This window comes from Castor canadensis, chromosome 7 (genome assembly GCF_047511655.1).
Source record: "Castor canadensis chromosome 7, mCasCan1.hap1v2, whole genome shotgun sequence".
In the NCBI taxonomy this organism is placed as follows: Eukaryota; Metazoa; Chordata; class Mammalia; order Rodentia; family Castoridae; genus Castor; species Castor canadensis.
Window position 1 is genome coordinate 36264026 of NC_133392.1, and position 54573 is coordinate 36318598.

General features: G+C 36.6%; 1 protein-coding gene across 3 annotated transcripts; it reads right to left on the reverse strand.

Annotated features, from left to right (window-relative positions):
* Positions 1 to 455: 455 nt before the first annotated feature.
* Positions 456 to 35766, reverse strand: LOC109686866 (cytochrome P450 2C55-like). Of its 3 annotated transcripts, XM_020164400.2 has the most exons (9): positions 35495 to 35760; positions 34195 to 34357; positions 33872 to 34021; positions 30985 to 31145; positions 28628 to 28804; positions 20058 to 20199; positions 17347 to 17534; positions 4538 to 4679; positions 456 to 2558 (listed from the first exon to the last, which is right to left on the reverse strand). In XM_020164400.2, the coding sequence occupies exons 1-9, from the start codon at positions 35660 to 35662 to the stop codon at positions 2377 to 2379; spliced, it is 1473 nt and encodes a 490-aa protein (XP_020019989.2). In that variant the 5' UTR covers positions 35663 to 35760; the 3' UTR covers positions 456 to 2376. The 3 variants fall into 3 exon arrangements, with proteins under 3 accessions (XP_020019989.2, XP_073934825.1, XP_073934826.1); XM_074078724.1 differs by lacking the exon at positions 4538 to 4679 and having other exon boundaries at positions 35495 to 35763; XM_074078725.1 differs by lacking the exons at positions 17347 to 17534; positions 20058 to 20199 and having other exon boundaries at positions 35495 to 35766.
* Positions 35767 to 54573: the final 18807 nt, after the last annotated feature.

The window sequence follows — 54573 nt, forward strand, 5'->3', positions numbered from 1 at the left end:
TTGTGTATGGATCAGAATGAATCAGGGAAGTACCTGGAGAGCATAGTCCATCACCATAATCCTCTGTACAGTACACAACTACAAAAAATTGCTAAATATGCATATGTTCACTTTAAGTAATTTTTGCCAAAGAATTGTCCATATGGTTGAACCAACTTACAACTTTGAGAGTGCCTATTGCTTCACTTTCTTGTCAATACTTAATGTAATGTGAATTTTTTATTCCAATCATTCTGATGTATTTCGTAATGCTTCCTCATTGAAGTTTTCATTTACATTTCCATAAAGCTCAGTGATGTGAATAGTTTCAGATGCCTCTTGGGAATGTCAACTTCTTGCATATATATAATATATATGTACATATATGTTTATAATGTAAAAATATATAAAATCTCAATATGTTGGCTTGTATATAGGTACTCATTAACAATTATAAATGTGTACAAAGTAGTTAGTATATGCACAGAATTGTTTTATTCTAAAACATTTGAAAGGAAAATGCTGACTTGCTTCCAAGGAACTCAGTATTTTAGTATGTATTTCCTAAAAGCAAGGTGATTCTTCCATATAATTATAGCCATCCCATCAAAATTAGGAAATTAATATTTATGAATTGAGACTTTCTAAACCTCATCCTCTCTGGTATTTTACCAAAAAGTCTCAAAGATATCCTTTATATCCCATTGAGAATTCAGCTCAGCATCCAGAAACACATTACAACTATGTGTCATGTCTCTACACTTAACTTCAATCTAGAATAGTTCTTTAGCCTTTCCTTGACTCCTGCAGCTTTGATACTCTGTAAGAGCATAAGCCAAGTATTTATTTTAAAAATGTCCCACAATTTGAGCTTATCTTGTGTTTCCTGATTAAATTCAGCTTATACGTCTTTGGCAGAAAGGCCACAGAATGACACTGCTTCTTCCCCTTTCTAGGTGGCAAAAAATTTTGACTGGGTTCATTATGGATGGTGTTCATTTCATTACTAAGATAGTTTCTGGAAGTTCTTCACTTTAAAGTTATTTTATCAGCTATGTAATTTAGAAGTATTCTATAGACAGATTCGTTGAAATTCTGTAATTCTCACTCATCAAATGTCAAGTTACCAATTTCTTTATATCAAAAGAAATCATTAATTCAAAAGCACCAATGGGTTGAAGTAAACCACTATTATTATATACTTTGGTACTCTGTATCTTACTGACTGTATTTTGTGTTCTTTTCCATGGCCCAGTCATTTCTTGATCAATTCCCTATTTTTGGCACAGTGAAGTATTCCAGACTCATATTGTACTTTTCTTGCTTCAGCTGTACAATCATCAAATGACTCCTAGATTGTAATATCTAGAAATAGCCTTAGCGTCAAGGTTAATGTATCAGGGACATTCTGAGAGTATGACAGGTCCAAGTCATACAGCTAGTGGATGTACACGTTGAGAATACAATGCATTTCTTATAGACAGAGGAAATAAAAAGACTGAATTTTACTCACAGAAAGAAATAAACATTGGGTTCATTCATGTAATAGCATGTGTCTGAAGTTTCTCTCTTTTTAAGGATAAATAGTATTCCATTATGTACACAAGTAGCATTTTATCCATTCCTTCCTTAATGAGTACATTGGAAGCTTACACCTTTTGACATTTGTGAATAATCCTGCTTTGAATGGGTGTATAAACATCTCTTGGATTCCCTGAAATCATTCCTTTTAGGAAATGTGCCCATAAGTATAATCATTAGATCACATGAGAGCTCCTTTTTTATTTATTAAGAAAACACTATTCTATTTTTAATAGTGACTGCATCATTTTTCATCCACAACATGAGTGCAAAAGAATTCCAATTTCTACATATTCTCACCAAAACTCACTATTTCTACTTCCTTCTTTTTCATTTTCATTTTGAAACTGATATCCTACTGGGTGAAAGATGGTATCTCATTGTGATATGAACTTTATTTTTTTCATTTCTTATCTGCATTATGCACAAAGAAAGAAGCCTAAGGAAGGACCCAGCCACTGATGATGCCTTATTTGGAAAATGCATAGCAGATATGTCTCTCAGATGTCATATACTAATTAATTTTGCTGTTTTACTTTGATAACATACTAACAACTAGCATTTGACAGGTATTAGCAAATGCAGTGGTCAATACAAGGGTTATAGAGCATAGAGTGCAGCAGATAAATTTGTGCAGTGACCCAGGAAATTCTGCTTAATGAAGGTTGGAATTTCATGAGATTGTGATGGAATGGAAAGACTGGAGAAGACAGCTGAGAGAAAGTATCCCTAATAATAGGAAAGAGGTGGACAGTGCTCCTGTGGAATGAAAGCAACAGGTGACAGCACAACAGGAGCCAAGCAGCCTCCCCTTCTTCAGAGAGGAATGAAGCAGAGCTGGTACGAAGGTGGCACACGGCCAAATGCACTGGCAACTGGGATAGTGTCGATGTCCTTTGAGTCAATCAAGGATTTCAGGTTAAAATTCTGTAAAATTGTTGTCAGGAACAAAAAAAGCTCCATGCGGGCCAGACCCTCTCCCACACACATCCGTTTTCCTGGAAAAAAGAAAAAGAAAAGAAAAGAGGATTCCCTCCTTAAACAATAGTTTCTGAGATGCTATAAAGAGTATAAGGTGGTTATTTGGTGAATTATTAAATAAGTGGATGGATCAAATACAGGATAGCTGAAAGAATGGTGGGTGGGGAGATGCACATGTTTTATCAGGTACCCTTCACCAAATACTTAATGAGATCAGCTCTATATCACTTCAATAACCATTCACATATTATATTCTTTTCACATTTCAAGTTTTCATCATCTATTTCTAGAAACATACTTACACAGTAGGCTGAAAGGATAAAAGCTGAGAAGAGCAAGCTCAAATATTTTTATCCTAGCATATTTTCAAAATCACCTTATCTAAATGTGTCACTCTCTCATTTTAAAACATTAAATGGCTTGCATGTCTGCCCTGTGAGGTAAAGTCCAAATGGCCTGACCTGGCCTTTCTCATTCTGTTCCCTATCTAAGGTTCAATCTCACTCCTTCCATTCCTCACATCCTCTGCCCTCAGCTCTGGGCATGGCCCCACTTCATCAATTTCCAGCACTGTGAAGGTTCAAGACTCATCTCCTACAGCCCCATTTGGCTAAAAAGCACTGCTCTGATACCTTCTCCAAGACCTATGTCCTGTGCCGTTTTCTCTTTATGATCCTTGTGATCCCCCTCAGGCAGTAGAATCTCACCCTCCCTAAGTGCCTCATCACATTCATGTGTTCAGAGAAGCTTGGATTGCCTTGAATCCTATTCTATTATTTTTCCCTTCCTGGCACATTATGAGTTCCTTTAAAGAAGGACTCAGTGTGGCATGTCTTGATATGTACAATGCCAAACCTAACATAGTCATAGAAAACCACAGCCAAAAAACAATGAAGTGATTCTATGTCTATATTCTCAGTATACTCAATTTAATAGCAAGACCAAATATTCAAAATGCATAGTTACCAGTACAAGATCACGGTGCTCTGGAATCATTGCAGACTTTGCACTCCACATTTTCAAGTTTTTCTCAATCTGCATTGAGTTGGTATATTCTGACTCCCTACATTTATACAAAATCTTCTCTCCTGTACTCCATTACCTCTCTAAAGTACCCTGCTATCTACCTTTCCTTGCTCCCTGACTCTTGTGAACCATCTTAACTGGATTTTTTCTTTTTTAGAATATGCTGAGTTATAAAAGAGCAGAATTCAGGCTAGAGCTATAGCTCAAGTGGTAAAGCACTTGTCTAGCAAGCACAAGGCCCTGGATTCAATCCCCAGTACCACAAAAGGGAAAAAAAGAAATAAGAAAGAGCAGAATGTGAGAAACAGCTCCTTTTTAACTCCACAAAAACCTGTGTCTCCCTATCTCACAGAACTAGTCTTACTGGGTTATAATGATCTGTATACTCATCTGTTTTCCCAATTCAGGAATATCTGAAAAACCCATTGTGTTCTCTATGATACTTGTATCCCCAAATCTTAGTCTGGGAGTGAGACACACTGAAGAGAAGATACTCAAATATAGACTTGAATACCTTTCTTATGGCAGGTAAAGAAAGTCTACATGAGTTTCACTTCTAAGAGGAGCTCAGAAACAGCTTGGTGATATATCCAGAGGCAGAATTCAATCAATATTTACTCCAGCTTTAGCAATTTGAGTCATTAAGGCAGACATTCTGCAAAGCTCCACCAATAATAATGATGTAGCCTGATCATTAAACTTGGGCATTGGAAGTGGTAGTCTGGTGATGTGCAAATAACAAATAGACCTGCTCAAGAGGAGGCACCATGGAAGTTCAAAATGATCTCAAAAATTTGTCTTTTAGATCCAGGCATGGTGACACAATATGTAGTACCAGATACTCAGGAGGCTGAGGTAGGAGGCTTGAGTTCAGGAATTCAAGCTAACCAGAGCAACACAGTGCCTCAAAGAAAGTTTTTTATCTTGTTATCTTGCCCCTGGGGTACAAATGAAAATGAACTTCTATTACCTATTGAGAAAGGCATGAAGTAGTCACTTTTCTTAAAGTTGCCACTCTCATCTAGAAAGTGACCAGGATCAAACATCTCTGGATTAGGAAATTCTTTGTCGTCATGTAGCACAGAAGTCAGTGATGTTATTAAATTCATGCCCTGGAGACAAAATTATGTAAATAAATTATTCATTAATAGACATCCCTAGAAATGATTTGAATCTGAAATGTACCTGAAGGTGCTTGTGTTAAAGACCTGATGGACTTTTGGGAAGTGACTGGATCATAAGATCTTTGACCTCATCAGTGAATTAATCAACTAATGGATTCATAATTTGGTAGCATTAATGCAAGATTGTGAAGGGTAGGAGATGGAAGAAAGTAAGTCAATGGGACAGTATGTTATAGAATGATATATCTTTATCCTCTTCCTCTGTCCCCTGCTTCCTGGCCAGCATGAGGTGAGCAGCTTTCCACCATGATTGTTTCTGCTTTGCCACAGGTCAAAAGCAATGAAGTCAGTCAACCACAGACTGAAGCCTCTGAAATCTGAGCCAAAATAAATCTTTCCATCTTTAAGTTGTTTTTCTTAGATATTTTGTCAAAGTAATGGAAGGCTGATTGATATATCTTCTTAGTGTGTACAAACCAACAATGAGACAAACTGGTACTATCTTCCTCCAGCCACATCTGGTACAGTGAGACACAGATACATAACATCATCTATGTAATGTTCTTGCCAAAAACACATAATTGGAACCTAATCTCCAAGAAAATGCATACAAAAAAACAGATTAAGGAAGATTTACCATGATAAGACACTTCAGCTGTTCAAAAGTATTAGTATAAGACTTTAGAAATGAATACCATGAGTGTAAAATAGAAACTGTTTGAAGTGGGTAAAGTGGAGGGAGCAGAAGGTGAAGATGAGGGAGAAGTATATATGATTGAATTACTTCACATGCATGTATGTAAAAAGAATAATGACATCCACTAAAAATTGTTTTTAAAATGAGGGTAGAGGAGGCATAAGAGGGAGTAACAGTGCAGGTGAATTTGATCAAAGTACATTATATGTATGTATGCAAGTATCAAAATGAAACCACTGTGTACAAACTACTATTCACAAATAAAAGAATTTGAAAAGAAGAAATGAAATCCAAAAGAAGTATCTGTGTATCAAAATGAAACAAAAGGAAATGAAATCTTCTTGATTTACAGGAACTAAAGGGACAAGATACCCAAATTAAATTTTATTCCTTCACTATGAGAAGCTCCTGCAAAAAAAATTTAAGATACATTAGGGTGACTGAGAAAATGTAATAGGGAAGTGAAAACAGGATTGTGAGATTGACGTTAGACCATACAAAGTTAATGAGACCCTATCTCAAAAACAAAAAAGGGACTTGGGTGGCACATGGCTCAAATGATAGAATGCTTGCCTAGCAAGCATACCATGAGTATCTGTGTTCAATCTCCAGTACCATGAAAAACTGTAATAATAGGCTATCTACTGGATAACAATATTAAATTAATGATGATTCTTTGATTGTAATTGAAATTATTGTTGTGTACCACGAGGTCCTTTTTCTTGGCAGATACATACTAAAGTACTAAGGTATTAAGTGTGATAGCTTACATAGATGATAGATAAAGAGAAATCCTAAGCTCTGTGACTCCACAAACTTCCTTGACACATCAGAGCTACACTTGGGTAGTTCTGAATGCTTCTAGCCAAACTAACAACTGCCATCACATTAGGTACAGATAAAATTCAAAGACTGACCTTGGAATTAAAGGCAAATCAGCCTTTAATTGCACCTAACAGCTGTGAAAATCCTGCATGGCAAAACCAGCAAGGTGTGTCCAGCCCTGGGGGAAATAAATACCCCACAGTTTCTCTCTTTTTTTTTTCTGTCTCCCAATAAGCAGAAGACAGAGCGTCAATCAGAATCAAACATGTGACATCCTGGACCCCAAGCCCATGGGAAACCTCCCTACACCATACCATACTGATAAAAGTGAGGCCACTTCTCACCACCAGCTGACTCCAAAGCTGCTTGAGTGAAACTGAAGAACAGGTGAGCATCGTGCACAATGTGTGACTCCCCTACCCACCTCCCAGGAAAATAATCCCTTGGACAAACTGAACCCCTCCCCAGCAAATCTGAAAAACATAAACAGCAAATGGTAATCTCACAGCAACAGCAGAGATGGGGGTGGAATGGTGAACCTGCACAGAAGAACTGGGGTGGGGCAAGGACCCATACTCTCAATGCCAAACTTTTAGTGATCAAACACAAATGCAGGTTAAGCAACAAAGGCTGAAAGTGGGTGTGGGGTGACAGGCCAACCTCCCAAAGCAGGGCAGGTGGTGGATTCCAGAGCTGCCCTCTGTCTCAGAGATCAATATTCTAACTGAATTGCCCCACCTTGCTGGGGGTGGAGCTAACCAAACAGAGCTAAGCTGAAGGGCAATGCACCTGCTGCATGGTGAAAACAACAGCTCTGACTATCTTGAACCGTCTGGCAGTATTACCTCACCTCACAATCCCAACTAATCTTGTGGACAGAAGAAACAATTACTGTTCACAAGCCAGTCACCTTGTGGCTTGTACACCAATACATTGATTGGACACATGAGGAATAACACCAGAACTTTTATCAAAACACTGAACTTTTGTGGTTCCTGAACCTCATGGTTTTTATTATGTTTTTATTTTTGTTTTTATATTTGTTTTCTTTTTTCTGGTATTATTAACTTCACCATCACTATTCTCTTATCCATATTCTTACCCTCTTCACATTCCCTCCTTCTCCTGAGCTACAATACATTGTTCTCCCATCCTACTACTCCTTCTGCCCCTTCCATCCACTCTATTCCCCATCTTCACCTCCTTCTCCCATCCTCCACCAACCTGTAAAGACACTACACCTCCATCCTATACACTCACCACCTGCTGACTACCATACTGTACCAACTGTAAACAGCACAAGCCCTCTGCAATCCCTGACACAAGCACCCTCCACAACAACAACAGAAATATACCAAACACACACAAGGGCCACAACCCAGCAGCCCCTAGACCTCTTCCCACACCCACCCACCCCTTTTCCTACCCCCCATTTTAGTGCCACCTTCACCAATTTCCCAAATATCTATATCAAGTCTAATAACCATTACTCCCCCAATTCCCACTGTTAACATTAACATCAAGAGGTTTCCTATATAATATACAAACAACTGGTTTGGCATTGAAACTGTGAATTTGTTATTGCTAAATTACACCTCCAGGTCAGGGACAGAAGCAGCACATCAACTTAACTAACAACCAAGTCAGTGACAACACAAAAATTAAAGCAAGGGAAAAAACACAGGCAATTAAAACCACCAAACAGCCTATCAACAACATAGTTGCACATCAACTAGTGGAGTGATGGGAAAAAGAAGAAGGGATGGAACCACTCTCCTCAAAAAAATAATTCAATATGGGATTCAGTGGGAATTGAAGAAAATGGATACCCAGTTCCTGACCCCAACAAAACAATGATAAATGTTACAAGCAGCCCAGTGATGCCCAAAAAAAAAAAACCTCACCAAAGAAATCTTTGAGAAATTCATGGAGAAGACACTAGAAATGGTTAACCAGAATGTACAAGAATCACTCAAGAAATTTCAAGACACCAAAAATAAAGAACATGAGAAGACACAGAAACAAATGAATGAACTCAGAGAGGACTTCAAAAAACACCAAACTGAAACAAAGAACACTATAAAAAGAGAGAGAGATGAATTAAAGATTAAAACACAAAATAGAAAAGAGGAGTTGAACAAAGATATGGAAAACCTCAGAAAAAAAGAATCAAACAGAAATCCTGGAAATAAAAAGTCCCTTTAGTCAAACAAAAAACAGTGAAAGGCCACTTCTGCAGACTAGAAATTGAAGACAGAATCCCAGAGCTAAAAGATAAAATGGAAATTAATGAAAAAACAGAAGAAATCATAGTCAAAAAACTCAAGAGCTGTGAAAGGAATATGAAAGATCTCAATGACTCCATCAAAAGACCAAACCTGAGAATCATGGATATTTAAAGAGGAGAAGAGGTACAAGCCAAACTGATATGTAATATATTCAATACAATAATAACAAAAAATTTCCCAAATCTTGAGAAAGTTTTGCCTATTCAGGTACAGGAAACTTCTGGAACACCAAACAGACATGACCAAAACAGAACTGCTTCACATCATACTATCATTAAGACAACAAATGCAAGATACAGAGAAAGAATATTGAATGCTGTAAGAGAGAAAAAACAAAAAAACCTATAAAGATAACCCCCAAAAAAATCAGCAGATTTCTCAACGGAAACCTTAAAAGCAAGAACTGAAGTGAGGTATTTCAGGCACCGAATGAAAATAACTTCAAGCCTAGGATACTATATCCAGCAAAACTATCATTCAAAATTGATGGAGCAATAAAAATCTTCCACAACAAACAGAAACTAAATGATAAATGACCACCAAGCCACCATTACAGAAGATTCTACAAGAAGTTCTGCACACAAAAGATGAAAGCAAACAAAACCATGAGAGGATAGGAAGTATCAAACCACACAAGAAGAAAAGAAAAGCAATCAGAGAGTACCATTGATTTGGCTGCACACAATCAAATCCTTAAACAACAAAACAACTCAATAGCAGGAATCACCAAACACTGAATGTCAGGGGACTCAATACCCCCACATAAAGAAACCATTTGGCAAATTTGATTAAAAAGGATGATCAGACAATCTGTTGTTTACAAGAGACCCATCTTATTGGCAGGAACAAACACTGGCTTAGGGTGAGAGGTGGAAAGAAGATTTTCCAAGCAACTGACAAGAGTAGCAATACTAACATCAGACAAAATAGACTTCAAATTTACATTGGTCAAACGAAATAAAGAAGGACACTTCATCCTCATAAAAGGGGCAATACATCTAAAGGAAATAACAATTACCCTACTATATAAACCCATCAAATATACACTAAAGGACTTAAAAGCATTATTCACAATAGCCAAGTTATGGAAACAGCCAAGATGCCCCAGCACTGACGAATGGATTAAGAAAATGTGGTATCTATACACAAAGGAATTTTATGCAGCCATTAAGAAGAACGAAATTATATCATTCGCTGGTAAATGGATGGAATTGGAGAACATCATTCTGAGTGAGGTTAGCCTGGCCCAAAAGACCAAAAATTGTATGTTCTCCCTCATATGTGGACATTAGATCAAGGGCAAACACAACAAGGGGATTGGACTAAAAGCACATGATAAAAGCGAGAGCACACAAAACCTAACAAAAGAAGTGAAAGACATCTACAAGGAAAACTATACACTTCTGAAGAAAGAGATTGAGGAAGACTATAGAAAGTGGAGAGATCTTCCATGCTCATGGATTGGTAGAATCAACATAGTAAAAATGTCGATACTCCCAAAAGTAATCTACATGTTTAATGCAATTCCCATCAAAATTCCAATGACATTCATTAAAGAGATTGAAAAATCTACTGTTAAATTTATATGGATACACAAGAGACCACGAATAGCCAAGGCAATACTCAGTCAAAAGAACAATGCTGGAGGTATCACGATACCCAATTTCAAACTATATTACAAAGCAATAACAATAAAAACAGCATGGTACTGGCACAAAAACAGACATGAAGACCAGTGGAACAGAATAGAGGATCCAGATATGAAGCCACACAACTATAAGCAACTTATCTTTGACAAAGGAGCTAAAAATATACAATGGAGAAATAGCAGCCTCTTCAACAAAAACTGGGAAAACTGGTTAGCAGTCTGCAAAAAACTGAAACTAGATCCATGTATATCACCCTATAACAAGATTAACTCAAAATGGATCAAGGATCTTAATATCAGACCCCAAACTCTTAAGTTGATACAAGAAAGAGTAGGAAATACTCTGGAGTTAGTAGGTATAGGTAAGAACTTTCTCAATGAAACCCTAGCAGCACAGCAACTAAGAGATAGCATAGATAAATGGGACCTCATAAAACTAAAAAGCTTCTGTTCATCAAAAGAAATGGTCTCTAAACTGAAGAGAACACCCACAGAGTGGGAGAAAATATTTGCCAACTATACATCAGACAAAGGACTGATAACCAGAATATACAGGGAACTTAAAAAACTAAATTCCCCCAAAACTAATGAACCAATAAAGAAATGGGCACATGAACTAAACAGAACTTTCTCAAAAGAAGAAATTCAAATGGCCAGAAAACACACGAAAAAATGCTCACCATCTCTAGCAATAAAGGGAATGCAAATTAAAACCATGCTAAGATTCCACCTCACCCCTGTTAGAATAGCCATCATCAGCAACACCACCAACAACAGGTGTTGGCGAGGATGCGGGGAAAAAGGAACCCTCTTACACTGCTGGTGGGAATGTAGACTAGTACAACCACTCTGGAAAAAAATTTGGAGGCTACTTAAAAAGCTGGACATCGATCTACCATTTGATCCAGCAATACCACTCTTGGGGATATACCCAAAAGACTGTTACTCCAGAGGCACCTGCACATCCATGTTTATTGCAGCACTATTCACAATAGCCAAGTTATGGAAACAGCCAAGATGCCCCAGCACTGACGAATGGATTAAGAAAATGTGGTATCTATACACAATGGAATTTTATGCAGCCATGAAGAAGAACGAAATGTTATCATTCACTGGTAAATGGATGGAATTGGAGAACATCATTCTGAGTGAGGTTAGCCTGGCCCAAAAGACCAAAAATCGTATGTTCTCCCTCATATGTGGACATTAGATCAAGGGCAAACACAACAAGGGGATTGGACTATGAGCACATGATAAAAGCGGGAGCACACAAGGGAGGGGTGAGGATAGGTAAGACACCTAAAAAACTAGCTAGCATTTGTTGCCCTTAACGCAGAGAAACTAAAGCAGATACCTTAAAGCAACTGAGGCCAATAGGAAAAGGGGAACAGGTAGTAGAGAAAAGGTTAGATCAAAAAGAATTAACCTAGAAGGTAACACCCACGCACAGGAAATCAATGTGAGTCAATGCCCTGTATAGCTATCCTTATCTCAACCAGCAAAAACCCTTGTTCCTTCCTATTATTGCTTATATTCTCTCTACAACAAAATTAGAAATAAGAGCAAAATAGTTTCTGCTGGGTATTGGAGGGGGAGAGGGAGAAGGGGAGTGGGTGGTAAGGGAGAGGGTGGGGGCAGGGGGGAGAAATGAACCAAGCCTTGTATGCACATATGAATAATAAAAGAAAAAAATGAAAAAAAAAAGCACACATAGACTATAACAGAGTGGTAGTGGGAGACTTTAATACCCCTCTATCACCAATATATAGGTCATGCAAACAAAAAATCAACAAAGAAATCTTTGAACTAAATGACACTATAAATCAAACAATCCTAACTGATGTCCTACAGGTATTTCATCCAATGACAGCACAATACATTCTTCTCAGCAGCCCATAGAACTGTCTCCAAAATAGACCACATCTTAGGACACAAAACTAGTCTCAACAAATTAAGAATATTAAAAAGCTCCCCTTCATTCTCTCTGACCACAATGCAATAAATCTAGAACTCAACAACAACAGAAGCAGCATAAAATACACAAACAATTGGTGGCTGAACAACATGCTGCTTAATGATCAGGAATCATAGAAGAAATAAGGGAGGAAATAAAAAAGTTCCAAAAATTTCATGAAAATGAAAACACAACCTATCAGAAGCTGTGGGACACAACAAAGGCAGTCTTAAGGGGAAAGTTTATAGCCATGAGTGCATATACTAAAAACACAGAAATATCTCAAATAAATGACCTTATGCTTCATCTCAAACTCCTAGAAAAACAAGAACAAGCTAAACCCAAAACAAGCAGAAGGAGAGAAATAATAAAAATAAGGAACTGAAATTGACTAAATAGAGAACAAAAAATATATATATACAAGGAATCAACAAAACAAAAAGCTGATTCTTAGAAAAAGTAAACAAGGTTGACAAATCACTGGCAAATCTGACTAAATAAAGAGGGAAAAGACCAAATTAACAAAATAACAGACAAAAAGATTTGATAACAACTAACACCAAGGAAATCACCAGGGACTACTTCAAAAACTTATATTCAAAATAACTGGAAAATCTAGAAGAATTGGACAATTTCTAGATTGTCCAATTCCATTTTGGATATGACATTCCAAAATTGAACCTCAAAGAAATTAATCACCTAAACAGATCTATAACATGCAATGAAATTGAAGCAGTATAAAGCATCTCCCAAGAAAGAAAAGTCCGAGACCTGATAGATTCTTTGCTGAATTCTACAAGACCATTAAAGAAGAATTAATACCAACACTCCTTAAAGTTTCCTATGAAATAGAAGGGGAAAGAACATTTCCAAACTCGTTCTATGAAGCCAGTATTACACTCATCCCAAAACTGGAGAAGGACACAATGAAAATCAAAAATTAAAAGCCAATCTCTTTAGTGAACATAAGTGCAAAAATCCTCAAAAAATAAAGGCAAACCAAATTCAACAGCATATCAGAAAGATCATACATCATGACCAAGTCAGCTTCATTCCAGGGATGCATAGATGGTTCAATACATACAAATCATGAAGTGTAATACAGCATATTAACAGAAGCAGACAAAAATCACTTGACCATCTCAATAGATGCAGAAAAAGCCTTTGACAAAATTGAGCATCCTTTCCTGATAAAATCTTGGACAAAACAAGGAATAGAAGGAATGTACCTCAACATAATAAAGGCTATATATGATAAACCAACAGCTAATATCATACTAAATGGGGAAAAGCTGAAATCATATCCTCTAAAGTCAGGAACAAGACAAGGGTGTCCACTCTGTTCACTCCTATTCAACATAGTCTTGGAATTCCTAGCCAGAACAATAAGACAAGAAAGAGAAATAAAAGGTATACAAACAGGTAAGGAAGAGGTCAAACTATCCCTACTCACAGATGATGATTTTATACAAAAAAGAGTCAAAAACTCCACCAAAAAATAAACTCCCAGGTACTATAAAAAGCTTCACAAAGTAGCAGGAGACAAAATCAATTTTTTAAAAAATCAATAGCTTTTATATACACCAACAATGAAGAGATTGAAAAAGAATATAAGAAAATAAATCCATTTACAATAGCCTCAAAAAAATCAAATACTTGGGAATAAACTTAACAAAAGATGTGAATGACCTTTCAAGGAAAACCACAATCCATTGAAGAAGACTACAGAAGATGGAAAGAGCTCCCATGGTCATGGACTAGTAGAATCAACATAATAAAAATGACTATACTACCCAAAGCAATCTACATGTTCAATGCGATTCTTACTAAAATCCTAATGACATTCATCACAGAGATTGAAAAATAAACCCTAAAGTTTTTTTGGAAGTACAAAAGATCACGAATAGCCAAGGCAATATTGAGCAAAAAGAGCAACACTGGAGGTATCACAATACCAGACTTCAACTATACTATGGAGCCATAGAAATAAATCAGCACGATACTGGCACAATAATAGATTTGAAGACCAATGTAACAGAATAGAGGACATGAATATGAATCCACACAGCTACACCCACCTAAATTTTGAACAACAACAAAAAAGTTTGTCAAATGTTTTTGCCAAAAACATACAATGGAGAAAAGACAGCCTCTTCAACAAATGTTATCGAGAAACTGGATATCTTCATGTGGAAAACTAAAACCAGATCCATGTCTTTCACCCTATACAAGTATTAACTCGAAGTGGATTGAAAGCCATAATATAAGACCTGAAACTTTGAAGCTAGTACAGGAAAGATTGATACATTGGAATCAATAGCCAATGTGCCCCACTACTGAAGAATGGACTAATAAAATGTGGTATTTATATATACAATGGAATTTTATCCAGTCACAAAGAATAATGAAAATTTGTCATTTGCAAGTAACTGGATAGAACTGGAGAACATCATCTTAAGTGAAGTTAGTAAGGCTCAGAAACCCAAAAGTCACATGTTTCTCCCATATGTGGAATACAGACCTAATACAAATACAGCAATATTGTGAAAAACTGGTTACATGAAGGGGAAGTCACATACAAGAGGGGTAGGGTAAAAGAAGGAAACGAAGATGAATATGGTTGATATACTCTCTATACAAGAATGAGCATAGAGCCAGGAGCTGGTGGCTCACGCCTGTAATCCTAGCTACTCAGGAGGCACAGATCAGGTAGATCACAGTTTGAGGCCAGCCCAGAAAAGTTCTGTGAGACCCTATCTCAAAAAACCCTTCACAAAAATAGGACTGGTGAAGTGGCTCAAGGTGAAGGCCATGAGTTCAAGCCCCAGCACCACAAAAAAAATAAAGACTTAAATCTTAAATGTGTGACCTAAAGAAATGAAACTACTGGAAGAAAATAAGGGAAACACTTCAGGACATTGGAATGGGCAAGAGTGTTTCAGACAAGACCCCAAAAGCATACATAGACCTAAAATGGATCACGTCAAACTAAAAAGCTTGTGCACAGCAGAGAAAACAATCAGTGGAGAGAAAAAACACCTACAGAATGAAAGAAAATGTTTGAAAACTGTGCAAATGGCAGTGGGTTAAGACCCAAAATATGTGTGGAATTCCAAAATTTTGATAGCAAAAGAAAAATAATACAATTAAAAATGGACAGTACATCTAAATAACCATTTCTCAAAAGAGATACAAAAATGGCCATGAAAAATATTTGAAAAAATGTTCAATATCACTAATAATCATGGAAATGCATCTCAAAACCATAGTGAGATTTCCCCTCATTCTAATAATAATGGCTGTTATTAAAAAGCAAAAAAAAAAAAGTGCTGGCACAGATGTGGAGAAAAAGGACTCTTGCACATGCTGTGACTTGTACATTAAACATCTACTTTGGAAAAGTGTAAGATATTACTGAAAAATAAAAACAGAACTATCATATCATCTAGCAATCCCACTGTTAGGTATGTACCTGAAGTACATGAAATAAGTATGTTAAAGAAACATCTACACTCTCACTGTGCACTATGCACAATAGCCAAGAAATATAAACAAACTAAATGTTCATTGACTGAAGAATGAATAAAGATAATGTGGTATATACACAGAATGGAACACTATTCAGACACAATCAAGATCATTTGTGACATGGGCAGAACTGGAGACCATCATGTTGAGTGTATAAGTCATGCACAGAAAAACAAGTGCTGCACAATCCCACTCAGATGTGCAATATAAGAAAGTTCATCTCATGGAACTTAAGAGTGCAATGGTGATTACCAGAGGTTGGAAAGTAAATGGGGGAATGAAGAAAGACTAATCAAAATGATTACTAAGTTGCAGTTAGATAAAAGTATGAAGTTGTGGTATGTTATTGCACAAAAAGTTGGATGTCAACATCTGTTATGTACTGTATAAGTCAAAAAGCTACAAGAAAATATTTTGCCTGTTTTCATCAAAGGGAAATGGTAGTGTTTGAGAAGATAGATATGTTTAATCTAATCACACAATGTATACATGCCTGAACCTAAACATAACATGTTATGTTTATGTATAATTAATATGTATAATTATTTATACATATTAATTATAATATAATATAATATGTATAATCTTAATTATATATAATTATATACATTAATATGTATAATTTCTATGCTTTTATGTATAAGTTGAAATTGTAACTTAATTTAAAGAAATAAAAATAAGGAAAATTGTAAGTCAACTGTTGGAAAATTAAAAATAAAGTTTTGGGGGGATTTGGGAGAGACTTTTTGGTTTGTTTTGTTTTGTGGTACTGGGCTTGAACTCAGGGCCTATGGCTTGAGCCACTCCGCCAGTCCTATTTTTATGATGGTGGATTTTTTTCCAGATAGGGTCTCACAAACTACCTGGGCAGGCTTCAAACCACAATCCTCCTAATCTCTGCCTCCTGAGTAGCTAGGATTATAGGTGTAATACACTGACACCCATTAAAGTATTAAACCATATAACATAATATGTCCACAGAAATTGCACACAAATCTACAAATAAGTTTTTTCCAATGATGAGGGCTAAGGTCATCAAAATAATGTCAATTATACTATTGTGTAGCAGAAACAAAGAATGTTTTTTAAAATTTCACCATTAGGGCTGGAGGAGTGGCCCAAGAGGTAGAGCGCCTGCCTACCAAGCTTGATGCCCTGAGTTCAAATCCCAGTATTGCCAAAAAATGATGATAGATGATAGGTAGATGATAGATAGATAGATAGATAAAGATCATAATTTATATAATAAACTTAAAAAGTAATAAATGTGCAAGCTACTGCACTGAAAACAACATTGAGAAAATTTTTAAAAAACCAAATGAGTTGGGAACATAATCACATCCATTAATTCAAAGATTTAACATGCTAAAACTTCAAAAATTTCAAAATAACCTATATATTCAATGCCACCATGATAAAAATCTCAGAAAAATTTTCTGGGAAATTAACAAACTAAACTTTTTAACATATAAACACTTCAGAATACCCATCCTCCCCCAAAAAAAAGAAAAAATAGAAGAAATTTGGAAGTCACCAGCTATCAAGGCATGATAAAAAGCGTTATAGCCCCTAACAGAACAGCACAAAGTCTATGAACCTTGCCACACATATATGACTTTTGCACTTCCCTCATCTTTTGTTGGTAGAGGATTAAAACCATACCATGAATCCAGAAACAAAATAAGTGAATTGTAGTGTAAGAAAACCAAGTGTACCTTGGGGATGACAAAGTTCCTGAATCTAATGTTACGGATAGCTGCATGGGGCACATTGTTGGGGATGAGGTTAATGTATCTCTGGATCTCATGCACCATGGCATCTGTATAGGGCATCTGACTCCTGTCCTGCATACAGGGGCTTCGGTTTCTGCCAATCACACGCTCAATCTCTTCCTGAACTTTAGCTGATGAGACACAATTAAGAAACGTTAGGATAAGAGAAAAATGGCATATTTGTCATAGCAGCTCAAGCTTATATGATCAGAAGCATGACAAAGGTGTCCCAAAGGCATTATAAGGATAAAAGTCACCTAGAATTAGAGAAAGAATTGTTATTTTATAATACATATAACTCTCTTACAACTTAGACATTAAAATAAATCTGTATACACTAATGCATTAGTATACAGGGTAATTAAAGCAAACAGAAGAGGTGTAGTTCCTTAATATGTAAGTATCTTGTACATATAAATTCAAAATATTCATTTATTTACAGAAAAAAGCAGAAAACAGGAACTAATTTCACATCAAAATAATGATGCTTATAAATTAAATTCCACTAACACACTTATTTATGTGTTCAACTTGTAATGATAACCTCTTTCATTCTCACACTCCCCAAAAGCACTCATTTTGAAACATTCTAGAAGTTTCTTCTGTAGCATATGTTCACATTATAGATAATATTTCTATAACCTGATTGTATTATTTCTGGGCAACTTCTAAGTTTCCTGGTAATGGAGATGAAGAATTATATCTCCTTCACTATTTCACACAAAAATATATACACCAGAAACACACACACACATACTTCCCCTTACTCCATTTTCTCAATTGTAATTATACCATAATTCTTTTTAAAACAATATTCATTGTTTGCATCAATATGACTTTGGAACATTTTCCTAAGTAAGACAACTATAATTATGCTTCATCTTTTGTACATTCTTGAACTTGAAGGTGTTTATGTTGATTCCTACCCTTGAGATGCTGATTTTGAATTGTTGCAAATTTTCAGGTATATTTCAAATTCCTGCCAATAATTATCTCTATTTACTAAGAACATCAAACAATAATTTCTCTTTCGTTCTTGGTGTCTCCCCTCATCCTCCTCCATGAACTAACTCGATTCCTGGAGTGTATGATTTCTTCCGACTTTGTTTAGAACTTTTGGATGGAGCATACCCTTTAATATCTTCCTGAGAAAGTAAAAACATGAAGCTATTTTTGCTAATTTCAAGTCAGAAAATATCCTTGGTTTCTGATTATATAAGATGGCAGTCATTTTTTTTAAATAGCCAAAAGGCTATTTTGAGTCTTGATTTTCATAATGGCCTGATTTGCCTCTGAAAGTGTTGGTGATTACTCTTCTAAAACCTGCTGTTCTAAAATTTCATAGCCCTATGTCATGGGGCAAGTATTTTCATTTTATTCACTTTGCTCCTCTTCATTTGGTGAGAATTTTCTTTCTAGATAGCAAAAAGAAAAAAAAAAGATGTCTTTCCATGGGCACTAGTCATTCTCTGGAGTTTTTCTTAAGCTGCTGAGTTTCAGGAACAAGATGGAGAAAGGAGCTAAGGCCCTCAAATCTTTCAACCCTGCACTTTGCTCTTTCCCTGTCTCTTTTAACCCTGAGTGCTGGACCTGTGGGGTTCAGTTTCTCTGGAGAGTTAGCCCCTTTTCTCTGGGTGAAAAGAATTGCTTGATAAATGATGATATGAAGGGAACCTGGGCAGGGAAAGCCTCCTGTTTTTAGCTTCATTCTCCCTCATTTACTTTTGCAATTAAATCTTTAATATACTGAATCTCTGGAGGTTGTAGGGGCACAAATTGGCCCGTTTATCCATGATAATTGTTCTTATTATGGTATTTAGGGAACAATTTCAACCTCTCTGCCTGAGTATTTCTCTCTCCTCCATCTGTTTTCTGTGCTTTAGAAGTTTTTAGAGACTAAATGGATGTTTCCCATACTTCTTTCCTGCAACTTACATAGAGGGAATTCTCTTCTGTAAGTAATCATCATTTTAATGTGATCCTAACCCAGAAAAGCATAAGACATGGCTAATTATCTCTGCATTACCGAAATTTGTTTCAAGTTAAATAAAATGAAAATATTTTAAAGTTGCTGTTAAAATATGAAATCATTGACATTTAGGGAAAAAATCTCATTTGACAAGTACCATTTTTTTACACTCAGACTTCTGAAAAATAAAATTCAATAGGCACAGCTGTCTCAGTCACTTGTACCTTCCTTATAAATGTAACCTACTAGCATACCTCCCAGTATCTGGAAATTTTCTCAAGTCATCTATCTATTCTGTAGAACAATGGACACTAAACTTCTATAAGTAGAGTTTCTATCTTCTCTCACCCACGTTAGAACAGCACAGTTTCAGAATGAGGAAATATCTGTAAGGTCATACCTATTATTCAGAGCGATCTGTTCTTTACAAAACCAACATGCAATGCTAGGCCAATTCATGCTGCTTTTGTGCTGCAAGTTTGCCTCCCCTGAAATTCAATCATTATTCAGAACATTGGTCATTAAAATCCAGTGTTTTGATGTTTTTACTACTGCTCACAGTGATTTCACTTCTCTCGCTCATTTTCCCCTGTTGTCAAAATTTGTCTCATTTTTAGCCTTCTCTTAAAGAAAAAAAACTCTGGAACACACTGACAGTGTCTCATTTTCATGTCTGTGATCGTACCTCGGACGTCTGGGTGTTTAAGCAGGAGCAGGAGTCCATATCTGAGGGTGGTGCTTGTTGTTTCTGTTCCGGCTATAAATAGATCAGTAACAGTGGCCATCAAGCTTTCAATAGTAAATTCAGACTCCCAATTGTGTTTTTCCTAGGAATGTTTGATTATTTAATTATTAGTTACCAACACACTAAATTACAATTAATCCAAAATAATACAGGTTATTCTCAAGATAAGCAAACTTATAAAATGGAAAGTGTAGTATAAATTCTAAAATAACTGCATAGTATGGTGGAGAATGTAAACCAGTTGACCCAAAGTTTATGTCCTGCATCTCTTACTTCCTACTTCCCTCAAAATTCCTTTTCCTTGGTTTTATTATAGCTACATTAGCCTTGCAGCACATTATGTACCAACAACATAACAGAGGAACATGCTAATGCCACTTTCTCTCTCCTTCTTCTCACTTAAAACACACACGGGACAGTGGAGGTGGTACAGGTATCACCTTAGAACATGAGTCTATTAGAATCAACAGTAATGCTCATGTACTATGTAGAACAATAGAAAATGGAAGGCACATTCGATGCTTCAAAGTTACTGTGTTACTTCTGGACTAACTAAATAGATTAGATAAAGAGACTATTTTTAAGCCACCATTAATTGAATTTTTTTACATTCACACAGAATCTTAATTGATACAAAAAGAAAATCAGAGACATAACGTAAAATACTATGTGCCAGAAACCAGAGTTTGCAAAAACTTTTTAGCATGACTTCAGAAACAAATTTGAATAGGAGACTCCTAACGCTCCACCCATGGATGCACTAAGTCAATACCTATACACAAATCAATTCCTTCTGAAAGAAAGTCAGGAATAAGTTTAGAGACTCTTACACATTCAGCCAACTAAGAAAATATTCATACCAAATGGGAAGTAAAAGCTGCAGTACATTTGGGCAATGACATTGAGGCAGGCTAGGTTAGGGATAATCTGGGACTGCTCCCCCTTGGCTTAAGGGCTCCCTCCCCTTAGCCCACAGGTGAGAGGAGCCAGGTGATAACATAATGTCTCCCCACCTCTAAGTTCAAGGTGGTGTAAAAACAACCTACCAAGAGACCCCAGCCCTTCTTCTTTTCCCCTTTCCTCACCTGGCAGAATGGGTGACTCCCCTTCCTCAATAAAGCTATTCTATTTTACCCCATCCACATGTTCTGCTTGGATTCTTCCATTTGGAGCACAGGGTCCAAGATCTTTTGAGAACAACGATTGCTGATAACAACATGACCCCCAAGAACTGTACCATATAATCCAGAAAGAATCCTTAATACTAAGATTTTTCACTAAACAAAGGAAAAATTGGACAATTATAACACTCTAGCTCAACAGTTACCCATAACTTGACTCTTAATTCACAAATCTGGAGCAGAGACGGCCAGTCACACATATGTTCATATAGACTACAGAGAAGGTGGCTGTTGTAAATAAGCGTGCAAAAACCTCCGAGGGCTTCATCCCCTGGGACCATGGAAGAAAGCATGTTAAAACATAAAAGTCCCAATATCTCCTTGAAAAGGACATGCTAACATACTCTGCCAACTGCTGCCACTCACAGTTGAGCTTCCAACTGTGAGATTTCCAGACTGCATAGGAAATTAACTGTTCCAGCAAGCAGCAGATCACAGGCATCATCAATGTGACCGTCCCCCAAATAATAACTTCAGGTGTACCCATTCCATCTGAAAGTAGCTTGTATATGCAGTGAGTGCCCCAATTTCTACAGCAATTTGGTATTGTATAAATGGCCATACTTCCCAAAGCAATGAATGGATTCAATACAATCTCTATCAAAATTTTAATGTCTTTATTCACAGACATAGATAAAATAATCCTAAATCACAAAATAGCTCAAACAGTCAAAGTAATCATTAGCAAAAGGAATAAAGCTGCAGGCATCACACGACCTTCAAAATACTGCAAAGTTGTAGTAATCAGAACAACATGGGACTGACATGAAAATGGAGACATCAATGAATGAAATAGGGTAGAGTCCAGAAATAATTGCATACATTTTTAATCATTTGATTTTCAAGAAAAATGTCAAGAACACACAACTGGGAATGAACGGTTTCTTCAATAAATGGTGCTTGGGAAAACTAGATAATCACATGCCAAAGAACAAAATTGTACAATTCTTGAATGATAATCTTCTCAAAATTCATTAAAGACCTAAATATAAGGCATGAGACTATATAATTACAATAAACATAGGGGAAAAGCCTCCATGACAATGGTCTGAAAGGTGATTTATTAGCTATAACCACAAAAGAACACACAACAAAATCAAAACTAAACAAATAGGATTTCATCAAACTAACAACTTCTGCATGGCAAAGATAACAGATTAGAAGGACAATCTGTAGTATGGGAGACAATATTTGCAAATCACACATCAGAGTAGGGACTAATATACTAAATATATAAGGAACTCAAACTCCATAACAAGAAAACAAATAACACTATTTGAAAGTGGACGAATGACCTAAATAGACTTTTCTCAAAAGAAGACTGACAAATGACCAAGAGATCTCTGAAAAACACTCAACATCACTAATCATCAGGTAAATGCAGATCAAAACCACAATAAGATATCACCCTATTCCAATTACAATGGCAATTATGAAAAAGATAAATGATAATAGGTGCTGGTGAGGATGTGGAGAAACAAGAACCCTTGAACATTGCTGATGGCATTGTAAATAAGTACAATCATTTTGGAAAACAGTGTAGAAGATTCCACAAAAGACTAAAAATGGGATAAATATGACTCAGCAGACTTACTTCTGGTTACATATCCAAAAAGAATCAAAATTATTGAGTTAAAGATTTTTGTCTGCAAAGATTTCTTGCCAGAAAAATGGAGAAGAGGAAGATAAAACAGATCTTGTCGGGGGTTGGCACCAGTTGGAGGGGGAAGGATTAGGGAAAAGGTAGAAGAGAGTAGACATGGTGTAAATATTATGTACTCAGCTATAAAAATAGAAAAATAAGACCTGTTGAAACTGTTTCAGGAATGGAGGGAGGGTAACTGAGAATAATGGAAGGGTGAATTCAACTATGATACATTGTAAGAACTTTGGTAAATGTCACAATGTACCCCCAGTAGGACAATAACTTATAAAAAGATAAAGTAATAAAAAAAGAAATTAACAAAGAAGTCTAGATTCTACATATGACAGAAAATATGCAGTATTTATCTTTTTGAATTTGGCTTACTACACTTCTCATGATGTTCTTCAGTTCCATCCATTTTCCTGCATGTGACATAATTTCAATCTTCTTTACGACTGAATAAAATTCCATTATGTATTAATACCACAAAAAAAAGATTTTTATGCCAGTGTTTCTTGGATTGTACTTTTTTATAGAGAAAACTGTAAACAGTTAAAGAATGTTGGTTAAACTGAAATACTTGGTTATGGAATTATGCATGGTGTTAGAGGGTTCCTATTTGTGAAATGGATGTATTAAAAATAATAAAAGTTTAGAAACTAAAAAATTGGTTGAAGAGTTATCTGTACTCCCACACTAATTCAAGCATTATTCACAACCTCAAAGATATGGAAACAACTAACAAGCCCGTCAACAAATGAATGTATTTTTAAAATGTGGGAGAGATTGAGATCCAAGATGGCTGAATAAAGGTGACCTGTGCTTGCTTCTACCATAAAGATACAACAGAGTCAAAAAAGAATGGTTATGGATTTCAAAGAGAATGATTGATGGTGAACTCTAGAACTCAGTAAAGAAGTAATGGGAACCTTGAACAGCATGAAAACTTGGTGGGGTGGGGGGCGGGCAGAGCATAGAGAAGAAAACAAAATGCATTGCAACTATGACCCTCTATCCACAGCCAAGGGAAACTCCACATTGCCATGAAAAGATAAATGGGAAAGCACTACTAACCCCCATAGTCACTACAGACTATCAGTCCTACAGGAGAATGCCACAGTCCTCACAGGCATTAAATCCTCTTTGGGGACTGATAACCAGAATATACAGGGAACTTAAAAAACTAAATTCTCCCAAAACTAATGAACCAATAAAGAAATGGGCACATGAACTAAACAGAACTTTCTCTAAAGAAGAAATTCAAATGGCCAGAAAACACATGAAAAAATGCTCACCATCTCTAGCAATAAAGGGAATGCAAATTAAAACCATGCTAAGATTCCACCTCACCCCTGTTAGAATAGCCATCATCAGCAACACCACCAACAACAGGTGTTGGCGAGGATGCGGGGAAAAAGGAACCCTCTTACACTGCTGGTGGGAATGTAGACTAGTACAACCACTCTGGAAAAAAATTTGGAGGCTACTTAAAAAGCTGGACATCGATCTACCATTTGATCCAGCAATACCACTCTTGGGGATATACCCAAAAGACTGTTACTCCAGAGGCACCTGCACATCCATGTTTATTGCAGCACTATTCACAATAGCCAAGTTATGAAACAGCCAAGATGCCCCAGCACTGACGAATGGATTAAGAAAATGTGGTATCTATACACAATGGAATTTTATGCAGCCATGAAGAAGAACGAAATGTTATCATTCGCTGGTAAATGGATGGAGTTGGAGAACATCATTCTGAGTGAGGTTAGCCTGGCTCAAAAAACCAAAAATCGTATGTTCTCCCTCATATGTGGACATCAGAACAAGGGCAAACACAACAAGGGGATTGGACTATGAGCACATGATAAAAGCGAGAGCACACAAGGGAGGGGTGAGGATAGGTAAGACACCTAAAAAACTAGCTAGCATTTGTTGCCCTTAACGCAGAGAAACTAAAGCAGATACCTTAAAGCAACTGAGGCCAATAGGAAAAGGGGACCAGGTAGTAGAGAAAAGGTTAGATCAAAAAGAATTAACCTAGAAGGTAACACCCACGCACAGGAAATCAATGTGAGTCAATGCCCTGTATAGCTATCCTTATCTCAACCAGCAAAAACCCTTGTTCCTTCCTATTATTGCTTATACTCTCTCTACAACAAAATTAGAAATAGGGGCAAAATAGTTTCTGCTGGGTATTGAGGGGGGGAGAGGGAGGGGCAGAGTGGGTGGTAAAGGAGGGGGTGGGGGCAGGGGGGAGAAATGAACCAAGCCTTGTATGCACATATGAATAATAAAAGAAAAAAAAAACTATTTAAAAAAAAATCCTCTTTGGAAGCTGACAGTGTTCCATGTGATGTCTTTGCTCCAGGGAAAGAACACACATAATCCAAGCAGCTAGAGTGTGATGTTATCATTAAAATGGAGTTACTGCTGGAATTTATCCTGGGAGTCTAGGTGCCAGTGGGTAGCCTGGAATATGTGGCTCCTGCTGCCATCAGCCCCAGCACTAAGACTCACTTTGTGGAACTGGAGGGAAAGCTCCTCCATAACTCACCATTCTGGAACTATGGATGCCAATACTACAGTTTACCACCATTGGTATGAGCCCCTCCATATTCCATGACTCCTGGACTACATCTGCCACTGTCATAAATGCAGTACCAGAATCAGTCACCTTTTAAGAACCTAGGGACAAGACATTTGACATCCTGTGGCTCCAGGATCTAAGCTGCCACCTCCACAAGTCCCAGTACAAATGCTGCTTCACGGGTCAAGGCTTCGGACGGCCTTCTCCATGCTCTGCTGTACAGGACAGCAGATACTGCCCCACAGGCCCAGAATTGGTGCTCACCTCACATGACCTGAGAACAGTCACCCCCATGTCCCACATCTCCAGGTACACACTGCAGCTCCACAAGCCCAGAGGCACCAGCACTTGGAGACATAGGAAAACATTTGATGATACAGACATAAGTAATGACTTTCTGAATGAGACTCCAATTGCTCAGGAAATAAAAGCAAGAATTGGCAAACAGGATTGCTTCTGCATAGCAAAGGAAATAATTACAAGAATCAAGGGACAATCCACAGAATGGAAAAAACCTTTGCCAGCTATTCATCAGATAAAGGATTAATATCCATAATATACAAAGAGCTCCAAAAATTAAATACTAAAAGAACAAACAATCCAATTAATAAATAGTCAAATGAACTGAACAGAAAATTCTCAAAACAGGAAATACAAATGACAAATAAATATAACATCCTTAGCCATAAAATCAAAATGACATTGAGAGTCCATCTCATCCAAATCAGAATGGCAATCATCAAGAAAACAAACAAAAACAAATGCTGACAAGGATGTAAGAGAAAAGGAACACTTACACACTATTGGTAAGAATGTAAATTAGCACAGCTGCAGCCATTTTAAAAATAAGCATAGATTTTCCTCAAAAAACTAAAACTATATATACACTTATACATATGATATGTGTATATATATATACATATATATGATATGCATATATATGTATGTTTATATATATATATACACAAAATGGAGTATTACTCAGCCATAAGAAAGAATGAAATTGTGTTATTTGAAGGAAAAATGGATGGAACTAGAGATTAACAGGTTAACTGAAGTAGGCCTGATACAAAAAGACAAATATTACATATTTTCTCTCATATGCATAATCCAGATTTTTTAAAACATAAAAGTAGAAGGAGAACTATTTCGGAAGAAGAGCTATTTGGGAAGAAGGGGCAAGCAGAAATGAAGAGGGGGACAAAAGAGAGTAATAGGGAAGGTGAATATGATCAGAGTATATTGTATATGTATGAAAATGTCAGAATAAAACCTAGTGTTTTGTACAACTAATATACAGCAATGAATAACAGAAAACAAAAATTAAATATAGAACATATTTAATTAATGAATTGATTGAAAATTTTTTAAGAAACAAAATAAGAATGCTGCCAAAAATAAAAAGGTGGATTCTGAATACTATGATCCAAGGGATAATACAGTTTTTAAATACAGTATGGAGGAAACAGTCATGGTAAATGAAGTCCCAGGGCCTTCAAACTGACTGTAACCTGGAATTAATAATAAAACTTCATAGAATTAGGGAAATCCTTTAAATGTGTACAAAATATGAAGAACCCAAGTAGGTACATCCTTCTGGTAAGGTTTTATAACTTTAATGAGATTCTCTAATTATACCCAAAAAACTGAGTCATTGCCCTTGCCAAGAACAAAGTAGAGGGTTTAAGCAATTTGCTTATTCCCTGCCCAAGTTTCTTCGAACTATTCCCTCTTCTTCACATCATTCCATCTAGAACACACTACTTCAACTTTCCATGCTCAAATTCTTAGACAGCCACCTTCATCAGCAATTTGAGTCCTTGACATTTTAGTCTACTAACAGACTTCTCATCTCTGCCCAATGCTACAAAGAGGTAGAGCAAAATTATGACATCCTCAGACAGAGGATTCATTCTCCATGTTAACCCTTTTCAGCTTCTTCTGGACAGTCCCACACCCCAGTTCAATGTGAACTTTGTTCCTATCACAAGTAAGCATCCTTATGTTATCTATATTGTGCTTCTCAGCCAGTTTCCAAACTGACCCTACCACCATTTACATTCACCATTCCAGTCATGTCCTCCTTGGTTAATTTTATTAAATAGCATAAAATGTCTCATTACTACAATTTTCCCCACAGACCCTATTATTTGGTCCCCATCTATTTCCCTAACAGAAGCTAATATATATGGAGCTCTGAAATTATGACAAAATTTATGACTTGATATTATTTCTGAATCTGCATTTCCATAATCCCGATTTTCATCAAGCCAAAACCCAAAGAAGTGAAAACTCTTATAGCTAATCCTTGAGCTCCATTTTCATCTCAAACATCATTCTACTAAACCAGGATAGTTTTCCCTGAGTATTATCTGCGTTATACTCTTCTTCTGGTTTATACATGTACCTAATCAAATCAAAACTCTCCGTGCCAACATTCAGGTTTGCAGAGTAATTGAAAAACATCTCTACCTCCTTATTTGTCCAGATTCATTTTTGGTTATATTCATTTAAGGCTTTAGTCTTCCTTTGTTTTGCCACCACACACATCTTTTTTTGTTGTTGTTTTGTTCTTGCCTATTACTATATTGTTTTTAGATTTTCTTTCCTTTTTTTATTTTTGTACTGGGTGAGAGGACATTGCACCACACACATCTCACTACATCATTCTACCATCTGAAACCACCCTCCCTCATTCCTCATTGCAAAAACTTGAAGATCTGTGTCAAACCTCAGGAAAAATAAGAACCCTGCCTAAGTTAAACTTTTCCCTCTCATTCCCCCATACACTGTGTGATATGACCATGTCTACTTTTAAGGCTTCATAACTTGTATTTTCTAACGTCTTTGTATTTCCAGTTCACCTAATAGGTGTATTCTATCTTTCCTCAAATATACTATTTGAACCTATATGCCCATATATCCTAATTGTTTAACAATTTAATTCTAAATCTTACATGATGCTTAGTTCTGATTCATGCCGTAAGGTACTAAAGTGCTTATCAAGTATTTCTTGTCCAACCAGTTACACTTTCCCAATAAATATAGAAATTAACAAACAGCTACAAAATGCAAGCAAAGAGTGACACTTTACCTGTTCCATTTTGATCAGGAAACAATCAATGAAGTCCCGAGGACTGTTGATATCCAGGGATTCTTGGTGTTCTTTTACTTTCTCCAAAACATAACTCTTTATATCAGCAAAATTTTTAAGGACTTTGTTATGACTCCCTGGGAGATAATCAAGGATAGCAGGGAAGGTATTGCAGACCTTAAAAATCAAATACATACATATATATTCATTAGGCTAAGTGTGGTGGCACATAGCTATATTCCCAGGTACTTGGAAGGCTGAAAAGGGTGCATCACGTGAGCCCATGAGCTTGAGACAAGCCTGAGTAACACAGTGAAAATCTCATTTCAAAAGAATTATTAAATTATAAATCTGTATTGAAGTTGTACACACAACATGCCAATTCATGGTTAAAAAATAAGGTGAAAAATGGTCTCTGTTTTGATCAAGAGTATTTGATTCAATATATGAAGGACTCTTTAATGCTAACAGAGATTTAAGGGAAAAAACTGACAGCATGACCAAATATGGTAAGTATTTTCTGTCATTTCATTTTTACAGTTTTAAAGCATCTTAATGCCAATTCTCTCATTTTTTAACCTACAACCTTGAAATACAGAATTGCATAAATTGCTATGACTCACATTTTATAAATGAAGACAGAGGTTAAAGAAGTTTGAGCAACCTAATATAGAGCACAGAGCCACTTCCTGCTCTCTCTACTGCTAACAATCAACCTCAGGAATAGAATCAAGATTTTAGAACTGGGAGGGGTGCAAAGATATCATGACCCCAACTCAGCATCTTATGATAAATTTTATGCCAAACAATGAGATAAAGAAGTCTTTAAGCTTTGGCTGACAGACAAGCCTGTGGGTAAAGGAAACTTTTCAATAAGAACCCTTGATGTCCACCGAATGCTAAGACATGATTTTGGACCAATCACCAAAGTACTGCCTGGACGGGGATAAAGGAGAAAAATGGAGGGGATGAATTCAAGTATGATATATTTGATATATTTTAAGAACATTTGTAAATGCCACAATATACCCCCACACAGCATAACAATTAAAAAGAATGTACTGCCTGGAAACTCAAGTTTGGTGGAAAAATCACTAGCCAATGAACTGAATTCCTGCTGGTTGTTCAGGCATTTTTATCTTGTTGTCTATAACATAAAGGCCTTGACATCATTCTGAGATAGGTTTGTGGCAGATACTAAAATCCAGACAGGACTGCGGAGTCCAAACAATCACTTCACAGTAGACAACTCCAAAGACCACTGCGTCACAAAATTTTCAAAATCAACCAAAAATTGTCAGAACCATCATTGTCAGAACTCTGGAAAACAGTCAAATGTTTACAACAACCAGTGGAAAGCTGAATGAAAAAAAAAGACAACTTAAAAATGGTAGGAAAGTTTTGTGGTATTTCTTTTGCCCTTGTCCAACCTCCTTCCTTGACTTGGCAGTCTCCTTGACAATGGCAGTCCTGTTCCCAGTGTGCAACCCTGGGTCTTGGTTCCTGAGGAATAGAGATTGTGTATCTATTCTAACCTGCCACAGGACTACCTGAAGAACTGAAGTAAGGCACTTGTCTTTGTTTTATCTAGCTCAGACTTCACCAGGGTAGAAAAGCAAAAAGCAATTTCAAAAACCTTACGTTGCCACTAAGCAACTCAGGGTCAACTGGGACAAAATAATACAGTTAAGGCACATGGTAGAATACCAAAACCTTGGGAAGAAAAGCTGAGGAGAGAGTACCTTTGGAAAATTAAGACATTCAAAAGCACCTATATACATTGATGAACTCAAAAAGCTAAGAACATGCCCAGGGCAGGACACAGGCTAAGAAAACACCTGAAGACCCTAAGCTTTCACTTCTCCTGACTTCAAGATTGTGCTTAACACCAAATGAAGTCTCAACACACAGCCAATCTGAAGGAAATTTCTTCCTCCCTTCATTTTTCTCTATTTCCTTTTATCCTTTTTGTCTTCCTTCCTTATATTCTCTCTCTCTCTCTCTCTTTCTCTCTCTCTCTCTCTCTCTCTCTCTCTCTCTCTCTCTCTCTCTCTCTCTCTCTCTCTCTCTCTCTCTCTCTCTCTTCCTACCTCTCTGTCAACCTAGCTGTATGTATCTTAAGGAACAACACATGAAAAAGAATATACATTTTATAAAAATTGGTATAGAAAAGTCACTAAATCAACAAATTAGCACAACCAGAAGGAAGGAAGGAGATAATTCTGCTTCCCAGATGAAATTTTATAAACCAAGTTGTTAGATTAAGATTTGGAAAGTGGACATTGGGCATTAATGTAGAGTTTTGGACTCAAATGAGCATAAATGATTTTTTTAGGAAAAGAAGATCTTGGTCTCACCTGCATCCATGGGGAGTTTAAAATTTTAAAGTTTTCATTGAATTTTCCCATCAGGTTAAGAAAATTCTGATCTTTATAATCAAATCGATTCTGGAAAATAATGGAGCAGATCACATTGCAGGGAGCACTGCCCAGGACAAAGGTGGGATCACAGGGTGAGCCTGAAGAATTGGAAACATTTTTTTAAATACCATTAAAATACACATATGAAGGTCTTTGTCTTCTAACTTATAAACAGTGGTAATTTTAACACAGAAATTAAAACAATATTGAGACAGAAATTACTTTCTCTGCAATAATTTCCATATGCTTAAAATCAACATTTCCTTAAGCTTTAACTAACCATTCTACTCTGGTGTATTTAATAATCGTTATACAAATTCTCCATGAACATCCATAGCCTTATATGAACCTCACTGCCTCTGTATAATATACACCAATCCCAGATCTCTATTACTTTGGAGAACAAAAGAAAGTTGTAAGTGGCCACTTTTAAATGCACCCAATATTTCAAGTTATCAGTGAAGAATGACATGTATCTGGGAAGCCTGTAGATAATTGAGGCAAAAAGTAGACAAAATGAATAGTTGAAAGAACTGCATGAAGATGTAGCACAGAGAAAGACTAAAGAGAGGAATGATTGTGGGAAATGCAGATATCTCGTGAAACAAATGTAAAATTACAAAAGCCATCCACATTGCATGAAAAGGAAAAGTAATAAAAATGAGCACAAAATTTAAGACAGATTTGTTTCCTAGAATAAAGTGAAACAGAAATCATTTAAAATTTAAATGTATTCGTATAAAACATAAAAAGTTAAATTGAAAAAGGAAGTCCTTTTATTTCTTATTTCAACATTAAAAGGGGAAAAAAAAGAATTTCATGCTCTAGGAAATAGTATCTAACATCACCAATCAGATCCTACTTTAAATTATTTGGACACAGCCTGCCCTCTCGTGGAATTCTGGGTAATAACCTTTATAGCCACCAAGAGAATACTTTGTTATCAGAAAGTTTTTAATTTGACCATCATTTAGGTCAATTTAATCATTTTATGAAAAAAAGAAATTAAAGCAGAGGAATTTTTTTCATTTTTCATGTGTGATACTTAAATAAAATTATTGCAATCAAATCATTAATAAACCTCATATGTAAAAGCTCTCAAATTCACCTTATAGATATAAAGGGTGACTCATATGAGCTGGGGATGGACCTCAGTGGTAGAGCATTTGCCTACCACATGCAAGCCCTGGGCTCAATCTCCAACACCACCACCAAAAAAAAGGAAAATCATTGTGAAGAATAACGGGCAATTAAATAACAGAAAGCTGTTTACTCAATAGCTACTATGGCAGGCTCCTTTAAAGGAGAAACAGTAAGGCACCAAGGTTATAGAAAAACTCTTTTTTTTTTGCCCCAGAAGATGAGAGATATTTTTCAATTATTAATTTAAGAAGGACATATGTTTCATACTCAAAATCTCATTTTCAATCTTTCACTTCATTTAGAAGAGATTATTAAAAATTAAGGTAATTTGGAATCCTAGATAAAAATTAGGCTCATTGTGGCAAGTAATTCATAGATGAATATAGCTAGCAGTGATGGGAAAATAATTATCTTAAAACCTCTGACCGAAAATCCAGAATGCACCTAGGATTTTGTTTATATTCAGATATGGTGAGGTCAACACATCAAGAGAAGATGACCATTGAAAATATTGGTGATTATTCACAGTTCCCAAGCCAAGAAGGCATGCCATTCCACGCAGGGCCACCTGGGAATCACCAGGGTTGGTCAGGAGGCAAAAGGAGCAAAGAGAAAGCATGGAGCAGAAGCTTCACTGGGGTTTTCTCAGAAGGGACTGAGTGAAGCAAGATAGAAACACTGGATAGTTTGAATAATTTCAGTGAGCTCTGAACTATAGGAATGGTCCCTAGTTGTCACATATCTAGCCCAATGGTGATTTTAGGCAGGGAAAATATAAAATTGGTGTGTGTGAATTTGATAAAGGAGATGGTTGGGAATACATGCTACAAGTAGGCTGGTTTGTATATCAAAATCATGCTTTCTGACCTAGGATTGCCTAACCCTGGAGGGCGGGTCATCCCTAAATCAAAGAGTAAAATACAGAAAATAAAAAGCATTATTAATATAGACATCATGAGAAGGGGGAAAGAAAGCTTACAGCAAAACCAACTTGCAATTAGGAAGTCGGGGTACAGGGTTGCTAGTAGAAATACAGTGACATAAGCCATTTAATTAATTGTGCAATTTGCTATAGTCTGTATTTACTCAAGACACATACAACAATATAGTAAATAGTGAGTAACATTAAATCATACCAGCTGATCATTTTAAAGATGCCTAATTAAATCGAACTTCAGCATCATCACTGGCAGAAATTGCTGGCATGGGTCTTGGAACAAACCCAGACATGTAATTGAGGCTGATCAAACAATTAAGTGACAGCATATGTCACTTTCTCGTGCTCCATGAAGAGATGATGAAATTATTCTCACCATGTTCATTTGATATATATGCCCCAGTGAAATGTTCTAGAAAACTTAACCCAAAATTACAATAAAGGAAAAAGGAATCTATAAAAATTTTTTAAATGAGGCTCAAAACTTTCTATCTTCATAATATATAGATTCAAAAACAAGTAAGCTGGGAAAAGTAGGATCAAATGAGCTATATGCATAGTCTTTGTACAAACACAAGGGAAAATTCAAAAAACTTCCCTGTTTACCTGCATCACACCATCCTTCATCCAAATGAGAGCCTACAACCACTCCCCAAAATGAAATATCTGACCATGCCTGCAATGTTAAGAAGGATGTCATGAGAGAAGAGTCTGTTGAGGTCAGTGACATACAGTAGCACCCACCATTGGTTTTTCTCAACTCCTCCACAAGGGAGAAGGCTTCCTCTTGAATGCGTTCCTCAATGCTTCTCTTCCCCATCCCAAAATTCCTCAGGGTCATGAGTGAGAAGCGCCGGAGTTCCTTCCATTTCTTTCCATTGCTGAAAATTACTCCTACCAAAAATGAGAAACAGAAGCTAGTAAGAAGATCCCAGGTAAGGAAGAGGAAACTGACACATGGTAGCCACACAAATGGGCAAGCCCTATGTGAGGACCTCTTCAAGTTTCATCCCCATGGACATTACCTGTCACACACACACAAGCACACATGCCAAGTGCACACTTACCAAGGCCTCTGTTAGTTCTATCAATTATTGGGAAAGTGCTTCTTCCAGAAAACTCCTCTCCAAGGTCATCCAAGGCCTCCTTCACTGCTTCATATCCATGTACCACCACAGTGGGCTTCATGCCAAAATACAGAGTGAACACAGGGCCATAGACTTTTGAGAACTGGAAAATGGAAAAAAGACTCTAATAGCAGCAAAAGAAGTCAGTATGACTCACACTGATAGATCATTTTGCTAATATTTTTATCCTGTCAAACACAACTTTAAATCTTGCTGGTTTTCATAAATAAATAAGATGCTGATTGTTATAGCTGCCACACTCAAAATGACTCCCATTTGTCAGAAATTGCCAGGGAAAAGCAATGCAGACTATCACAACTAGTCATACCTTCAGCTGGATTATTTACTCTGTTTCACAGATAAAAAGACTGAGGCTCAAAGAATTTGATATTCATTTCACAATACCATAGCTAATAAGTAGAAGACCTAAGTGTTAACTCTGCTTAGTTGATCTCTGATATCCAAGCCATTTACCAGCCCCCAAAGTCCACATTTGAGCCAATACCAGGACACTGCTTCAGGATTACCTGCTAAGCTCTTCCTATGGGGATCTGACTCAATAGCATCATGACAAATACCATAAATCTACCTTTTTTAAAATCCCCACAGATGATTCTAATACCCAGTCTACTTTGCAATCTGCTGGTATTAATAATTTAGAAAGCTGGCAATGCAAGGCATGCCGTATCCCATGGAAGGAAATCTACTTCATGCTGTGCATTCATAGGTCACAGACAGCAGCTTTGTGCAGAGCTGAAAAGCATACTGATAACACCCAGGTGGCCCTCATTCATTCTTTCTTCCTTTCATTCACATATATTTATTGTAGATCCATAGATGTTTCCTTGACATCAGATGTAATTTGTTTCCTTGGAGAAGTTTAACTGTCACGCCTAATCTAAGCAAAAAACAGAGCATGTGCAGTAGATGACTCTTAAATAAAAACTCTATTCTCAAAACACTTCCATTATCATTTACTTTAGCAAAAAGTCACACCAAACAACTGTGGAACAAAGAATAGTAGTACTTTGTTATTTTCAATCTATCTTTCAACTTAAATATTTCTCTACTGGAAAGATGCATGTATCATTCCAATATTTCTGACACACCAAATAATCCATGTCTAACATTTGCTTTACAATAAAGTAGCTTAATAATTTGCCTCCAGTTATGTATTTTATTTAAAAGTAAGAGTTAATTACCCTTTGCCAGCTACCGCAGGAGCCCAAAATATACTTACATTTGTCAGGGATTTGCTGACATCTTTGAAATCTATCTGCAGGACATTTCCAATAAGCGGGAGAGGAGTAGGGCCAGGAGGGAGCTTCCCTCTCCCAGAGCTCTGCTTCCAGAATGAAAGAAGAAGCAGACAGGAGAGAATGAGCACCAGGATCAGGACTAGAGCCATTGAAGCCTTCTCTTCTTCCTGAGTCAAAAGTGAGTTTCCAATCCAAAATTTTTATTACCCTTCTTCAGTAGATATTTTAACACATGCCTGTCTGAAGGTTATATAAGTGATCAACCAATCAGCTAGGTGCTTTTAATCTCTCCTCTGAGTGGACTCTGGCCCACTGAAAAACATGAAAAGAAGGCGTTCTTTACTCTTGCTCTCCTTTCCACTGTCCCACCCTGGGGAATTCTTGTGTAATTAGCCTGGGGTGGAGCTGGTATACTGTTTTGTTTTTTATTAGTATGCACTAATTTACAAAAAGGTTTCATTGTGACACCTCCATATACACATGGATCATATGTTGAATCAAATTTAGCCCCTCTATTACTTATTCTTATCCCTCCCTGTATTTTATAGTTTACAGTTTTTAGTGGGTTTCATTATGCTGCTTTTATACATACAGATAATGTACTTCAACCAGAGTTTTTTTAAACACCCCAAGTGGTTCCAATGTGTGCCAGAATTAAGGACCAATAAAGTTAACTGTTTGACCAAATAATTGTCAAGTTACCAGTTGGGAATTTATGACATTGAGGGCAATTCATATACTTTTTACCATGTATATAAAATAATGTTCATACAGCAATGCCTCTCAAATACTAGGATACTTTCCTTGACTTTTTTATATGGGAAAAGTAGGGGTCTCATTTCATTTTTTGACATACAGAGTTTCCCTAGCCATGTGTTGTGAAGAGACTCTCCTTCTTCAATATATGTTATTGATGCCTTTGGTGGGGGGAGGGAATCAGTTGGCTACAATACCAAAATTGGTACTGAAATTTATATATTGAAATATCTTTTATAAATGTCACAATGTACTCCCAGTACAACAGAATTTTTTTTAAAGAATATGAATTTATTTCTGGGTTTTCTATTCTATTCCATTCTTCCATGTGTTCATTGTTATGGAATTCTTTTTTTTATTTTTTTACTGTTTATTCACTTATATGGCATTCTCTTTTAGCTACAATTCTGTTGTAGTATATTTTGAAGTCAAGTACTATACTGCTTTCAGGTTTGTTCTTTTTGCTCAGAATTGCTTTGCTATTTTGCCAATTTTGTGTCCCCTTATGAATTTTATAACTATTTTCTTCTAGAGGCTGGGGAAAGTGCTCAAGTGATAGAGCACTTGCCTAGCAAGCATAAGGCCCTGAATTAAACCCCAGTACTGCCACAAAAAAAAGGAAATACTATTTTAATTATTTTAATTGTTTTCCCTAATTTTTTGAAGAATGCCATTGATATTTGATGAGGAGTGTACTAGCAAAATCACTGCGTCTTTCTTATTATCTCTTATGTTTTCTCTTCAACAAAATCAGAGAACAAGAGGATGGAATAGGTTCTGCCCAGAAGTGGGGGAGGGAGAACAGGGGGTAGGGGGTACATTTACTCACATGTGTAAATGTGAGTAAATGTAAAAATTATGAAATAAAAAACAAAGAAAAAGGTAGCGTTTTGCTCATTTGAGATAAAGATATCTATACAGACAGATTCCTAGTGTTGTTATCATGCACATGTGTATTAAAGCCATATTGGTTCATCTCTACCAGACCTCTTCACTACTTCCTAGTCCCCTTCCCATAGTGGCCACTGCCAGTTTAAAATTACTATATTTGCTTCTATACAGTAAGCATATCAACCACATTCAAGTTTTAGAGTTCCTTCCCTTTCCTTATTTGTCCATGCACTTTCTTCCCTTAGTGTGTGACCCACATCCAATAATATTTCTGCATTTGTTTTAGGCCTCTAATTCACATACAAGGAGAACATGCAATTTTTGGCCTTCTGAACCTAACTAACTTCACTTAAGATAATGTTCTCCAGTTCCATTCATTTACTTGCGAATGACAAAATTTCATTCTTCTTTGTTGCCGAATAGAATTCCATTGTGTTTAAATACCACATTTTATTAATCCATCGTCGATAGTGGAGGATCTTGGCTATTTCCATAGCTTAGCTATTGTGAATAATGCTGCAATAAACATGGATGTGCAGGTGTCTTTGTAATAACCTGAGTCACATTCCTTCGGGTATATTCTTAGAAGTGGTATTGCTGGATCATATGGCAGATCTGTGTTTAGTTTTTTAAGAAGCCTCCATATTGTTTTCCAAAATGGTTGTACTAGCTTGCATTCCCACCAGCAGTGTATGAGAGTTCCTTTTTCCCCTCATTCTGGCCAACATTTGTTGTTGTTGATGGTCTTGATGATAGCTATTCTATCAGGAGTGAGGTGGAATCTTAATGTGGTTTTGGTCTACATTTCCTTTATGGCCAGGGATAGTGAATATTTTTCATGTGTGTTTTGGCCATTTGGACGTTTTCCTTTGAGAAAGTTCTGTTTAGTTCAGTCGCCCGCTTCTTTATTAGTCCATTCATTTGGGGGGAGTTTAGTTTTTTGAAGTCCCTGTATATTCTGGTTATCAGTGTCTTGTCTAATGTATAGCTAGCAAAGATTTTCTCCCACTCTGTGGGTGATCTCTTCAATTTAGAGACCATTTCTTTTGTTGTGCAGAAGCTTTTTAATTTCATGTAGTCCTGTTTGTCCATCCTTTCTCTTACTTGCTTAGCCACCTGAGTTCTACTGAGGAAGTCCTTGCCTATACCTATTGCTTCCAGAGTATTCCCTGATCTTTCCTATACTAGCCTCAAGGTTTTGGGTGTGATATTAAGGTTCTTAAACCACTTTGAGTTGATACTAGTTCAGGGTGACAGGCATGAAGGTAGTTTCAGTTTTCTGCAGGCAGATAACCACTTTTCCCACCAACGTTTTTTAAAGAGGCTGTCTTTTCTCCATTGTATAATTTTGGCAACTTTGTCAAAAAATTAGGTGATCCTAGCTGTGTGAATTCATATCCGGGTCCTCTATGCTGTTCCACTGATCTTCATGACTCTGACTCCTTTCATAAAGCAACAGGAAGTCCCTTATTTGACTCCAAGGATAACAGAACCAGAGGTGCTCAAGAAAAGAAATAAAAGAATTCTTCCTTCTATATCACAGTTTCTCTTGTTTTTGGTCTGTCCTTATCAGAAATGAAAAATGACAAGGAAGGGAAATTATACAAAGAGCAGAGGTGTGGTTGCACTAGAGGGTGGGAATTAGGGAAATCATTAATTCCACAGCTCAGAATGACTACAACATGCACAACTGAACAAGATGAGACATTTACTGGCCATGAGGATCTAAATACCACTGAAATGATATACATTACTATCTAGTAATGTAGATAGCTAATGACAACGATCAAGCAAAGGTATGTTTTGTAACAATATCATCGCACTTGTTCTAAATTCACTAGTGTAGTTGTTTGTAAGCTCTTTTAGTAAGAAAAATTAAGTCTCATAAAAAAGGCATTATACAACGCTTCACTGTCATGTTTAGAGGTATTCTGACAGTTTTCACACCCATCATATCCCTTTGAATTTTCTCAATTTCATTTTCCTAAGGTAAAACAAATTAGAGCTGGGAAGCCACCTTAGAGATTCAGTGCTTTGGTCAAAGACACGCAGACTGGAGATGGCAGAGTCCATACTGGGACCTTTGTGACCTGCAACTTGCACCCTTCCCTGCAAGCAAGACACTCAGTTCATCTGGGTTTATCAATATTCACTATGTACTTTGATTCACTATTTTATGACTCAGCTTCAGTGACCTTTAAAATAAACATGAATTTAGTTAATAATTACAGCAGAAATGGGTTAAACTTGGTGTCAAAAAAGTTTGATATATAACATTTATTACTTGAATGAATGCAAGGCTTGGTGAATCCTTTATGTGGGGCAAGGAGAAGCAGTAATTTGCTACCTGATTCACATATCTCTATATTCCAGTAGAATCCTAGTCATTCTCTTTATAACAAACTTTTTATTCCTTGGAACAGCCCTTACCACTACATCTGCACTGTGTACATTGGACTTTGAACCTCCAGAACTGTGAGTTTAAAAAAATCTTTCTTGTTAAGTAGCTTGTTTCAGGTATTTCTTTATAGTAATGGAAAACTAATACAGTGTTTCACTTCACAACTATTCTACAACTTCTTTTTTCCATGATTTTGTTATGGACACTTTTGCTTCTGGCATGAGGTTATTTTGAACATTGCTAATATGTACAATCCTATACATTTTTTGTCACTCCAATGGATTGCATTTGTGTTTAATATGTACTTATGAGTGGAATTCTTGAATATGCATATGAATGCTTTCACTCTAAGTAAATTTTGTCAAAGAATTATTCAAATGGTTGTCCCAATTTATTATTTTAATATGAGAGTGCCAAAATAATCTGTCTTTTTTTAACCATTCTGGCAAATTATATAATAATATAATAATATCTCTTGAAGTTTCAATTAACATTTTCATAAAATTTATTGATGCTAAGCACATTTTCAGAGGCCTCTTAGGAATATCAACTCTTGTGAAATGCTAATTATTTTGTATGTATAAGCCCACAGTTAGCTTCATTCTTTTTAACAATCATAAATGTGTAAAAAAAAAAAAGGTGCTAGCGCATAGAAATGTTTTATTACAAACCATGTGAAATAAAATTGCTTTGCTTCAAATAGGAATAAACCCAACCAAGGAAGTGAAACACCTCTACAATGGAAACTGTAAAACTCTGAAGAAAGTAATTGGTGAAGACACTATGAGATGGAAAGACCTTCCATGTTCATGGCTCAGCAGAATTAATATTGTAAAAATAGCTATTATTACTGAAAGCAACCTATAGATTCAATGCAAAATTCCTTGATATTCTTCACAGAATAGGAAAAAATAATCCTAAAATTCATATGAAGGCACAAAAGAACCCAAATAACCAAAGCAAAAGCATAACCCTGGAGATATCACAACACCTAATTTCAAATTATACTACAGCACCTTATTAACAAAACAGCCCACTGCTGGCATAAAAACAGATACATAAACCAATGAAATAGCATAAGAAACCCAGAAATAAACCAAGGTAACTATAGCCATCTGATTCATGAAAAAGGTGCCAAAAATAGACATTAGAGAAAAGACAGTCTCTTTAATAAATGGTGCTGTGGAAAATGGGTATTCACATATAGAAGACTGAAACTCAATCCCTATCACTCACTCTGTACAAAAAAGCTCAAAATGGATCAAAGACCTTAATGTAAGACCTATACAACTATAGTCAAATCATCAAAATTAGGAAATTAGTATTAATAATTGGAATTCTTCTAATTCTTTTGTGTTTCACCAATAACGCCCAAAGATATCCATCATGTTCCATAGAGAGTTCAATTCAGAATCCAGATGTTGCCACTTCATTCCAGATGAAAAAGAACACTTTGGAATTAAGGACCAACTAATTGGAAGTAACAAAACCAAAGGGCTGAGAAAGACAAACTGATCTGGCAGAGAAGGGAAGAAGATGATGAATGAAGAAATTGGAAAAAAAGGGACACAGGCATACTCATACTCAAATGCAAAATGTGAGTTTTAGTGGAAAGCATGCGATATGGTGCCTAGAAGTCAAGAAAGTAAACATACTAAGTCTTGCTTCCATTTGTGGAACTTGGCTCCCTGTCTTGAAGGATCAGATATAAATGGATCCTAAACTGATGCTATACACTTCCTCCAAACTCTTCAAAATCTTCTTTCTACCTTCATTTTGTCTAATTAACAAATTACCATACTTTGAAGTACCACAAATGTTCAAAAATAACACAGTTCCCATACAATTAAGCATTTAAAAAGTCTACTAAGGTGGGCTTTAAAAAATGGTACTAAAAGTTGAAAACTATAGTCTAGGAAAATGCTGAAAAAAAAAAAGCACTTCATAGTTGACCATCTTGGCTGACCCTCTTGGAGCAGAAACAAGAACACCAATATCAGTTGCCCAGAGCTCTCTCCTGTCTCCACCAACATTTGAGCCATGTCTTCCTACAACTTTGGCAAATCTCGAGGAAGTTGGGTGTCAAGCAACATTAGGCACATTTGTCCAAATTAAAGTTTTACAATGATTCTAGCACCAAAAACCAAAGTCACAAGATTAGAGCTTGGTTGAAGAATAGAAACCAGCACATCAAGAAAGAAGAGCCAGAAACTTGCCACACTTCCACAACTACCAAACTCCACTGGGGGCCATCCTGGAATCCTTTTTCTTTCTAATGCATCTTTTATCAATGACAAATTTAGGGAAAAAAAGTCCCTGAATGCAATTATTCTTCATATTTGTTCCTCTTTGATTAAAGTCTTAGGTTATATGTACTACTGCAACTTTTGAAAGTTATTTTTGCAAAGTCATGGAATACATACATAAAAATCCTAACTATTCCTTGTTGGAGAAATGGCTAGTTGTTTGCTCAAAGCAAACAACTTTCCCTTTCATTGAATAATTTTTGGGGATGCCATTGATAACCAGGAACTAGACTCCCAGCCTCCCTTGTACCTTGGAGACTGGAGCTCACCAATGGAATAGAGACAAAGATGTTAGATGCCACTTCCTCACCAAGTTGGTCAGAAGCAGTGTGGCTCTCCTTCCTCTTCCTGCTCAGTCTGCCAGCTTGATACAGCTGATCCTAAGGATGTCAGAGCCACATATTAAGACATATGGAGCTTGGACCCTAGATCATCCTTGGAAGCATGCCACTCACTCATGTACTACTTTTTATACTTGACATGAGTGAGAAACTTCTACCACGGTTGAGCCATTTAAAAAAAAATAAAAAACTAGCTGTCATGTCTCCTTAGTCAACTTCAGTCTTGAACAGTTCTTCAGTCTTCCTTTGACTGCAGACTTTGGGTTATATTTTATTACTGAGAGTGGTAGAGATTTCATGTCTTCTCAGGAAACAAAGCTGGAAAATATGTGCATTGAGATGGCAGTATATGTATTGTGGATGGATGAAATAAAATGACTGATTTTTATTCACAGAAAGAAATAGAAATAGGTTATTACCAGTCAAGGAAAAATATGACCTGCAGCAAGATGTGAGAAATTCTTAGGCAAATAACCTCATGCTCTATGAAAATGAAGAGCTGAAGACCTACAGAAAAAGAATGGAAGTTCTAGAAGAAATTCTCCAAAGATACATTTCCTCTTCTCAGGCAGATTTTGTGTCTGGAACTAAAAGCACATGATTATTGGTTGAGCACTTAGAAGCTAAAAGAAACTACATCGACTGTGGGAATGATAGGGCAGACAAAAGACAAAAAACTGCCCAACTGTGCTTGAAGTTGAGCTTCCAAGTATGAATCCACAGGTAGTCAGTGATTCCAATGGAACATCTGCCAGGGAACATCTTCTCTGTGAACTCTGTGCAAAGATGCTGCTTCTCCTGAGACAAGAGGGTACCTTGCCCGTCTCCTCAGTCCCTCCACTTGGTTGCAAAGATGTCCTTAAATTTCATTCCTCGGTCTATGTTTGCCCTGGGTCCAAAAGAGCTGGTCTGAATTTTTTTAAAAGGAGATTCCTCCTTTCCTCAACATCAGAATCTTAGTCCCTTCTTTGTTAGAACCAATATGTGGAATGCACATGGCCCCAAGGAAGACCCTAAGGATGAAAAGTCCTTCCCAGGAGTCTCATCTCTAGGTGTGGTCCCACTGGGCTCCTCACCATTCACTGTGGAAGGATTTGTAGACATACTGAGCCAGAAGATTGAAATCAAGATAAACCATGTGCCCGGACCAGCTACTGGTGACTCATTCTGGGGTAGGTGCTATGGGAATGGAGAGGTAGTAGGCCCTTTTATTCAAGTTTAGTTATGCCATGGGAAGCTAATCTTTTTCCAGCAGGGCAGAGCATCATCAGTCTCGCTTTCCTATGGATGACACTGTTTCAATCTGGAGAAGTTATGCATGAGAAAATAGTTTTCATGGAAGTCCCCATAAAGTCACCTAAGCCAGTTGGATTCCAGAGGGGGTACATGTAAAAAGGAACTACAAAGAGTGAGGTCTCTGGGTACACAGTGTCTGAGCCAACTTGTGCCACATGAGTGGTTCATTTCTGCTCTTTTATTTCTTGATTATATTACAGTTTTCAGGATAGCTTTATTTAAATAACATCACATAACATATTCTCATTCTTGTATATTTTTATTAACATGTATAAGTTGTATATATTAATGGAGTTCAATGTGATCATCAACAAATGCAGTGTGCACTAAGAAAATCCAGCCTCTCTATGCACCACCCCTCTTACCAATCTCTCTTTTAGTCTGTTTTAGTTAGTCTGTTGCACTATCTAACTTCTCAAGTAGCAAATGTTTTTAAAATGTGAATAGTATTTCTGAAGTGTCTAAATAAGACACAAAATTTACTATTGTAACTCTTTAGTAAACAGTTTAGTGGTATTAACATAAGCACATTCACATTAGTATGGAACCACTGCCAAAGACTTCAGACTACAGAACTCTTTTCACCTTGCAAAACTGCACTTTGTACCATTATACAATACCCTACATTCTGCCTGTGTCTGAACCCTACCCATATAATAATCCATAGAGACATTCTGTTGTATAAATTTGCCTAGTCTGGATAATTCATACAAGTGCAATCATACACTATTGTCCATTGCTGAGTGGCTTATTTCACTTTGTGCAATGTATTCAGATTGCATCCATGTCACAGCATATGTTAAAATTTCCTTTCTTTCCAAAAAACACATGAAAAAATACTCACCATCTCTGGCCATAAAGGAAATGCAAATCAAAACCACACTAAGATTCCACCTCACCCCTGTTGGAATGGTCATAATCAAGAACACCAACAACAGCAAATGCTGGCAAGGATGAAGAGAAAAAGGAGCCCCCATACACTGCTAGTGGGAATGTAAGTAGTACAACCACTTTCGAAAACAATATAGAGGCTCCCTAAAAAACTAAACATAGATTGGCCATATGATCCAGCAATACCACTCCTAGGGATATGCCTAAAGGGATGTGACTCAAGTTATTAAAAAAGCACCTGCACATCCATGTTTTTGCAGCACTATTCACAATAGCAAAGCTATGGTAGTCAATATGCCCCAAAACTGACAACTGGATCAAGAAAATGTGGTACTACTGATGAATGGATTAAGAAAATGTGGTATTTATACACAATGAAATTTTATGCGGCCATGAAGAAGAACGAAATTTTATCATTCACAGGTAAATGGATGGAACTGGAGAACATCATTCTGAGTGAGGTTAGCCTGGCCCAAAAGACCAAAAATCATATGTTCTCCCTCATATGCAGACATTAGATCAAGGGCAAACACAACAAGGGGATTGGACTTTGATCACATCATAAAGTGAGAGCACACAAGGAAGGTATGAGGATAGGTAAGACACCCAAAAAACTAGATAATATTTGCTGCCCTCAACGCAAAGAAACTAAAGCAGATACTTTAAAGTGACTGAGGCCAATAAGAGAAGGGGACCAGGAAATAGAGAAAAGGTTAGTTCGAGAAGAATTAATTTAGAAGGTAATACACATATACAGGAAAGCAATGCGAGTCAACTCCCTGTATAGCTATCCTTATCTCAACAAGCAAAAACCCTTGGTCCTTCCTATTATTGCTTATACTCTCTCTTCAACAAATTCAGAGATAAGGGAAAAATAGTTTCTGCCTGGTAGCAAGGGGGTGGGGGAAGAGGGAGGGGGCAGGGAGGTAAGGGATTGGGTGAGGGGAGCGGGGGAGAAATGACCCAAACATTGTATGCACATATGAATAAAATAAAATAAAAAATAAATAAAATATTTTAATCAAACATGTTTTAAAAAATGTAGTATTTATACACAATGTTATTTATTCAGCCACAAAGTAGAATAAAATTTTGTCATTCCCAAGTAAATGGATGGAACTAGAGAACATCATCTTAAGCAAAGTTAGGCTCAGAAGGCCAAAAGTCACATGTTCTCCCTCATATGGATTGTAGACCCAAAACAAATGCAGTAATATTATTTGACATGGGTCACATACTAAGGGGAGAACACACACGGGAGAAATAGGGAAAGAAAAGGAAACCTAAAACTTGAATGTGTTTGATGTGCTCCCTGTAGAGAAGTGAATAAAGTAATCTTAAATTGGCAGACACCCCTATGGTAAGTGGACCAGAAAGTAGGGAAGAGGTCTGGTAGAAACAACCCAATGTGGGTTTAATACACATGTAAATGGAAGCAACACTAGGAATCTCTGTACAGCTATCTTTATCCCAAACTAGCAAAGATGCTGTCTTTCTTATTATCTCTTATGTTTTCTCTTAAACAGGTTCTGCTCAGAAACGGGAGGGGCACAAACAATGTATGCACATATAAGTAAATGTAAAAATGGTAAAATAAATAAAAGGACAGAAGAAAAAATATAATAAAAGCCAATGTGAAGTCAGGGTCAAAAAATATTTTTCCTTTCTTTTTAAAGTTGAATATTGCATTATACATGTATTCTGCACTTTTTTTAAATCCATCCCTTCCTCAGTGGACACCTGGAATGCTTCTGTCTTGACAATTGTGAATAATTCTGTGAACATGGGTGTATAAATACCTCTTTGTTATCCTGTTTTTCATTTCTTTTAGTTATATACCCCTAAGTGGAATTGCTGGGTCACACAGTAATACAATTTTTTGCATTTGAGGGACTGCTATAACTTTTTCAAAGTGGTAGCACCATTTTACATCCCACCGTCAGCACACAAATCTTCCAATTTCTCCATATTCTCACCAGCATCTCACTATGGCTTTAATTAACATCATGCTAATGATTACATATATTGTGCATCTTTTCATATGCTTTGTGGCCCTCCTATAGTTACTTTGGAGAAATGTTTATTCAAATCTTTTGACCAATTTTATTCAGTTTGCTGTCATCATTTTTTATATATTCTGGATATTAAGTAGATACATGATTTATAGATTTTTCTGCCATTTCATGAGTTGCCTTTTCACTTTACTGAAAGTGACCTTTGATGCACAAAATGATTTTGATAAAATCTAATTTATTTTTTTTCTTTCTTTGCCTCTGCTTTGATATAATAGTTGACAAATTGTTGCCAATTCCAATGTCATTAAATTTTCTATAAGTAACAAATTTTAGACAAATCAACCCACTCTTTCTTATATGTGATATTTTCTGAGTCATCCAGCAACCAAAATCACTTCAAATATCAAAACACTCTGTCTTCTTTTAAATTTTTTGGTTCATTGTGATAAAAGAAAGAGCTACATCTAGAAAATTTTTTAAAGACATTCATTTTAGGTGCTAATTGGTGAATAAGTTTATGAAATAAAGAAAGTGCTTGTGGGAAGCTTACAATCAAATGAATACACTAAAAGGAGAAAGAAAGAAGATCAATAATCTAAGCATCCACCTCAAAAAATTCCATAAGGAAGAGCAAACTAATTTCAAAGTAAGCAGAAGAGAAGAATATTAAAATTAATATCAAAATCAATGAAACTGGAAACATGAAATTAGAGAAACAGAAGATTGACTGTTTATCCACACCTGTCTAAAATATTAAAAATTTTCATTTCCTATTCAGGAAAATTCTAAGGTAATTAATACAGCTATAATTATTGCTTTTTTAGGCTGCTTTCATATAATAGCTATTTCTTTTTTTTTCTTTTATTATTCATATGTGCATACAAGGCTTGGGTCATTTCCCCCCCCTGCCCCCACCCCCTCCTTTACCACCCACTCTGCCCCCTCCTTCTCCCCCCAACCCCCTCAATACCCAGCAGAAACTATTTTGCCCTTATTTCTAATTTTGTTGTAGAGAGAGTGTAAGCAATAATAGGTAGGAACAAGGGTTTTTGCTCGTTGAGATAAGGATAGCTATACAGGGAATTGACTCACATTGATTTCCTGTGTGTGTGTGTTACCTTCTAGGTTAATTCTTTCTGATCTACCCTTTTCTCTAGTTCCTGGTCCCCTTTTCCTATTGGCCTCAGTTGCTTTTAAGGTATCTGCCTTAGTTTCTCTGTGTTAAGGGCAACAAATGCTAGCTAATTTTTTAGGTGTCTTACCTATCCTCACCCCTCCCTTGTGTGCTCTCGCTTTTATCATGTGCTCAAAGTCCAATCCCATTGTTGTGTTTGCCCTCGATCTAATGTCCACATATGAGGGAGAACATATGATTTTTGGTCTTTTGGGCCAGGCTTACCTCACTCAGAATGATGTTCTCCAATTCCATCCATTTACCAACGAATGATAACATTTCATTCTTCTTCATGGCTGCATAAAATTCCATTGTGTATAGATACCACATTTTCTTAATCCATTCATCAGTGGTGGGGCATCTTGGCTGTTTCCGTAATTTGGCTATTGTGAATAGTGCCGCAATAAACATGGGTGTGCAGGTGCCTCTGGAGTAACCTGTGTCACAGTCTTTTGGGTATATCCCCAAGAGTGGTATTGCTGGATCAAATGGTAGATCGATGTCTAGCTTTTTAAGTAGCCTCCAAATTTTTTTCCAGAGTGGTTGTACTAGCTTACATTCCCACCAACAGTGTAAGAGGGTTCCTTTTTCCCCACACCCTCGCCAACACCTGTTGTTGGTGGTGTTGCCGATGATGGCTATTCTAACAGGGGTGAGGTGGAATCTTAGCATGGTTTTAATTTGCATTTCCTTTATTGCTAGAGATGGTGAGCATTTTTTCATGTGTTTTTTGGCCATTTGAATTTCTTCTTTTGAGAAAGTTCTGTTTAGTTCACTTGCCCATTTCTTTATTGGTTCATTAGTTTTGGGAGAATTTAGTTTTTTAAGTTCCCTATATATTCTGGTTATCAGTCCTTTGTCTGATGTATAGTTGGCAAATATTTTCTCCCACTCTGTGGGTGTTCTCTTCAGTTTAGAGACCATTTCTTTTGATGAACAGAAGCTTTTTAGCTTTATGAGGTCCCATTTATCTATGGTATCTCTTAGTTGCTGTGCTGCTTGGGTTTTGTTGAGAAAGTTCTTATCTATACCTACTAACTCCAGAGTATTTCCTACTCTTTCCTGTATCAACTTAAGAGTTTGTGGTCTGATATTAAGATCCTTGATCCATCTTGAGTTAATATTGGTATAGGGTGATATACATGGATCTAGTTTCAGTTTTTTGCAGACTGCTAACCAGTTTTCTCAGCAGTTTTTGTTGAAGAGGCTGCTATTTCTCCATCGTATATTTTTAGCTCCATTGTCAAAGACAAGTTGGGGCTGCTTTCTATAATAACTATTTCCATTTCTCTCTTTTTGACAATACTATGGTTTGGAGCCTTGCAAATGCTAGGCAAGTGTTCACCCAAATTTCTTCTTCTGTAACACATCAAATCAAATAATTTGCCCATGTTTCACCTTTTATTACCTTCAAAGTTTTCTAGAACACTGTTTTGTACAAAACAGCATGTTGTTAATCAGCATGTGTGAAATGAATCAAATATTTTAAGAAATACTTTTGAAATTCCAAGATGGTGGCTAGAGGGAGAAAGCAGAAAGTGTGCTTCCTAAAGTAAGATCTTGGAGAGACACTGGAGATACACATTACAGGAAAAACCACCAAGAAGAGGCAAAACTTTAACTTCTCCACATCCCCACCCCATGCATAGCATCCCCACTTCACATTAATAGAAAAACCAGGAGAGCTCCTGCACCACCACCAACACCACCACCCAGATGGCTTGGGAAGATTCAGACTACAAGCTTACTGTTGACTAGTACACTATCTCTCCCTGTTTATATCTTTGAAACTTTTTGTTTGTTTCTTTTTGGGTTTTTTTACCTGTTTATTTGTTTTTCCCTCTTTCTTTAACTTCTTTGCTTTCCCTCACCTCTCACCCTTCCATTCTAAATATCACCATTGTTATTATTACAACTAGAAAATACTTAATTGCACACAGTACAGAGACAATAACAACCCCAAAGGCAATGATGGGAAGAGAGAAAAAAACAGGGAAACCAGTTTCCCCACAGCAAAAAATTAGTACAGGAACCAGAGGGAAATGAAGAAAACAGATACTCAGAACCAGACTCCAACAAAATGAAGATAAACTATGCCGAAGAACCCAAGGAAGCCCACAAGAATAACTTAAAAGAAGACATACTCAATGAGAATTTTATAAAGATGATACTAGATATAGTCAACCAAAATGTACAGGAGACACTCAAGAAATCCAAGACAACAAAAATAGAGAATTTGAAAAAATAAAGGAAGAAATAAAGGAAACCATAAAAGCACCTAATAAACACCAAAGTGAAACAGGGAACATGATTAATAAACAGATAAATGAACTCAGGACAAAAATAGACAACATTAAAGAGAAAACCACCCAGGATATGGAAAACCTCAGAAAAAGGAATGAAACAGAACTGCAAAACAAAACAGAAGGCCAATCCAGCAGAATAGAACAAACAGAAGACAGAATCTCAGAACTTGAAGATGAAATCGTAATTACAGGAAGAACCATGAAAGGACAGGCAGCACCAAACTACAGGAAAAGAAAAAGCAAGAAAGTAGACAGTAACCTCAACTTAGGTACACACAATCAAACCTTCAAACAACTAAGACAACTAAATGACAGGAATCACCACATATCTATCAGTACTAACACTTAATGTTAATGGACTTAATTCCCCCATCAAAAGGCACTGTTTGATGACTGGATCAAAAAAGAAGAACCAACAATTTGTTGCTTACAGGAGACCCATCTCACTGACAGAAATAAGCATAGGCTTAGGATAAAAGGCTGGAAGAAGATTTACCAACCATTGGCCCCTGAAAACAGGCAGGAGTAGCAATACTTATCTCTAACAAAGTAGACTTCAAACCTACATTGATCAAACGAGATAAAGAAGGACATTACATACTAATAAAAGGAGAAATAGACCAAAAGGAAATAATAATTATCAACTTATATGCACCCAATGTCAACACAACCAATTTCATCAAACATACCCTGAAGGACCTAAAAGCATATATTAACTCCAACACAGTGGTGGTGGGAGACTTTAACACCCCATTATCATCAATAGATAGGTCATCCAAACAAAAAAATCAATAAAGAAATCCTAGATCTAAAATATACAATAGATCAAATGAACCTACTTGATGTCTACAGAACATTTCATCCAATTTCTACATGATACACATTCTTAGCAGCTCATGGAACTTCTCCAAAATAGATCATATCCTAGAGCACAAAGCAAGCCTCAGGAAACATGACAAAATAGAAATCATACCATGCATTCTATCTGATCACAGTGCAATAAAACTAGAACTCAACAACAAAAGTAAAGACAAAAAAACATGCAAACAGCTGGAAACCAAATAACTCATTACTTAATGAAGAATGGATCATCCATGAAATAAAAGAGGAAATTAAAAAGTTCCTGGAAGTCAATGAAAATGGAAACACAACCTACCGGAACCTATGGGACACAGCTAAGGCAGTCCTGAGAGGAAAGTTTATAGCCAGTGCATATATTAAAAATACTGAAAGATCCCAAATCAATGACCTAATGATACATCTCAAACCCCTAGAAAAACAAGAACAAACCCCAAAACAAATAGAAGGAGAGAAATAATAAAAACAAAGAGCTGAAATTAATGAAATAGAAACCAAAAACATCATACAAAGAATTAATGAAACAAAAAGTTGGTTCTTTGAAAAAATAAACAAGATCGACAGACCCCTGGCAAACCTCACTAAAATGAGGAGAGAAAAAACCCAAACTAGTAGAATCAGGAATGCAAAAGGGGAGATAACAACAAACACCATGGAAGTCCAGGAAATCATCAGAGACTACTTTGAGAACCTATATTCAAATAAATTTGAAAACCTTAAAGAAATGGAAAGATTTCTAGATACATATGATCATCCAAAACTGAACCAAGAGGAAATTAATCACCTGAATAGACCTATAACACAAAATGAAATTGAAGCAGCAATCAAAAGTCTCCCCAAAAAGAAAAGTCCAGGACCTGATGAAGTCTCTGCTGAATTCTATCAGACCTTTAAAGAAGAACTGATACCAACCCTCTTTAAACTGTTCCATGAAATAGAAAGGGAAGGAAAACTGCCAAACACATTTTATGAAGCCACTATTACACTTATCCCAAAACCAGGCAAAGACACCTCCAAAAAGGAGAACTGTAGGCCAATCTCCTTAATGAACATTGACACAAAAATCCTCAACAAAATAATGGCAAATCGAATTCAACAAAACATCAAAAAGATCATTCACCACGACCAGGTAGGCTTCATCCCAGGAATGCAGGGGTGGTTCAACATATGAAAATCAATAAACGTAATAAACCACATTAACAGAAGCAAAGAAAAAAACCACTTGATCATCTCAATAGATGCAGAGAAAGCCTTTGATAGGATCCAACACCATTTCATGATAAAAGCTCTTAGAAAACTAGGAATAGAAGGAAAGTACCTCAACATTATAAAAGCTATATATGACAAACTTACAGCCAGCATTATACTTAATGGAGAAAAACTGAAACCATTCCCTCTAAAATCAGGAACCAGACAAGGATGCCCACTATCTCCACTCCTATTCGACATAGTACTGGAATTCCTAGCCAGAGCAATTAGGCAAGAAGAAGGAATAAAAGGAATACAAATAGGTAAAGAAACTGTCAAAATATCCCTATTTAAGGATGACAGGATCCTATACCTTAAAGACACAAAAAACTCTACTCAGAAGCTCCTAGACATCATCAATAGCTACAGCAAGGTAGCAGGATATAAAATCAACATAGAAAAATCATCAGCTTTTTCTATACACTAATAATGAACAAACTGAAAAAGAATATATGAAAACAATTCCATTTACAGTAGCCTCAAAAAAATCAAATACCTAGGTGTAAACCTAACAAAAGATGTGAATGACCTCTACAAGGAAAACTATAAATTTCTGAAGAAAGAGATTGAGGAAGACTATAGAAAGTGGAGAGATCTCCCATGCTCATGGATTGGTAGAATCAACATAGTAAAAATGTCTATACTCCCAAAAGTAATCTACGTGTTTATGGAAATACATGTTTAATGCAAATCCCATCAAAATTACAATGACATTCATTAAAGAGATTGAAAAATCTACCGTTAAATTTATATGGAAACACAAGAGATCACAAATAGCCAAGGCAATACTCAGTCAAAAGAACAATGCTGGAGGTATCATGATACCTGATTTCAAACTATATTACAAAGCAATAACAATAAATAAAGCATGGTACTGGCACAAAAACAGACATGAAGACCAGTGGAACAGAATAGAGGACCCAGATATGAAGCCACACAACTATAACCAACTTGTCTTTGACAAAGGCACTAAAAATATATGATGGAGAAATAGCAGCCTCTTCAACAAAAACTGCTGGGAAAACTGGTTAGCAGTCTGCAAAAAACTGAAACTAGATCCATGTATATCACCCTATACCAAGATTAACTCAAAATGGATCAAGGATCTTAATATCAGACCACAAACTCTAAAGTTGATACAGGAAAGAGTAGGAACTACTCTGGAGTTAGTAGGCATAGGTAAGGACTTTCTCAACAAAACCCCAGCAGCACAGCAACTAAGAGATACCATAGATAAATGGGACCTCATAAAGCTAAAAAGCTTCTGTTCATCAAAAGAAATGGTCTCTAAACTGAAGAGAACACCCACAGAGTGGGAGAAAATATTTGCCAGCTACACATCAGACAAAGGACTGATAACCAGAATATATAGGGAACTTAAAAATCTAAATTCTCCCAAAACTAATGAACCAATAAAGAAATGGGCAAGTGAACTAAACAGAACTTTCTCAAAAGAAGAAATTCAAATGGCCAAAAAACACACGAAAAAATGCTCACCATCTCTAGCAATAAAGGAAATGCACTAAGATTCCACCTCACCCCTGTTAGAATAGCCATCATTAGCAACACCACCAACAACAGGTGTTGGCAAGGATGCAGGGAAAAAGGAACCTTCTTACACTGTTGGTGGGAATGTAAACTAGTACAACCACTCTGGAAAAAAATTTGGAGGCTACTTAAAAAGCTAGACATTGATCTATCATTTGATCCAGCAATACCACTCTTGGGGATATACCCAAAAGACTGTGACACAGGTTACTCCAGAGACACCTGCACACCCATGTTTATTGCAGCACTATTCACAATGGCCAAGTTACGGAAACAGCCAAGATGCCCCACTACTGATGAATGGATTAAGAAAATGTGGTATTCATACACAATGGAATTTTATGCAGCCATGAAGAAGAACGAAATGTTATCATTCGTTGGTAAATGGATGGAATTGGAGAACATCATTCTGAGTGAGGTTAGCCTGACCCAAAAGACCAAAAATCATATGTTCTCCCTCATATGCGGACATTATATCAAGGGCAAACACAACAAAGGGATTAAACTTTGATCACAAGACAAAAGCGAGAGCACACAAGGGAGGGGTGAGGATAGGTAAGACACCTAAAAAACTAGCTAGCATTTGTTGCCCTTAATGCAGAGAAACTAAAGCAGATACCTTAAAAGCAACTGAGGCCAATAGGAAAAGGGGACCAGGAACTAGAGAAAAGGTTAGATCTAAAAGAATTAACCTAGAAGGTAACACACACGCACATGAAATTAATGTGAGTCAACTCCCTGTATAGCTATCCTTAGCTCAACTAGCAAAAACCCTTGGTCCTTCCTATTATTGCTTATACTCTCTCTACAACAAAATTAGAGATAAGGGCAAAATAGTTTTTGCCAAGTATCGAGGGGGTCGGGGGGAGAGGGAGACGGTGGAGTAGGTGGTAAGGGGGAGGTGGGGGCAGGGGGGAGAAATGACCCAAGCATTGTATGCACATAGGAATGATAAAAAAATAAAAATTAAAAAAAAAGGAAAAAAGAGGACTAGAACTTGATGTGTTCAATTGTCCATACACTAGAAAT

Bases quoted from the DNA above. Each gene is read 5' to 3' on its own strand.
- LOC109686866 (XM_020164400.2), bottom strand. From the start codon at position 35,662: ATGGCTCTAGTCCTGATCCTGGTGCTCATTCTCTCCTGTCTGCTTCTT. The intron at 31,146-33,871 runs GTGGGTGCTACT...CCAATTCTTCAG, and splicing joins GGAGTTGAGAAAAACCAATG to GCTCACCCTGTGATCCCACC. The intron at 2,559-4,537 runs GTAATAGAAGTT...TCTTTTTTCCAG, and splicing joins CTTCATGCCTTTCTCAATAG to GAAAACGGATGTGTGTGGGA.